General features: G+C 41.1%; 1 long non-coding RNA gene across 3 annotated transcripts; it reads left to right on the forward strand.

Annotated features, from left to right (window-relative positions):
• Positions 1–38,389: 38,389 nt before the first annotated feature.
• On the forward strand, positions 38,390–57,913 carry LOC124900598 (uncharacterized). Of its 3 annotated transcripts, XR_008485587.1 has the most exons (4): positions 38,400–38,497; positions 41,878–42,035; positions 46,087–46,164; positions 55,645–57,913. It is a non-coding gene; the product is annotated as an uncharacterized LOC124900598 (long non-coding RNA). The 3 variants fall into 3 exon arrangements; XR_008485588.1 differs by lacking the exon at positions 55,645–57,913 and having other exon boundaries at positions 38,390–38,497; positions 41,977–42,035; positions 44,835–46,164; XR_008485586.1 differs by lacking the exon at positions 55,645–57,913 and having other exon boundaries at positions 44,835–46,164.
• Positions 57,914–60,970: the final 3,057 nt, after the last annotated feature.

Below are 60,970 nucleotides of genomic sequence, written 5' to 3' on the forward strand. Positions count from 1 at the left end.
AAGGGTAAAAAGAAAGAAATTTTACAGCTTGGCCTCTGGGGGTGCCATCACATTGGACCATGATGGCGACCTTGAGCTGCAAAACCAGCCAGTTTTTATTAGGGATTTTGAAAGGGGAAGGGGTGTATGAACAGGGAGTAGGTCATAAGGATCACATGCTTCAAAGGGCCATAAAGATCACAAGGTGAAGGCAAAATTAGAACCACTGATGAGGGTCTGTGTCCCACTGTGCACACATTGTCTTGATAAACATCTTAACAGAAAACAAGGTTCAAGAGCAGAGACCAGTCTGACTAGAATTCACCAGGCTGGAATTTCCCAATCCTAGCAAGCCTGAGGGTACTGCAGGAGACCAGGGTGTATTTCAGTCCTTATTTCAACTGCATAAGACAGACACTCCCAGAGCAGCCGTCTATAGACCTAACCCTGGGAATGCATTCCTTTCCCAGGGTATTAATTATTAATATTACTTACTGGGAAAAGAATTCAGTGATATTCTCTTACTCACACGTCCATCTATAGGCTCTGTGCAAGAAGAAAAATATGGCTGTATTCTGTCTGACCCCGCAGGCCGTCAGACCTTATGGTTATCTTCCCTCATTCCCTGAAAATTGCTGTTATTTTGTTCTTTTTCAGGGTGCACTGATTTCATATTGTTCAAACAACCATGTTTTACAATCAGATTTGATATTGTTTGAACACACATTTTACAAACAATTTGTACAGTTAATGCAATCATCACACGGTCTTGAGGTGACATACATCCTCAGCTTACGAAGGTGATGGGATTAGATTAAAGTAAGACAGGGATAAGAAATCATAAAAGTATTAATTATAAAAGTATTAATAAATGTCCATGAAATCTTCCCAATTTATATTCTTCTGCCATGGTTCCCGCCAGTCCCTCCATTCGGGGTCTCTGACTTCCTGCAAGAAGGTTTCTATATGTGTTTATAATCTTAGGGGGCCATGGTAATATACATGGTTCATTATTGATTAAAAGGTCATTATGAGGCACATGACTGCATGTGGAAGGATAAGCATGGGTTATATGCAAATATACCATTGTATATAAGAATTGAGCTTCAGTGGTTTTTGGTATCTGTGGGTGTATTTTGGAGCTGATTTCCCATGGATACTGAGGAACAACTGTACTTTGAAAATGAAAGGTGCATACATTTTTGTCATTAAAATTAGGTCAAATATTTAAATGCAGAATCATTGTATAATCAGTTCCTTCAAGACTGCATCTGTCTGTCTCATCAAGGCCCAGGATGGTTTATCTAGATACATTGCAGTATGTCATTCCATTAACATGGTGTGTCTTCTTTGTGTCCTTGGGAATGGACTTCTGCTACACGTCATAGTTGTGAGATGGTGTGGTTCACATGGAAGTGCTAAACAACTTTGGTTTTTCAGTGAAGTGCAACCTCATAATACTGTTCATCACCAAGCCTGGCTAGTTTTTCTATTTTTTGTAAAGACAGGGTTTCACCATGTTGCTCAGTCTGGTCTTGAACTCATGAGCCCAAGTGATCCACCTGCCTCAACCTCCCAAAGTGCTGTAATTACAGGCATGAGCCACTGTTCCTGTCCTAACAAACCATTTGAACTACAGGTGAAGCGAAGTCTCTCTCTCTGATATTTGGTCTTCTATTTACAGCTCCTAAAATATCTAAATGTGCCCTCCCTCTCAGGGCACACAGCCCAATCCTATTTTCTCCCATATGATAGGAAAGAAAGAATCACATAACAAATGCCTAGTGATCTTCATTGTGAAGAGCACACGGTCAAAACATTTTTTAAAATCCTATTTCGAAGTCCAATTATGCAAAGAATTAATAAATAATGACACAAATTGATGAAAGAGTAGCTATCTTACTGAGTCCAGTGTAAGAACACAAATGGAATTCATAATGAGCCACAAAGGCATCTGAGTCCAGATCAAAATCTCAAAGTCTTGAGAAAAGGCCCAACTGGGAGCAAATTATGAAATCTGCATGAGTCTCTTAAGGACGATTTAGGGAAGGCTTGGCCTTTGGTCGTTATTATGAGACTGATATGGTTTGGCTGTGTCCTCATCCAAATCTCGAATTGTTGTTCCCATAATTCCCACGTATTGTGGGAAGGACCTAGTGAGAAGTAATTGAATCATGAGGACTGTTCTGTTCTTATGATAGTGAATAAGTCTCATGAGATCTGATGGTTGTATGGAGGGAAGTTCCCCTGCCCATGCTCTCTCTTGTCTGCTGCTGTGTATGACCTGACCTTTGCCTTCTGCCATGATTGTGAGGTCTCCCCAGCAACGTGGCACTGTGAGTCCATTAAACTTATTTTTCTTTATAAATCACCCAGGCTTGGGCATGTCCATATTAGCAGCATGAGAACAGACTAATACGGAGACTTATTATGAGTTTGACAGGAAGGTGCAGAAACAGAGTTCTGGAGTCAGATTATGGGTGACAGCCACATAATCTTTTTTATTCAAGAAAATTGAAAGATTTTATATATGAGTGGAACTTAGCTTCTGTTCAGTGTTGATGTGGGAAAAAGTGAGGTTAGATTTGTGAGCAGGAGCTGAATCATTAAAAGTCTTCAAGTCCTTGCTAAAGAGTGAGAACCTAAGTTTTAAGCTGTTGTTAAGTGCTTTTAAGTCCTTGAGGAACACAGTTACCTGTCTAGAGATGTTAGTCTGGAAGTGAACAAGATAACGGGAAGTAAGAGGAGTGCAGTCTGATGGAAACATGATGGAAAATGGAAATATTTCAGGTGAGAGAGAGTGAGGGTTTCACTGAGTCATAAAGTTGTGGAGAGGAAGCAGTGAGTAGAAGAATACTTGAGAAGTAGAATTAATAAAACTTTGTGACAGAACAGGTGATGGTTCTGGGAGAGAACTATATCTGGAACAGTGGATCTCAGAGTGCTCCATGAAAATAAGACTCTTTCTATCATAATACAGCTATGTTACTTGTCTTTTTCGCTTGTTTTTGTTCTCTGCTTTGGTGCAAATGCAGTAGTAAGTAAAACCGTAGCACAAAACAAGACAGTGGCTCCAAACAATAGTAGCAGTTCTATTATTTACAGTCACGTGGTTGCCTCAATAAGTAAACATGCCAATTTTATTTTCATGTTACTTAAGAATATCATTGATGAAGCAGTAAAAAATAAAATTTTCATTCAATCTAGATCCCCAAGTATGTCTTTTCAGTATTCTATTTGATAAAATGGTAAGAACTCATAGAGCACTTATTACTTAAAAATGAACTAAGTGTGACAGGGTGCAGTGGCTCACGCCTGTAATCCCAGCACTTTTGGAGCTCAAGAGTTTGCGACCATTTGGAGCAACATGGTGAAACCAAATCTCTACAAAAAAAATTAGCCAGGGGTGATGATGTAAGCCTGTAGTCTACTGTAGGGATGAGCCCTACAGGGTCTGTGGGTTTTCTTCACCTTGTGCAGAGATGAGAGATCGTAGAAATAAAGACACAAGACAAAGAGATAGAAGAAAAGACAGTTGGGCCCGGGAGACCACTACCACCAAGATGTGGAGACTGGTAGTGGCCCCGAATGCCTGGCCGCACTGTTGTTTATTGGATACAAGGCAAGGGGGCAGGGTAAGGAGTGTGAGCCATCTCCAATGATAGGTAAGGTTACGTGAGTCTCGTGTCCACCAGTCGGGGGACCTTCCTTGTTTGGCAGCCGAGGCGGAGAGAGAGAGAGGACAGCTTACATCATTATTTCTACTATGCATTTCAAAGACTTTTAGTACTTTCACTAATTCCGCTACTGCTATCTAGAAGGCCGAGCCAGGTGCAGAGGGCGGAATATGAAAGCAGACCAGGAGCCTGACCGCTGAAGCACAGCATCACAGGGAGACAGGCCTCCGGGTAGCTGCGGGCGAGCTTGACTGATGTCGCCTTCCACAAGAGGTGGTGGAGCAGAGTCTTCTCTAACTACCCCGGGGAAAGGGAGACTCGCTTTCCCGGTCTGCTAAGTAACCGGTGACGTCCCAGGCGCTGGAGTTACCGCTAGACCAGGGAGCCCTCTGGTGGCCGTGTCTGGTCGCGACAGAGGGCTCGTAATCTTGTCTTCTGGTCACTTCTCACAATGTCCCTTCAGCTCCTATCTCTGTATGGCCTGGTTTTTCCTAGGTTATAGTTGTAGAACAGAGATTATTATAATATTGGAATAAAGAGTAATACTGCAAACTAATGATTATTAATATTCACATATCATCATCTATATTCTATTTCTAGTACAAGTATTCTTCTATATATTTTCTTTATTACACTGGAACAGCTCATACCCTCAGTCTCTTGCCTTGGCACCTGGGTGGCTTGCTGCCCAGAGTCTACTACTGGAGAGGCTGAGGAGGGAGGATCATTTGGCCCTGGGAGGCAGAGGTTGCAGTGAGCTATGATTGCACCACTGCTCTCCAGCCTGGGTAACAGAGCAAGACCTTCTCTGAAAAAAAAAAAAAAAAGTGATATTGTCTTAAAAAAAAAACTGAGCTGTTACTGAAAATGTAAAAAGTTTTCAAGTGAAAATTAAAATTTGGAAAACGTATCTGCATTCTGGAACATGATAATTTTTCAAAACTTATGGATTTTTCTAAGGAGATCAAGGGTAATATTACTGAATTTCAAAATATTTTATAATAAAGTGTATCAATATTTGGAACATCTGCATTATTTGATGAACCAATATTTTCCCAATGGCCATGCCAATATGATAAAAATCATGATTTGTAAAAGACCCATTAACATTGAAAATAGACCTATAGGTTTTAATGTGATATAGAAGAAAAAGCATATGATGTGGTGTCATGCCTCCCATTGCAATAACCTGAATAAAGCATTTGTTTGGAGATCAAAGAAGAAGAACAATATTTGGCCAAAAATACTTATTTTTTTTTTTTGTGGGCGGATGGAGTTTCACTCTGTCACCAAGCTGGACACAATCTTGGCTCACTGCAACCTCCACCTCCTGGGTTCAAGCAATTCTCCTGCCTCTGCCTCCCAAATAGCTGGGATTACAGGCACTCACCACCACGTTGGCTAATTTTTGTATTTTTAGTAGAGACGGGGTTTCACCGTGTTGGCCAGGCTGGTCTCGAACTCCTGATCTCAAGTGATCCGCCTGCCTCAGCCACTGAAAGTGCTGGGATTACAGGCGTGTGCCACCACACCTCGTCCAAAAATTATTTTAAATTATTCTTCCTTTCTACAACTTCATGTCTGTGTGGGGCACTATTTTCTTCACACACTTAGCCAAAACAACATATTGGAACAGATTGAATTGAGAAGCAGATATGAGTATCAATCTGTCTTCAGTTAAGCCAAACATTTTGCAAAAATGTAAAAACATTGCAACTCTTCAAACTATTTGAGGACTTGTTTTATTTTAAAATACTATTTTGTTAGCATGAACTGAATTTATTATTTTTAAGCATATTACGAATTTTTTTTTGAAGTGGAATCTTGCTCTGTCTCCAGGCTGGAGTGCAGTGGCGCGATCTTGCCTCACACAACCTCCACCTCATGGTTTCAAGCGATTCTCCGGCCTCAGCCTCCCGAGTAGCTGGGACTACAGGGGCCCACCACCATGCCCACCTGTTTTTTTTTGTTTTTTTTGCATTTTTAGTGCAGATGGGGTTTCACCCTGTTGGCCAGGATGGTCTTGATCTCTTGACCTTGTGATCCACCTGCCTCGGCCTCCCCAAGTGCTGAGATTACAGATGTGAGCCACTGCACCCGGCCAATATTTACTAATTTAGAAGTCCTAATTTATGATAATCATTAATAGAAATAATACATAGGAATAAAGTTGGGTGAGAGAGAAAGGTTTGGAAGTTGTCAATTTTTTTTCTTTTAACTTATTTAAAATTCAAGTGTCATGTCTACAAAGTGGCTGCAAAACTCATAGAGACCTTATTCCTCCACACTCCTTTAGTTTCATTTTTTCCTTCTATCATAGGGTTTATCACTATTATTTTTAATCTTGTCATCCCAACTAAATTATGAGGTCCTGCAGGAAAGAAAGTTATGTGCTTTATTTTTGACTTATTTGTACTTAGCACCATGAATTGCTTAGGGATTTTTCTTTAAAATAAAAATTAAATAACATCAGGCCAGGCGTGGGGGCTCACGCCTGTAATCCCAGCACTTTGGGAGGCTGAGATGGGCAGATTACCTGAGGTCAGGAGAGCGAGAACAGCCTGGCCAACATTGCGAAACCCCGTCTCTACTGAAAATACCAAATTAGCCGGGCGCGGTGGCACTTGCCTGTAATCCCAGCTACTCAAGACACTAAGACAGGAGAATCGCTTAAACGTGGGAGGCAGAGTGTGGAGTGAGCTGAGATCGTGCCACTGCAATCCAGCCTGGGTAACAGAGCAAGACTCCATCTCAAAAATAAATAAATAAATAAACAAAAACATCGGTTAGCAATGTTGTCATTTAGACATATTTAGGCATTAATTCTATCACTTACCAGACCTTAATATTTTAAATTGTTGATCATGGAATTTGTTGATTTGAACCTGAAAAACCTTAATTATTTTCAAGTAGTTTTTCCTTCAATTAAATTATATTAACTTTATATTTATTTGAAATAATTTATTTTCATGTTTTTATTAAACTTTCATCAATGTTTTGTGCTTTTATAACCATGTGAAATATTTATTTGTTTTTGAAATATTGATTTTAAAAACAATGCAATTAGTTGATATTTATTATTGAAAAGTACTAGAATTTCACAATCTTAATAAATATTGATAATTGTTGTCATTTAGAAAAATAATACTGGTGTAGGAATGAAGAGAGAAGAAGGAGTAAGAAAGGCGATTGCTCTTTATTTTGAGTATTTTCTTTTCTTTTTTTTCTTTTTAGTAAAAATGGGGTCTTGCTATGTTGACTACGCTGGCCTCGAACTCCTGGCCTCAAGCCTTTGCTTCTCAAAGCACTGGGTTTACAGATATGAGCCACTGTGCCCAACCTGATAATTATTTTTATGTCATGTTGACAGGATTTAGACTAATAAAACATTTCTATTTTGTTTTTTTATTTCAGATTCAGGGGTACATGTGCAGATTTGTTACAAGGGTATATAGCATGGTGCTTAAGTTTGGGCTTCTATTGATCTCATCAACGGGATAGCGAACATAATAACTAATAGGAAGCTTCTCAGGTCTTGCCCCATTCCCTCCTCCCTCCTTTGGAGTCGCTAGTGTCTATTGATCCCATGTTTACGTCTGTGTGTACCCAAGATTGCATTCCCACTTATAAATGAGAACCTGCGATATTTGGTTTTCTGTTTCTGCATTAAGTTGCTTGGGATGATGGGCTTCAGATGCATCCATGTTGCTGCAAAGAACATTATTTCATTATTTTTTATGGCTGCATAGTATTCCATGGTGTGCACATGCCACGTTTTCTTTGTCCTATTCATCATTGATGTGCACCTGGGTTGATTGCATGTCTTTGCTATTGTGAACATATTAGAGTATGTGTTTTGGGGTAGAATAATTATAATTTATTTTCTTTTGGGTATACACCCAGTAATGGGATTGCTGGGTCTAATGATAGTTCTGTTTTTTGAGAAATCTTCAAACCACTTTCCACAGTGGCTGAACTAATTTGCATTCCTACCAAGAGTGTATAGGCATTCCCTTTGCTTTGTAGCCTTGCAAAAATCCGTGGTTATTATTATTATTATTATTTATTTGAGATGGAGTTTCACTCTTATTGCCCAGGCTGGAGTGCAATGGCACGATCTCAGCTCACCGCAACCTCCTTCTCCCGGGTTCAAGCGATTATCCTGCCTCAGCCTCCCGAGTAGCTGGGATTACAGACATGCACCACCATGCCCAGCTAATTTTTTGTATTTTTAGTAGAGACGGGGTTTCATCATGTTGGCCAGGATGGTCTCGAACTCCTGACTTCAGGCTATCCACCCGCCTCAGCCTCCCACAGTGCTGGGATTACAGGCATGAGCCACTGCATGCGGCCAAGATGTTTTTTAAAAGTAGAATTTTATACTCCTCATTAATACATTTCCTTCCTGGCATCTCTTTGATTTCTTAGGGCACACACTGAGGCGGATGGCATCTCACTGTTAATCAAGAATAAAAAGCCTTAAATTATGCCAGAAACCACTATAGCAATGTCTGTGTCAAGAGGCTGTCTGAATATCTAAATGTACATTTCACAGTACAGCAAACACTTTTTTTGAACTACATTATCTGTCAGATTGCCTAAGGCACTGAAATAGAAAACTCCTAGTGCTTGCTGTATTTTGCTAGCTTATACATTAGTTTCTTTTGTTGATTTTTGCTATGAGAGGACCAAAAAGATAGAAACCACAGTATCTGTTTTAATATTTTTTTTTGAGACAGGGTGACACTCTATCACCCAGGCTGGTGCAATCACAACTCACTGCAGCCTCAACTTCCTGTGCTGAAGTGATCCTCCCACCTTAACCTCCTAAGTACCTGAGACCACAGGCATGTGACACCACACCTGGTGTATTTTAGTATTTTCTTGTACACAGAGGGTTTTTCCATGTTTCCCAGGGTGATCTCAAACTCCTGGGCTCAAAGGATCCTCCTGCCTCAGCTTCCCAATGTGCAGTGATTACAGGAATGAACCACCATGCCTGGCCTTAATATTCTTTTCTATTTGTAAATGGAAAGCTTCAGAAAAGACCCTCAAACAGGACTATAAATGTTTTCACAATACTGTTTTGTACAGCCAGATATTAACAGTATATATAATGTAACTCAGGGGTCCCCACCCCTGGGCCATGGACAGGTATGTGTCCGTGGCCTCTGAGGAACCGGGCTGCACATCAGGAGGTGAGTGGTGGCTGAGCAAGCATTATGACCTGAGCTCCGTCTCCTATCAGATCAGCTGCAGCATTCGATTCTCATAGGAGTACGAGCCCCAATGTGGACTCCACATGTGAGAGATCTAGGTTGCATGCACTTATGAGAATCTAATGCCTGATGATTGGAAGTGGAAGAATTTCATCCTGAAACTATCCTCCCTGCCATCTGTGGAAAAATTGTCTTCCATGAAACCCATTTCTGGTGCCAAAAAAGGCTAGGGACCACTGATGTAACATATACCAGTATATCACATTTATTCTTACCTGTTGACATATATCCTGAAATTAGCTGTGGACAAGCTGTGGGAGTTATGTGTGAAAATAGCTTAGCAATTTAGACTCCCAGGACAATTCCACACTTCACTAAGCAAATGATGGCTATTCTTAACTGACAACATCATCACCAGCTGTCTCTTACTAACCCTAACAGTATAATAGAATACACGGTAGGAGCCCAGCCGAATGTCTTCCTCCAGCCCCACATCCAATGGCTGGCATGTGCACCCTCTTACCTAAGGTTGTGTATCCCCTTCTCTGCAGCTACAGCCCACTTGGCCTGGGTTCCATTCCCCACCGCAGAAAAGCCTTCTACTACTGACTGGACTGGAGAATACATGCCTCAGTTCCGTTGTTCCTTGGCTGTGTAACTCTGAGGTCCATGTTCGACGTGGCTCCCCAGAGTTCTGTCATGGGAGTAAGCACCAGTCATCTGCAGTGTAACTCACTTGGCAACACATCCTTATTTTGTCTTCTTCCTGTTCCCTGTCCCATTCTGTCCCTCCTTGACCAATGCTTCCAGTCTCCTTGGGATCATGTCCCAAATAAACCATGTGCACTGAAATCTTTGTCTTAAATTCTGCTCCTGGGGGAACCCACACTAAGACATGGTGAATCTTCCATATTAAGGAGGAACTGGTGCCTGTTGAAAATGAATTGTTGTGTTTGTTGGAGAAAAATTCATCTGTTACGCTGGAAGCAAACAAATCCCACAAGAATACTGTATTGCCAATATTGTCCGTGTCTCCAGCTGAGCAGTTAAGGAGAGCTGCACTGATGCTAGAAGTTGCCAACACCTGTGAATGGCTCTGGAGGCTTCTTGTGGACCTCCATCTTGGAGGAGGTGGCAAATGCTTAGTAGTCTCCCAGGAGTCAACATGCCGGCACTCACACTGATCTCCATATCATTGTGGAGAGTCAATGTCAAGACCTTCTGCCCTTCAAAGCTATCACATTGTATGTGCCTTAGACGCCACTTGCCAGAAGCAAGCCAGGTTTACCTTTGGACACCAACAGCATTCTTTCCATTCATTCATCCTCCTGACTTATCAGACCCTGCTATGAATGACTTGATTGTTCTTCAACTTCCAATTTACCCTCAAAATTTGAAGATTTTCTACCCGCTCAAAATAATTGATTTTGCCTTTTTGGAAAGCAGCCCACAAAGAGATTTTTTGAATAAATAAAAATTGATCCATGTTTACGAAGCGTGTATTTGGATATGTCCGTTGGACATATCTATCATTTGTTGACATACCTATCACACTGTCTGGAATGACACCTCAGTTTTTTCCCTTTTCTTTCAAAGTAGGCCTTTGGGAATCACATTTACTTTTATATAGAAACATGATTTTTTCCTCTCAAGAGCTTGTCTTTTGTATTTAGCAAAAAAAAAAGCCTTCTCCGTTCTGTAGAGAAAATCCCCAAATTGTGCAAAACCTCTGGAGAAAGCACTGAGCCCAAGAAATCAGCATTCCAAGAAAAAGACTCTGCACACAGCATCTGCATTTTTGTGCTGAACTGTTAAATGCAGATGTAGTGAAATTCATAGCTTTTTCAAAATGTACAATATAGTGAGTGGGTGTTGCCAATACATTATAATTACCCTGGACTTGTGTGAGGTGGATCCTTTGGATGAGAATTGGCTTTCTCAGATGAAGGGAATCTTGTCTGTGAATGAAGAAGACAAGGAGGAACAGAGTATTCTTGGGAGAGGCTGCCCTGGTTTTCATGATATCAGTGATCCTTTAACCCAAAAGCCCACAGATGTTCTCCCTAATTAACCACAGAAAGTATAATTATTTACCACCCCCCAAGAATCTGAGTTCTTCTTCAGAAACCAAGATTGAGAGGAATTACTCCCAGAACCAGTGTGCAGTATACACCTTTGAACCCTTTGAGCTCTTTGCTTTCTTTTGCAGCTTGTTTTTTCCTGCCTGTTTTTCCTGTCTTCTTTCAGGCTAAGCCTCCCTCCTTTTGGTAGAGGTTTTTTTATACCATTTGGAAACTGGTTTGGATAAGCTACCTTAATGAAGGACCACAAGTCTCTCCAGAGATGATAAAAGACTTTTTGTCTTTTCTGGTAAGTCCTTTCTGGAATAAAGATCAGTGTCTTTCTGGATTACTCTTGGTTTCTACAGATTTTACATTCTGTCTGTGAGGCATATATTCTAGTGAATTTACTTTCAAATTGGTCTGAATGCCTAGTTTAATATTTTGATCTACATGTCTAGGTTAAAATTTTTGTGAACAATCTTATCTTGGTTTCTTTTGATTTTGTTTGACTCTTTATCCTTGTTTCTGAAATTCTCCCAAATGCAAAAGTAAACATTCTAAATGGTGGGTCAGGATGGCTAACTAAAAGCTGCCAGGGCAGTTGTCACCCTTTAAAACACTGGCCTAAACCCCGGAAATTCCATGACAGGATTTATAGGATTTTCTCTACTCTTGAAAGATTAATGAAAAACAGAATGGTTGTTAGGTGCGGTGCCTCACGCCTCTAATCCCAGCACTTTGGGAGGCCAAGGTGGGTGAATCACGAGGTCAAGAGATCAAGACCATCCTGGCCAACATGGTGAAACCTCGTCTATATTAAAATACAAAAAAAAAAAATAGCCAGGCGTGGTGGCATGTGCCTGTAGTCCCAGCTACTCAGGAGGCTGAGGCAGGAGAATAGCTTGAACCTGAGAAGTGGAGGTTGCAGTGAGCCGAGATTGTGCCACTGCATGAGAGTCTGTCGACAGGGCAAGACTCCATCTAAAAAAAAAAACAAAAAACAAAACAGAATCGCATTCTCAAACATTAAGGCATGCTAGGTTTTCTGGGACTCCAGCTGGTTATATATTATGGCTCATATTTTTACCTTGCTGGGAAAATTACATCAAGGAAAATTCAGATCTCCAATAGTCATTATTTGAAAAACCTGCAATTATAGAGTTAACATGTCGAGTTTTCTAAGTTCTCTGTATACCTCTCTCGGTTCTTCTTCTGCCCATTCACTGTTTATGGAATTCTGGCCTGTGCCCCAAATCTTAAAGAGTATTCAACTTAATGGTTTTATAAATTACAACAGCTTCATGATATCAACAAGTGAGATAATCTTTGAAATATAAATTTAATTCCAAAATACCGTGGGTTAAGAAAAAAGTAAGAAATATAAATTTAGGTTTACCTGACTTACAATTGTGTGCAACAACAGAATACTTAATTAGAAGTTAATGTAAGAGAAAAATAACTAGATAAATATTTATGAAATTAGGCTCTCAGATCAAGCAGGTCAAAATCTTGACCGTACAGCAATAACCTAAGGTATGTCTAGCACAAAAATTTTGCTGTTTCTGCACACAAAAGCAAAAAATAAAAACTATAAATAATTTAAAACCGCTAAAAATCTTTCTTGTCCACACTTGCTAGTCAAGCAAATCACACTGGCAAAGAGAAAATAGATTTGCTTCTAATTCAAGGTTACATGGATATTTTATTTTTCTTATACAATTTATCCAGTCCCAGCTTAAATGTAAATATTGAAAATATAACCCTAAACTCATTTGAAACTTAAGAAAAGGTGAAAAAAGTTTTTTAAAAAATCAAACTGCCATGGAAACTGCTTTACCCAAACTGTGGTTCACAACACTTATTAGATTATCTTTTGCGGCAAATAAATTTTAGCCATGTTTTACATTTTGCCAAAAAATATATAAAACTGTCTTTTATAAACTGGTGGATTAGTATTACTATCTCATGACTAAAAGCCTAAAATAAAAAAACATAAGATCTGTTATTTGTGTGTGTATATGTGGTCAGATGTGTTTATGTATATACACATGTATTTTGTTATATGTTTTGCCTACATGGTAAAATCTGGTGTAGTGAGCCAGAAATCCCTTAAGAAAGTCTATTTAGATAAATGACCTTATGAAATATACAAAAATTAACCTAAATGCTTTTTAATTCATGTGACTTAATTAAATCTGTGATAAATAAACTATTCTAAAATTAGTGGTAAAATAAAAATAGAAATATCTTCAAAATGGTCCGTGTACATTTTACCAGGGTTTACTGGTCAGATGGTTTTATATTTTTTTCTTCTGGAAATCTGTTATTATGTGGGCAGCAAGCCACCCAGGTGCGAGGCAAGAGACCGAGGGCAAGAGCTGTTCCAGTGTAATAAAGAAAATATATAAAATAAGAATAGTTATACTAGATATAAATCATAGATATGATTATATATGAATATCATTAATCATTAGTTTGTAGCAATTACTCTTTATTCCAATATTATAATAATCCTTGCTCTACAATAAAAACCTAGGAAAATCCAGACCATACAGAGATGGGAGCTGAGGGGACATAGTGAGAAGTGACCAGAAGACAACAGTGTGAGCCTTCTGTTATGCCCGGACAGGGCCACCAGAGGGCTCCTTGGTCTAGCGGTAACACCAGCATCTGGGAAGATGCCCATGACCTAAAGGGACCATGGTCTAGCAGTAGCATCAGTGCCAAGGAAAAGCACCCCTACTTAGCCGACTGGGAAATGGAGTCTCCCTTTCCCCGGGGGAGTTTAGAGAAGACTCTGTTCCTCCACCTCCTGTGGAAGGCATGACGTCAGTCATTCCCACCTGCAGTTATCTGGAGGCCTGACCATCTCCCTGTGACACTGTGTTTCAGTGGTCACACTCCTAGTCCACTTTCATGTTCCCTCCCATACACCTGGCTTGCCTTTTAGATAGCAGTAGCAAAATTAGTGAAAGTACTAAAAGTCTCTGATATGCAGAAATAATGGCATAAGCTGTCTCCTCTCTGTCTCTCTCTCCCCACCTCAGCTGCCAAACAGGGAAGGGCCCCCGTCCAGTGGACACGTGGCCCACATGACCTTACCTATCATTGGAGATGGCTCGCAATCCTTACCCTGCCCCCTTGTCTTGTATCCAATAAATAACAGCACAGCCTGGCATTCGGGGTCACTACTGGTCTCTGTGTCTAGGTGGTAGTTGTTCCCTGGGCCCAGCTGTCTTTTCTTCTATCTCTTTGTCTTGTGTCTTTATTTCTATGATCTCTCATCTCCACACATGGGGAGAAAAACCCCACAGACCCTGTGGGGCTGGTCCCTACATTATTAGTCATAATTTTGGTTGCTATGTTAACTTTTTCCTAGAGTTATATTTATGTGGATATGTTATATGGATTTTTATACCCATATAACTTTCTATGTTGCTATAAAATTGCACTCACTCATAAAATACTGATAATACTGATATGTGAGAGATTTCTTGCTCCCTAGGTTTTCACTGTAATTTAAGGTTACTACGAGTTTAAAATTCTAATTAATATAGGCCAGGTACAGTGGCTCATGCCTATGATCCCAGCACTTTCTGAGGCCGATGCGGGTGGATCGCTTGGGCCCAGGAGTTTGAAACCACTCTGGGCAACATGGTAAAATGCCATCTCTACAAAAAATACAAAAGTTAGCCAGGCATGGTGGCACAAGCCTGTAGTCCCAGCTACTGGGAAGGCTGAGGTGGGAGGGTTGCTTGAGCCCAGGAGGTTGAGGCTGCAGTGAACTGTGATTGTGCCACTGCACTCCAGCATGGGTGGCAGAGTGAGACTTGTTTCAAATAAAATAAAATAATAAAATTGTAATTAATACGGATAATTCTTTTTGTGGTGTGGGGGAACAGGATCCCACTCTGTCACCCAGGCTGGAATGCAGTAGCATGATCATAGCTCACTGCAACCTCAAACTCCTGCGCTCCAGCAATTCTCCTGCCTCAGCCTCCCAAAGTGCTGGGATTACAGGTGTGAGCCAACATGCCTGGCCTAACATATATAATTCTATATAAAAGTGTGCCTTAAAAAGTAGGATGAGTTTTTAATAAGAAAAAATGTATAAGAAATGCATAAAAACATGTTCTTTATTGAGAAAGAAATAATAATTTTATATAATTTGAAGGTTATTTAAAGCTTGTTTCAAAATATTGATTCAGGAAAGACAGTGAAATGTTAAAGAAGAACCAGTAAGTAGAAGAGAGAGATGTGAAGAAAGTTATTGATAGGGAGATGGAGATAGGAGAAGGTTGAAAAGAAAAGAAATATTTCACATGACAAAGAATCTTGTGTGGTAAATTTTCATCCTAAACTAAAATGGCTAGTTATTTAAGAGGGAAAGTACAGGATAAAGTGGAAAGCCCAAGCATGTCAACAATGGTCTGAGTAACTCATTTGTGAAAAGAGAATTTATGCAAGATGTTTTGCATGTGACCAAGTTTGTTATGATCAGAAGAAAATTAAATTATAAGTCTTTCTAAGGACTGAGCTTTGGCATTAAAAATACACTAATACAAAACTGAAAAAATATGGTCCCCTATGTTAGAACAACAAGGTTTTCTTAAAGTATTGATTTAGTTTTCATAAAATTGCAAGAGGTTTTGAGTTTTAATTCTGAAATCTGTTCCCTTAACAGCCGTCTTCTAAACTACAGACAATTTCCATTTCTGTCAAATATTTTTCTGAGATCTATTTAATTTGCCTAGTTTGAGGGTGGAGATTCAGCTCCCCCTTTTTCTTGCCTAAAAAGGCACAACATCTTGGCTGAGGTGATAACTTTTCTTTTTTTGTCAACTCTTGTACCTTTTTTTTCTGTGGTTCCAACTCTGCTGTTATGTCCTGATGCTGAAATTTATATCCTGAAAAATCTAGAAAAACAGTGTTTTACTCCAATATAACTTGAAGTTAATAAAAGTCTGATGGTCCTGATGTGATGTAGTCAGTCATGATTCTGGTTGCATGTAATAAAAATAACCAAGTTTCCTTGTCAATTGGGACATTTGATCAGATTTTAAATCATGGCTATTCCAAGTTTTTGTCATTCACAGTTGTTTTGAAAATTTCTCTAAAAGCATTTGCAATCTGCTGTAGTCCAAAACAGCTTTTCATAGAAAATAACAAATACTCTTGAACACAGAATTCTGATAAATTTTTTGAGACAAGGTCTCACTCTGTTGCCCAAGCTGGTATACAGTGGCACAGTCTTGACTCATGGCATCCTCTACCTCCCAATCCTCTAATCTCAGCCTCCTGGATAATTTTTGTATTTTTTTGTACAGATGGGATTTCTCCATATTGCCCAGGCTGGTCTCAAACTCCCAAGTTGAAGTGATCTACCTGCCTCAGCCTCCCAAAGTGCTGGGATTACAGATGTGAGCCACTGCACCTGGCCAAATTTTTGGTAATTTAAGATCAGTAGACTAAAAAAAAATCTCCAGAGCTTAAATGAATAAACTGATGGGTTTATAAAACTGTTAATCAAGATTAAACAAAACAACTACATGAAATTAAGTGGTTCACGAAGATGATGTTTTTATGACTTTTATTTGAAACATTATTGGCTGTGAAATATTTTGTTTTCCAGATTTAAGAAAACTTTATCTCGTAAGCTACCTACAGTTTACAAAAATTCACTAAAGTATAATTTTTTGAACAAAGATGGAAGCATTCATTTTGTCTCCCTACTTGATTCCTCCAAAATTTGGAAAACATTTGTGAGTATTCTTTTATTTTTACTCAATAAATATCTGTTTCTCTTCATAAACAGAATGTCATTGAAAACATTGGTTATATTATTAAGGCTTTGACTGAAATCTCATATTTAAGAAGGTGCATAAAGTGCCTGGCTTCCAGTGCTTCCGCCTGACAGTGAATGAGTAAAAATTGTCACATCCTGGCAGGCCCAAGAACTTTAAGATTGTAAGTAAAATCTAAAACCTCCCTTGCTTTGGCTTAAGAGGTTTTTAAACCTGAACTTTTTGTAGATTAATGTAGAGAGAAAGTTCTGTTTCTAAAGAAAAACTATAATGCATCTGTGAGTAGATTGTAAACCTGTGCATGCTTTTCAAGTTCTTGTTATCTACATGTAGATTATACTAGATCTTGAATTTTCCTAATGTATTTCTCCAAATTTGGCAACAACTCTCCAACTAAAAGCAAAAGTTGCTCTGTTACTAAAGCCCTATGAGCTGAAACTAGATAAATTTTAAAGAATAAACATGTGCCTGGTGTATGGATCACAGAAAGAGTTCACCAAACCACCTGATGTCATGACCAAAGACATTCAAACTACAAAGCAGGAGAAGTTAATGTTTTCATGCCGATTGTCCCAGATCATTAGAACAGATTTTCCCAGGTCATTAGAACAGATTTTCCCAGGTCATTAGAACAGGACTGCATGTGATGAGATTTTTACCCTTCCTCCTCCTTAATGCTACATTTTTCACTTGGCAGAATAATGATGTGAATGAAAATTCACAATCAATAGCTTCTGCTCATAAGTATCCTTTGGTTCAATGAGAAAATGACTATGTTATTGTCAATACTGTATGCTGTACCTGGATAAATTTCTCCTGGAAATTAGAAATTTATAGACACAAAAGAAGAAGACAGGCCTCATGGTTACACCATCTCACCTGATTCCTTATTGTCATTTGATTTATTCAATTAGCTCTATGTAAGGCGAGATTAATGGCTCAAAGCCATTATGCAAACTAGAATTGTCCTATTACTATTTAGTTCATAATTTCCCTTTTTAAACTGTGTATCCATTACTTAAGTTTTTTTTCAAAAGTTCAACTCCTAACAGAATAATGCCGGTACAGCACTTTGAGATGATAGCAAAAGACTACAAAACAGACAAAATTGAACTTAATAATGAACTCCAGGTAGACTTAGCCTGAAAACTACTCCCTTCAAATCTCCCTTCTTGCTCCAAATGTGCCTAAAAGGATTTTGACACTGACTCTTAAGTGCCAATTAACCCCACCTCAATGTGGGACGAGACCAAAAACCAAAATAGGTCCATCCTAGCACCAAGGGCCATCAAAACAGAACTAAAAGATGATTGATCAGTGATGCTTTTGGAAAAAGATCTGGAGCACAAAAGGGAGGGGAAACGTGAAATTTGTCTCAATCAAAATAGAGTCACTAGTGATAACAAAATTCTGACAGCTCAAGCTGGGGAAGGCCATGAAGAGAGCATTCTCATGTGTGTATGCCTGATGATGAAAAAGATTCTACAAAAATTACAACCTTGCACAAAGTCCATGACAACGTTATACAAAAAAAAAAATTCTGTAAGGACACCTGCCCAGTAACTACTGCCTTCCAACCATGGACAGGCGTCACGATCGTTATTGATTTTTGTAGCCAAGGATAATTATTTCAAAACAATTATGTAACCTTCTTCATTTTTTCCTTTGAAAACCTTTGTCTTTGATGTAATTTGGGTGTTTGCCCTCTCCAAATCTCGTGTTGAAATGTAATCCCCATTGTTGGAGGTGGGGCCTGGGGAGGTGACTGGATCATGGGGGCAGGTCCTTTATGAATGGTTTAGCACAATCCCCTTCGTGATAAGTTCTCACCCTGAATTCATGTGAGATCTGGTTGTTTAAAAGTGTGTGGAGGTTGGGCGCAGTGGCTCACGCCTGTAATCCCAGCACTTGGGGAGGCTGAGTTGGGCAGAGTACTAGAGATCAGGAGTTTGAGACCAGCCTGGCCAACATGGTGAAACCCTCTCTCTACTAAAAATAACAAAAAATAGCTGGGTTTGGTGGCATATGCCTGTAATTCCAGCTACTCAGGAGGCTGAGACAGGAATCGCTTGATCCCAGGAGGCAGAGGTTGCAGTGAGCCGTTATCACGCCACTGCACTCCAGCCTCAGTGACAGAGTGAGACTCCGTCTAAAAAAGAAAAAAGAAAAGGTGTGGCATCTCTCCCCTCCCTCTGTTGCCCCTGCTCTCACCATGTGATGTGCCTGCTCCAACGTCAAATTCTGCCATGAATAAATGTTTCCTGAGGCTCTCACCAGAAGCAGATGTCAGAACCATGCATCCTATCAGACCTGTAGAACCATGAGCCAATTAAACCTCTTTCCTTTATAAATAGCTCAGCCTCAGGCATTTCTTTACAGCAACATACAAATGTTCTAGCAGAGTCTTTACCTCCCTGCATATGCACATGGTTTACTATGGCACACATATTTCTATTCAATGCTCTATTCCCAAACAAGAGTATTTTCTTTCTTTTAGAGAGACTCTGTTTCCTGTGCAGGTTGATGGTTCCAGCTGATCTCAGAAATACTGGAAAAGACAAGCAAAACTGTGGCAGATCAGGTCTCATTAACAGTTGAACAGGAAGGACTCCATGACAAGAGCTTCCACACTGACTGAACTGGTTAGGTTAAATATTAAAGGCTGAACGAGGAGTTGCCCTTACACAAAGGCTGGAACATAACAATAGCAGACAAAAAGTCTGGCCTAGGCCTTTCCTGGGCCTTGAAGCGCAACAAGATAACAAAGAATTTCTTACATTCTTCACACCAGGATGCATTTAGGATTAAAAACTTCTGTTGGATGTCTGAAGAAACTCCCCCAGACCTCCACACCTTAGCTGGAGACAAGATAACAGTAATCACCTCCAGCACCAGGACCCCATCTAGATTAGGCAAACTTACTGAGGCTCCGGAGGAAGGTCTCCAGGACCCAGAACTTAGTTATAGATTAGGTGGAATCAGTCACTTTTGTCCTTAGGAAAATGCACACTTACACACAGACATACAGCTTAGAAGATATATAAGCTCTGGAAAAACTTGGTAACTTTGAGTTTGTCTGGTGATGTTTTCCCCAGCCTTCTCCCTATACCTGGTTACAGAAATAAAATCTCTTCTTTCCAAGTTTGTCTGCATCTCATTACTGGACCATGAGAACAAGCAGCCAGAATCTTGATTTGGTCCAGGAACACAACCAGCTAAAGAAAATCTGAATTGGGATTAGAAATATGGAGGTATGTAAACAGATCAGTTTGAATATTGGGCTCCAAATCCTTTCGTAGATATTAAACATATACCTGAAATTACAAATGAGGTAACCATTCAAAAGCTTATTCATGATTGAAGAGGGGCTGGGATACCCGTTTCTTCTTTGGGGACATGCTTTTCATTAGCCCTAATCTCATAATCCACATAGGAGTTCCTTTCTTCTAAAGATTTTTCTTTTTTTACCACTTTATTCACTGCTGCTTGAAGGGCAACACCAGATGCAGGTTGAGCCAATAGTGCCAGCCAGTAAGAACTGGAGTGCACAGTAAGAACTGGGGTGCACTGTAAGAACTGGGGTGCACTCCCACCACCATTACCAGTGCTTTCACACCCTCCCATGGGATGCAGTACCCACGGCAGAGGAGCACTCTGAACATAGCTGTGGGTTACGAGGCTGCATCTGCAGTCCACACTCTTACCAAACCACGAGATCAATGCTAACTCCCTAAAGCAGGCTGGGAACACAGATCTTCCTCCTTCACACAGCTCTGGGAAGCTCTAACTTCTTTTTGCACTTAAGATAAATTTTCATGCAGCAATCCCACTACCAGGAACTTATCAAAAGGAAATATTTGGAATGCACACAGATGCATGCAGTTATTGATCTGTAATTATCTGGATGTCTATCAGTAAGAAATTAGTTATTTAAATTTATTCACATGCATTCAAATGACAACTCCACAACCTTTAGGAGAATAAAAATGGATTTCAAGGATCTTCTCTCTCAGAGAGGCAGTGTAGAGTGATGGCTAAGAGTTCCAGCTGGCAGCAAGCTCACCTGGACTCACATCTGAGCTCTATACTTACTGTCTCTGTGGCCTTGGGTAAATTATCAAGGGCTCTGAGCCCCACATCCCCCATCTGTAAAATGGATTTTTAGGAAGATTAAATGGGTTTTAATGTAAAGTGCCCAGGACACACTGTACTTGGGACATAGCGAGAATTCAATGCAAATTAGTCAGTATTGATGACATGTCCTTAAATGAGTAAAACATGTTATGAAACAACATGTAGACGATGCTTATATTTTTATTTCCTATGTGAACCCAAAATATCTGAGACAGGTCTTAGTTCAGAAACTTAATTTTGCCAAGGTTAAGAACATACCCATGACACAGACTCAGGAGGTTCTTATGACATGTGCCCAAGGTGGTTGTGATACAGCCTGCTTTTATACATTATTATTTTTTTCTCAGACAGAGTCTCTCTCGTCTCTTCCGTCACCCAGGCTGGAGGGCAGTGGCTCAATCTCGGCTCACTGCAACCTCCTCCACCTCCCATGTTCAAGCAATTCTCCTACCTCAGTCTCCAGAGTAACTGGGATTACTAGGGCCCGCCACCACAGCCGGCTAATTTTTGTATTTTTAGTAGAGACGGGATTTCACCATGTTGACCAGACTGTCCTCGAACTCCTGACCTTGTGATCCACCTGCCTCGGCCTCCCAAAGTGCTGGGTTTACAGACATGAGCCACCACGTGCAACCACTTTTATACATTTCAGGGAGAAATGAGACATCAATTAATATATGTAAGATTTTCATTGGTTTGATCTGGTAGGGTGGGGAGCTTCCAGGTCATAGATAAATTTAAACATTGATTGAAAGAGTTATTAGAAGAAAGGAATGCCTGTGTTACAATAAGCAGTTATGAAGACCAAGGTTTTATCATGCAGATGAAGCCACCAGGTCACAGGCCTCAGAGAAAATAGATTGTAAATGTTTCTTGTTACACTTGAGGTTTGTATTGATGTTAATGCTGGAGGGGTACAATGAGGCATTTCCAAGCCCGTTTTCATCATGGCCTGAACTAGAGTTTCAGGTTAACTCCGGAATGGCCTCTGCCAAGAGGATGGGTCCATTCAGATGGCTGTTGGGGGGCCTTAGATTTCCACTTTTGGTTAACACTGTCCCCCTTCTGGCCAAGTCAGTGGCCACCCAATTTTTATTTTGTCCTATAGTGTTGCCAGGGTGGCGTAGCTACCTACTTCACGTCCACCCTATTTTTGTAGCCTGTCAGTTTCAGGTGATTACCTAAGAACCTTAAGATACATGGTTATTTTACCAATAATTTAAGATTTAGCTGTTTTCATTAAACCGCAACATTAACATCTTATTGGTTTAAAAACCACAAAAGCAGAGATGATTCTGTTTGGTGGCTGGCTTTATAGTTTTATAACTTTTCATTTTTTGAGACGGAGTCTCACTGAGCCACCCAGGCTGGAGTGCAGTGGCACCACTCTGCTCACTGCAACCTCTGCCCCCTGGGTTCAAGAGATTCTCCTGCCTCGGCCTCCTAAGTAGCTGGGAATACAGGTGACCGCCACCACAGCTAGATTTTGTATTTTTAGTAGAGACGGGTTTCACCATATTGGCCAGACTGGTCTCGAACTGACTTCATGATCCAACCGCCTAGGCCTCCCAAAGTGTTGGAATTACAGGGGTGAGCCACTGCGCCTGGTCAATTTTATAAATTTTATGCCAAATTCTGACACCTTATAGTATGTGGCAGAGATAAGTATGAAATAGCTTGATCAATAAGTCATGTGAACATGAAAAACTTTTGGGCGAATTATTGAATTTATGAGGACTCTTTAAGTTTAAGCCAAATTTGTTGCCTGTGATCAAAAACACGTAAGAAAATATGCGTACATACACATAAACACACACATACACACTCGTACAAACAAAGATCCTGTAGCTTTTGCTTCAGAAATCTAGCCATGAGATATTGATACAGACTTTTAGGTTTGCAAAACAATAACAAAAATAATTGGATGCAAACAGTGGACTTTAACTTAGTGAACAAATATTTAGTGCAAAGCCCCTCATCTTAGTAATTGGGTGTCTGTGTGAAGGGCACAGCGAGCCTGATTCAGTGTCACCAGGGTGGCCACAGCTCCAGTTGCCACCTGAAATGTCCCATGGCTGAAATTGCCAATCTCTTCTGGCCAAAGCTGTGCTCCTATGCCTGTTGGGGACCCAGGTGCCAACCTTTGCAAGGACCACAGGCCATGCACCTCTTGCCTGGGCCCACGTCTGAGACCGGACTTAGGGTCCTGGGTGGGTCTGACGTGGGGGTCCTTAAAACACCCCATGGAATTTTTTTTTTGAGATGGAGTCTTGCTCTGTCACCAGGCTGGAGTACAGTGGCGCAATCTCAGCTCACTGCAACCTCTCCCTCCCGGGTTCAAGCAATTCTCCTGCCTCAGCCTCCTGAGTAGCTGGGACTACAGGTGCGCACCACCATGCCCAGATAATTTTTGTATTTTCAGTAGAGATAGGGTTTCACCATGTTGGCCAGGATGGTCTTGATCTCTTGACCTTGTGATCTGCCCTCCTTGGCCTCCCAAAGTGCTGGGATTACAGGTGTGAACCGAGGCGCCAGTCCAACACCCCTTGGAATTTTTAACATGCTTGGTGAGAGGCAATGGTACTGGGAACCCGTGGACCTGCACACAGGGGGTGCCTCCTGTGGTAGTACCCGGGGCCCTGCTGCCACCAGCAGACCCCTGGCCTGTCCTGCTGACTGCCAGCTTATGCTCCTCCTCCACCACCGCCTCTGGTCTTCCCAGTCATTTCCAGTGCTCAGGGTTGCTCCTCCTCTGTCTCCTCAAGCCCTCAGCTCAGTGCTGCCCCTCCAACCTCACTGAGACCCTTGGTGGTTCCTTTCCATCCTCAGCTCCCTCGCAGACCCTGAGTAGTATCCAGCCACACTCAGTTCTCTCTCCTGGATGCTCTGTCCTCCCTTGGCCACTCAATACTACAGTATTTAAGTCCTATTCGTCATAGTCTTTGTTGGGGTATGATGATGAGTAAGAGCCATAGTTCACAGTGAAGTGGCCTGATTCAAATTAGGGTTAGGGTCTGGTTCTGGGTTAGGGCTTGGGGTGTTAAAATAAAAGCCTTAGACAAGTTCAATTTCACAGAGTTTAGTCGGGCAGAAAAAGGTTCATAAACTGGGTAGCACTCAGGACAAATGTGATTCAGAATCCTCCACCACACAAGGGGGTGCAAGCTATATTTACAGCCAGAAAAATATGACATACAGAGAGCCTTTGTTGGCTGCAGTCAGCATTTGCCTTATTTGGTCATGTTTTCGCAGCTTTCAGCCTGAGACTGGCTGCAGGAACCTTCAGCCAAGACTTGGCTCCTTGGCACAAGAATGTATACTCTTGGTTTATAGTTTGTGTTCACATTCAGTCATGTTACAGTTCACCATGTACAGAGGCAGCTTTATGCCCAACTTGATTTAACAATTAGCTACTTTGGAGAGGGAGCTTTGTGAGACCGACCAAAGGCATGAGCAGTGACACCACCTTCTGTCATCATCATGGTGAATTTTTTTGATCTCAGTACGGTATTCATAGTCCACGATGTCAAAATAATTACATGATTCTCATGTTTTCTTCAAGGTTTTGTTACTCCAATCATAATGAGACTAGTTGATGTACAAAGAATGTGCTGCATACTAGTATGTAAGACTTTTAAGTGAGTACAATACATTAGTGATGACATCATGCTGGTTATCAGAAGGATAATACCAAGAAACTTAAATGCGCCCCTTAACAGGAATTTCAGCAAAGAAAACATTAAAATCAAACAATTCAAAATTCAGGCAAAAGAGAGAGTACTACAGTATTCAAGTCCTATTGTTCATAGTCTTTGTTGGGGTATGATGATGATTACGAGCCATAGTTCACAGTGAAGTGGCCTGATTCAAAGAGGTATTCATGCTTTCAGTTGGTCTGTGTTTTACTCCATTTGTATTGTTATAAATAAATACTTGAGGCTGGGTAATTTATAAAGAAAGAGGTTTATTTGGCTCACAGTTCTGCAGGTTATACAAGCAACATGGTGCTCTGGCATCTGCTTCTAAGGAAGCCTCAGGAAACTTACAATCATGGCAGAAGACTAAGAGTGAGCTGGCCATCACATGGTGAGTGTGAGCAAGAGACAGACTAGGGAGATGCCAGCCTCTTTAAATAAACAGATCTTGGCCTGGTGCAGTGGCACACACCTGTAATCCCAGTGCTTTGGGAGGCCGAGGTGGACGGATCATGAGGTCAGGAGATCGAGAGCATCCTGGCTAACACGGTGAAACCCTGTCTATATTAAAAAACAAAAAAATTAGCCAGCGTGGTGGCAGGTGCTTGTAGTCCCAGCTACTCAGGAGGCTGAGGCAGGAGAATGGCATAAACCTGGCAGGTGGAGCTTGTGGTGAGCCAAGATCGCACCACTCTACTCCCTCCTGGGTGACAGAATGAGACTGTCTCAAAAAAAAAAAAAAAAAAAAAAAAAAAAAAAACAGATATTATGTGAACTCAGAGTAAGAACCTGCTCGTGACCATGAGGACAGCACCAAGCATCCATGAGGGATATGTCCCCGTGAACAAAATACCTTCCAGTGGGCCCACCTCCAACATTGGAGGCCATATTTCAATGAGAGATTTGGACGGGAGAAAACATCCAAAACATATCAGTGGGATAAGACAAGTCATAGTAACCTGGACTAAATGAAACAAAAATCAGAAAACCTTGGAATAGTCAAGTCCAAAACTGGACTAAATGAAACATAAAAATTAGAAAACCTTGGAATGATGCCAACCATCTTTCAGGGAGTCTACAAATCAGCCACATGCTGCTCCCATAAGCACGTCATGTGTTTCTTTCCCCTGAGAAATTACCTTAATGTATTCAATGGCAGTGTTTAGAGAAACGTATTACTGGCCACCATTTAAACTATGTTCTCCATAGTAGTAAAATCAGGGGAAAGAGAAGTGGAACATTCAGTTTTGTTCAGCACCACACACAAGCCCCCAGCATGGACAAAGTGATGATTGAAAGCCGTGTCATGTTCCACCAAGTGTTTTTGTTGGACACAAACGTTCTCATCCACCAGTTGAAGGGTGACCTCTATCTTTCTAAATCCCAGTGAAGTCTGACTATCCTCCAAATCCAAAATTTTTCAACTTACAGATTAGCTTCAAATTCCACACAACTGGCACCCCACTACCACCAAGTCTGAGGCCCCAAGAACCCCACTGGAAACTTGTCTCAGTGGAAACTAACTCATCTTCATCTATTTCAAAGTTGGTACTGATTTCCGTTATTGACTGCTTTGACCTCTGATTGTGGGAAATATTATGGGAACTTTTAAGGAAAGCTATTTGGAAGGCAGGACTGAGCCAGGTTAAATAACAACGTCCAAACCAGCAAGGAGGCAGAAGGAAGCAAATTCTCTGCGGACCCAGGAGATACCCTGGGAGCTGGAAAAGGGGTCACCTCATGGCACGTGAACCGAGCTCAGTTGCATTGGCTTATCCCTAAGTCTGCCTAGCTCCTGATCAAGTTGCAGGGGGAAACTTACTCTTATGTGGTCCACTTACAGTTGTGCAACCTACAATGTGCTCTAGATGGAGCAGCTGTAAGATGTCAGAGCTAGCAACAGCCTAGTCCCTGAGGCACTCTGGAATACCACTCACCCACCTGCATCTGTTGAGTACCAAATGCCCCTCACCGACCTGCATCTGTGGAGTACAACATGTCCCTCACCCACCTGCATCTGCAGAGTACCACATGTCCCTCACCGACCTGCATAGGAAGGTGCATGAGAAATAAGTTCTCTTCTGAAAATTAGCGAAAATTTCAAAAACTATACAAAACAAAAATACGCATTCACAGTCTCTGGAAATGGTCCCAAGAGCATAGAGCAAATAAAGTTTTACTCACATGCAGGAACTCAAGGAACTTCAAATTAAACAAACACAAAGAGATCCACAGACACATCATAGTAATGATGCCAAAAGCTAAAGAAACATAGGAAACGCTGAAAGCAGAAAGTGAGATAAAGAAAGAGGAGCCATTGAGCTTAAAAGGGATCCTCTAAAACTGTTATAAGCAGGAGGAATCCCAAGGAGACTAACAGCTGATTTTTCACCAGAAACAATAGAGGCCAGGAAGAAGGGGAATAACATATAAAATGTCTGAAGAAAAAATCCTGTATTCACCATGGCTATGGTTAAAAACTGAGGGTGAAACAAAGACATACCTAGATTAACAAAACTGAGATAATTCATTGCTACCAGACCTATCTTACAAGAAATATTAAAAGAAGTTGTTCAGGCTGAAAATGATTACCCCAGACAATAATCCAAATTTACACACACACACACACACACACACACACGCATCAGTAAAGGTAAATATGAAACTCTAAAACTAATATATTTTATATTATGAAAATAATAAACGGCAGTATAAATGCACATTTTTCTATTTTTTCTCTTGATTTGGAAAGCAATTTATAAAACAATGTCTATTCAATGTATCGTTTGTCCTGTGACATACAAAATTTAATATGTTTGCCAATAACAGTCTAACCGAGGTGAGTGGGAACAAAGCTGTATTGGATTAAGACCGCAACTCCATATATCAGACTACAGACAACTCAAATCTATAAAAACAAATGAAGAGAATAATAAATGATAAATAAGAAGTAACTTAAAATTTTAAATATTTCTGTGCTTTACTTTTTCCTCTTAGCTTCTTAAAAGACATGGTTATATGATGTAATAATTATAACGATGTATTGTTGAGTTTTTAGTATTTATAGATGTAATACAAATAAGAATAATACCTTAAAAAGTTACAATAAGAAGGGTGTAGAACTACGTAGGGTACAAAGCTATGTGCAGAAGGGTGTGGAGCAAGGTAGCGGTAATGTTTTTGTGTCTAACTGAAACTATTCTGAATTAGCATGAATCTGAAGCTGATTCTGATAGGTTAAGATTTACAGTGTAATCCCAAGAACGCTGACTAGGATAATAAGCCAAAAACAGAGTATTAAAATCATTAAAGAAATGTAATTGTCATTTTAGAAAATATTCACTGTTGCTGGGCGTGGTGGCTCATGCCTGCAATCCCAGCACTTTGGGAGGCCAAGGCGGGTGGATCATGAGGTCAAGAGATCAAGAGCATCCTGGTCAACATGGTGAAACCCCGTCTCTACTAAAAATACAAAAATTAGCTGGGCATGGTGGCGGGTGCCTGTAGTCCCAGGTACTCAGGAGGCTGAGGCAGGAGAATGACTTGAACCTGGGAGGCGGAGTTTGCAGTGAGCCAAGATCGCACCACTGCACTCCAGCCTGGGCGACAGAGAGAGACTCTGTCTCAAAAAAAAAAAAAAAAAAGAAAAAGAAAGAAAATATTCACTGTTTGCAAAAGGAAGCAGAAAACAGGAACTGGAGAATTAAAAGTACATATAAGGAATACAAAACAAAAATTAAATGTCTGATATGAATATAATTATATCAATAATAATATTAAATATGACTTGATTAAACAACGTAATCAAAAGTTAATTCTTGTCAGACAATAAAAAATAAGATCTTCTATGCCATCTACATTTTAGATTCAAAGATATGAATAGAGTAAAAGGATGGAAATACATATATCATGCAAACAGTAACCCTGAGAAAGCTATTCTAAAGTAGCTATACTAATATCAGACACAATGAATTTTAAAACAAAACAAAAAAAAAATCGGCCAGGTGAGGTGGCTTATGCCTGCAATCCCAGGACTTTAGGAGGCCAAGGTGGGCAGATCACCTGAGGTTAGGAATTCAGGACCAGCCTGGCCAACATGGTGGAACCCCGTCTCTACTAAAAATACAAAATCTAGCGGGTTGTGATGATATGTACCTGTAGTCTCAGCTACTCAGGAGGCTGAGGCAGGAGAATCGCTTGAAACAAAAAGGCGTAGGTTGCAGTGAGCTGAGATCACGTCATTGCATTCCAGCCTGGGTGACAAGAGAGAAACTCTGTCTAAAAAAAAAAAAAAAAATTTTAGAGATAATGTGGGACATTTTACAATAACAAAATGGCCAATCCATCAGTAAGAAAGTACAAGTATAAACATATATGCACCCAATTAAACATCACCAAAGTACATGAAACAAAAACTGACAGAAATGACAGCCAAAATAGATGATGACTGGAGACTTCAATATGGCACTTTGACTAATGGATAGAAAGACTACCCAGTAGAGCAAAAAGGAAAAAGAAGATTCAAACAACTTCATAGTTCAACTAGACCTGAAAAACACGTGCAAAACATTCCACACAAGAGAAGCTACATTCTTCTCAAGGGCTCATCAACATTGTCCATCATAGACTCTACACTAGGCCATTAAAGGAACTGAACAGCATGTACTCCAATCACAATAGAGTGAACCTAGAAATTAATAACAAGAAAGTAGGGAAACTGAAATATGTTGAAATTAAACCACACACATCCAAATTACTAATCAAAGAAGAAATCCAAACAGAAATTTGAAAATATACTTAGAGGAATGAAAATGAAGTCACAACATACAAAACTTAATGAAAGACAATTAAAGACATGCTTGCAGGGAAATTTATTGCTGTAAATATAGATAATAAAAAAGAGAACTATTTCAAATCAATAACATAACTTTTGACATAAGGACACTGGAAAAAGAAGAGCAAATGGAAGCTAAAGTAAGCGGAAGGAAGGAAATAATAAAGATCATAGCAGAAACCAATGAAACAGAGAATAGAAAAGCAACAGAGAAAAACAATGAAACTAAAAGCACATTCAAACAAGCTTAACACAATTGACAAACCTTATTGTCATGAAAATGTATTTTGGGTATACTACCAAGAAGTAGTGAGTTGTGCGACACAGGAACTGGAGGACCAAGATAACTGCTGTTGCTAGGATCATCCCCCTGCTTCCCCTCACCTAAAAATGTTGACCAGATTGTAGGAAACCGAAACAATTCCTTTAAGTAGAAAGTAAATAAATTAAGAGAGCAATTTAAATGGCTTTTTTTCTTTTTTCCCTTTTTATTTTCATGATGTAAAAGGTTAGACAGGAATGCACTGCAAATGTGGAGATCTGCGTCATCTTTCTGCTGCCCAAGGCTATCCCAGTAAGTTCCTCCTGAGTAAATCTTTGACTATCTACCAGCCTGGAATGGTCTATCTCTTTCTTTGGTCTGAGAGCTTCCTCTCCATTATGTAGGACAGCTCAGTTCCGGCAGGGAGTTTTCCTAACATTTTTCTAGACTGACTAAGAAAAATAGAAGACTCAAGTAACTAAAATCAGAAATGAAAGAGGATATATTACTACCAGCATTGCAAAAAGAAAAGAACATTTAAGGAAAAATAATATGAACAATCGTATGCCAAAATATTAGATAATTTAGATACAATGGAAAAATTCCTAGACACAAACCAGTGACACTGATGCAATAAAAAATGCTCTCACTAGACATGATAAGCAAAGAGATTGAATTACTAATAAAGAAACACTCCACACCAAGAAAAGCCCTAGCCCTGGAAGTTCGGCTTACTTTAGCTTCCATTTGCTCTTCTTTTTCCAGTGTCCTTATGTCAAAAGTTATGTTATTGATTTGAAATAGTTCTCTTTTTTATTATCTATATTTACAGCAATAAATGTCCCTGGTGAAATCACTGGTGAATTTTGTCCAATATTTGAAGAAGATTTAGGATCAATTCTTTCCAAACTCTCCAAAAGATAAAAGTGGTAGAGATATGTCTCAACTCATTCTATGAGGCCAGTATTACCATGATAGCAAAGCCATACAAAGACATCAAGAGGAAAGAAAAATTCAGACCAATATATCTTATGAATACAGATCAAAACTCTTCAATAAAATACAAGCAAACAGAGAGGCTGGGAGTGGCGGCCCACGCCTGTTATCCCAGCACCTTGGGAGGCCGAGGTGGGGGGATCACGAGGTCAGGAGATCAAGACCATCCTGGCTAACATGGTGAAACCCCGTCTCTACTAAAAATACAAAAAATTAGCCGGGCGTGGTGGTGGGCACCTGTAGTCCCAGCTACTTGGGAGGTTGAGGCAGGAGGGAGAATGGTGTGAACCCAGGAGGCAGAGCTTGCAGTGAGCTGAGATTGTGCCACTGCATCCCAGCCTGGGTGACAGAGTGAGACTCCATCTCAAAAAATAATAATAAAAATAAAAAATAAATGCATAATATACAAGCAAACAGAATACAGCAACATGTAAAAATAATTCTACCTCATGACCAAGTTGGATTCATCCCAAGTATACAAGTTTGGATAGCAGCCAAAAATTATTTAATGTAATACACCATACCAATACAATAAGCAAGACCACAGTCATCTCAATAGTTGCAGATACAAAATCCAACATCCTTTCATGATGAAATATTCAACAGAGAAGGAAAGAAGGGAACATTTTTAAACTAATAAAGAGCATATTTAAAACCACAGCCAATAGCATACTTAATATTGGAAGCCTGTATACTTATATCCTGAGATCAGGAACAAGATAGATAAATCCACTCTCACTACATCCTTTCATCATTATGCTGGAGGTGCTAGCCAGGACAATTTGGCAACAGAAATAAATGCAAGCCATCTAGATTAGAAAAGAAGTAGGCCAGGCATGGTGTCACAAGCCTGTAATCCTAGCATTTTGGGAGTCCAATGTGGGTGGATCCTTTGAGGTCAGGCGTTCAAGGCCAGCCTGGCCAACATGAAGAGAACCCGTCTCTACCAAAATCACAAAAATTAGCCAGGTGTGATGGTGCACTCCTGTAAACCCAGCTACTTGGGAGGCTGAGGCACAAGAATCACTTGAACCCAGGAGGCGGAGGTTGCAGTGAGCTGAGATTGCACCACTGTGCTCCAGCCTGGGCAACAGAGCCAGACTCCATCACAAAAAAAAAAAAAAAAAAAATCTGAGCCAGTGCATACCTTAAATAAACAATCCTCCTGTTCTCCATATCAGTCTCTCTAGTCCTCAGTTTCCCGCAACATTTTTGGCAACCATGAAGGGACCGGAGACAGCAAGTTCACTGTCTCCTTTGCCTCTAGGGGCTACAGCCCCAGGCCTCAGGAGACCTGTGACCCCAGGCGCCACCAGGAGGACTTCAGCCTAGAGAGCAGATCGGCTTTCGCGTGACCCGGTGCCCCTACCCAGCAGCGCAACAGAACCTAAAGAAAGGCTACAGGATGATTCCAGAAACAGTGCGCTTCAAGAACTGTAGCAAAGTTTTAAGGCCCAAGGCAGGACCCGTCCCATAAGGATGGAAAAGGAGCCTGACCACCTCCCGAGGTGTGCCTAATAGTACAACCCAGAGAGGCTAAAGGCGGTGAGAAAGGCTCACCAATTCAGAAGAAACTCACACCCCAACTGACACAAGATGTGAGACTGGCTTGCTAAGTCGGTTAAGAAAAAGAAACTAGAGACGCCGAGAGTGGCTTGCCACCCCACTTAGGTACACAGGAACTAGGAGTAGAGACGTGTGTGAATGCAAAGGCCTAATTAAGCTCATCAGCCGCGAAGTAAGGAGTCACAGATCTCTTAGAGTGGACTGTGTGCTCCAAGCAAAGTGTAAGGCCGACTACGAACAGTAGCGATCTGCATACAGCTAATAAGAACTACCCTATAGCTCAGAGTTGTAGCAGGAATAAGGAACTCTCCAAAGCCAAGCAGCCTCTGAAAACTCCCATAATAGGAGACGGTGTGGAAGGTCAAAATGAGAGGAAAGAGTGTGCTGTGCCGTAAAAGAAAGAATAGGAAGAAAGTCATCAAACTTACCCCGTTAGAGTGCATGTTACAGAACTTTAAGAAAGGTTTTGCAGAGGATTAGGGAGTTAAGCTAATCCCACAGAGGTGGAAAACTCTCTGTAATTAGAATGGCCTTCTTTTAGTGTTAGATGGCCGACCAAAGGAACTATAGATAAGGAAATAATTGGCTGTATATTTAAGGTGGTGACAAGAGTCAGAGGACAGCTAAGGCATCCAGATCAATTTCCTTATATTGATTCATGGTTAAATATAGCAGATAAGACCGGCCTGGATCCAGCCATGTGCAGCAGCTTATCGCGAAACATATGTAGCCTGAGCTCAGCCAAGAGTGAAAGTAAGAGCAGCTTCACTGGCAGACACAGAGTTAAAGAATTCCCAAAGAGAGCAAGAAAAGTCAGTTTTGCAGGAGCTGCCAGAAAGAACAGAGATTCTTCCTCCATATGTCCCAGCCCATCCGCCTTTACCAAGTCCAACAGCCCCACAGGAGCCAGACTCAAGAGCCAGCATGCCCCAAGTTTCACCACGAAGGGGAGGATCAGAGTGTTGAGAGGCCAGGGAATGAAGTCAAGATAGTCTAGCAGGCTGTCTCAGATCTGGCAGTGCTCAAGCTCTGCAAATGCCTCTCTAGGAGACACGAGGACCCATTTATTATGATGACCAAGGCCAAGTCCAAAGAAGGCAATGGACTTTCATCAGTCAGCCCTTTTCAACCACTGATCTTTTAAACTGGAAACACCATACTCCCTCCTACACAGAGAAGCCTCAAGGTCTTATAGATCTGTTGCAATCCATCTTTCTGACACACAATCCAACTGACCAGACTGCCAGCAGCTCCTTCTCACGTTATTTAACACTGAGGAGTGCCTGGGAGTAACCTAGGCAGCTCTCCGCTGGCTAGAAACCCAGGCATCAGCAGATGCAGTGCATGCTCAGGCATACACCCAAGGTCAGTTTCCAGATTCTGGCTAGAAGCCCAGGCATCAGCAGACGCAGTGCATGCTCTGGCATGATGCAGACAGAGTGCATGCTCAGGCATACACTCAAGGTCAGTTTCCAGACGCTGCATAGAAGCCCAGGCATCAGCAGACACAGCGCATGCTCAGGCACACACTCAAGGTCGGTTCCCGACCTAGATCCTAACTAGGACCCAGAGGATGCAACTCAGCTTCAGTGTTTGCAGAGGTACCAAGAGGCACTTCTGCAAAGACTGAGATGGTGGAAAGAAAGCCATTAATATAAAGAAGATTTCAGAAGTGCTTCAAGGAAGTGATGAAAGCCCTAGGCAGTTTTATGAAAGATTCTGTGAGGCATACTGGCTTTCACCCCGTTTGACCCTGAGGCCACTGAAAATCAGTGTATAATGAATATGTCATTTGTAGGACAGGCCCAAGGTGATATCAAATGAAATCTTCAGAAGTTAGAAAGTTTTGGCCGGGTGCGGTGGCTCACACCTGTAATCCCAGCACTTTGGGAGGCCAAGGTGGGTGGATCACGAGGTCAGCAGTTCAAGATCAGCATGGCCATGATGGTGAAATCCCATCTCTACTAAAAATACAAAAAATTAGCTGGCAGTGGTGATAGGCACCTGTAATCCCAGCTACTTGGGAGGCAGAGGCAGAGAATTGCTTGAACCCAGGAGGCAGAGGTTGCAGTGAGCCAAGATCGTACTACTGCACTCCAGCCTGGGAGAAAGAGTGAAACTCCGTCTGAAAAAAAAAAAAAAAAAAAAGAAGAAGAAGTTAGAAAGTTTTTCAGGTATGAATGACACCCAGATTGTAGAAGTAGCCACCAAAGTGTTGTTAACCGTGACCAGAAATCAAAGAAAGGAGCAGACTGGAGGCTTAAGATCTGTTGGCAGCAGCCTTTATAGAAAAAGAGATTAGCAATGTAAGATGACGTGGACACAGGTGTGGACATAGAATAAGTCAAGTTAGATAAGTATTTCAAAGTTGCCCAAGGCTAGAGAAGGATCAGTGTGCAAGATGCAAAAAGAAAGGACACTATAAAGATGAATGTCCAGAAGGCAATGAAAGAAATGGCCAAGGCCGCAAGACAAAGAGGCCATTGGCCAAAGGCTGCCGCACCTTGGAGGAACCAGATACTGATCTGATCAGGCTAGCAGGAGCTGAAAGATGTGAGGACTAAAACAGACCACGCTTCTTCTTATTAGGCCTCCAAAAGCCCATCGTCACATTAGAAGTTTAAAGCAGCAAGATTCTGCTGTATCTAGATTATAAATTTCTCACTGATGGCTAAGCCATTATATGAAGGTACAAAAGAAAAAGAGACAGAGAGAGAGAGAAAAAAAAAAAACCTCTCCTCTAAGAAATGGAACAGGAGAAGGAGCCATGCCTTCGTGCCTTGTGAAAACTTGCTTATAGACTTTACCAAAATGCCCCGTGCCAGAGGCTATCCGTTTATGCTAGTGTTTATTTGCACTTTTTCAGGATAGGTTGAGGCATTCCCCACCAAGACAGAAAAGCACGAGAAATGACTAAAGTACTACTAAAAGACATTATCCCTAGGTTTTGACAGCCTGTAACTTTAAAGTCAGACAATAGGCCAGCATTTGTAGCTGAAAGAGTGCAAGATTTAACAAGAATGTTAAAAATAAAATAGAAGTTATACACAGCCTGTCGGCTGCAAAGTTCAAGAAAAGTAGAACGCATGAACCAGACACTCAAGCAGTTACTGAAGAAACATTGCCCAGAGACTTATCATGAGAGGTCAAAGGAAGGTCCCCTCTTAAACCAAACCAGGGTCCCTCCCTTTAACCAAGGGCCTATTTATCTGTATTTTGATGCTTGTCAGGCAGCAGACCAAGACTCCCTTGTCTGTGGTAACCTACCTTTAGAAAGATACTATAGAAAATGACTACAAATATGTATGCATGCCAAGAGTAACTCTATCTTCTTCCCCTAGGACCCCAGAAAAAGATTTTTGGCCTTGCATGTCGTAGCACCCTAGCACACAACAAAGGTCAATTATGCTTTTACCAAAATGCTGTTGAAACCAGATTGTGAAGCAAAAACCTGTAATCCTGTAAATTTCACCCTTCTAAAGCCAGACTTACCCATGTAGACTGCATGTTACCCCATTCATTTGTATATGCATACATACCCAGCAATCCTCCTATATGTTATCAAACAAAGAACCCAGACCCATCCAGCCCAGCAACAGTTCCAAATCTTTAAGTCATTCTATAAGCATGTAGACCAGAAGTTACCAGAGCCTACTCCTTTAGCCAAAAACCTGTTTGCTCAGCTGGCTGAACACACTGCCGGCAGCATGGGCGTTTCATGTTATGTTTCTAGAAAGACTAACGTAGTAGACCAATGGCCTTAGGAAGCAAAACAGTTAATGCCACAAAATAATTTGACTCTAATAGACCCTTCCTCCGAACCGATGCCCACAAGTCCAAGCGTCTGACTCTTAAAAACTTCTATTATCAGGAGATACTGTGTTGCTCCCTGAAGAAACGCTTTTACAGACGCAGTAGGAGAACTAACCTTCTTAGGACAGCAATATTATAATGAAACACTAAAGAAAACTTTGTGGCGAGGCAGAGATGACTCCAAAGCACCTCAACCAAATCCGTTCTCCTGTTTCTCTCCTCTAAACCACACCTAGTATCAGCTTGAAGCTCGAAATACTTGGCAAGCGCCCCTTGGTCTTTATTGGCATCTGTAAGCCACAGGCATATCGACAGTTGCCAGCTAAATGGACAAAGTCCTGTGTGTTTGAAACAATTAGACCATCTTTCCTCCTACTCCCACTGCAACAGGGAGAAACTTTAAGGTATCCCGTCTATGATGAAGTTAGAAGAAGAAGCAAAAGAGATGCAGACATAAAAAGAGATACAGAAATAGGAAATTAGAAAGACACAGATTACCCCCCTAAAAGAATAATTCAATACTATAGGCCAGCTACCTAGGCACAAGATAGGTCATGAGGGTACCGCACTCCTATTTACATGCTTAGCCATATCATAAGGTTGAAGGCAGTACTTGAAATGATCACTAATGAAACAGCAAAAGCATTAGATTTACTGGCCCAGCAAGCCACAAAAATGAAGAATGTTATTTATCACAACAGATTAGCTTTATACTATTAGCTAGGAAGCCCAGGAAGGAGGAGAATGTGGAAGGTTCAATCTAACTAATTTCTGCCTGGAAATCGATGACAATGGAAAGGCAATTATAGAAATAACTGCAAGAATGAGAAAATTACCCCATGTTCCAGTTCAAACTTGGAAAAGTTAGTCTCCAGATTCCCTCTTTGGAGGCTGGTTTTCCTCCTTCAGTGGATTCAAGACTTCAATAAGAATAGTCCTGGCCATACTAAGAGTTTGCCCAGTACTCCCTTCCCTCTTACCCCTCCTTGTTAGAAGCATTCAATCAACTATAGAGGCAAAAGCAGCTAAGCAAACTACCACTCAGCTAATGGATCTATATAAATATCAGCCTGTGCCTAAAGAAGAAAACTTGTCTCTTCAGGCAGAATTAAGTAATAGTGATGCCTTCTATTAAACTTCTTTTATAAAAGACATCAAAAGGAGGAAACTGAGGCAGAAATTTAAAAATAAATAAGCATTCATTCACTCCAAGAAAAGTAACAGGCAAGGCAAAGGTTAAAAAGAAAAGAACAAGTTTTCCTCTGCCTAGTAAGCTCACTTCAAAGACAGTTATAACACTGTTTGAGAAGCCAAGGCCAAAGGAATAGGCTCCAGACAACTCCCACTTCCAGAGCAAAGTGAAAAGAAAAAAAACAAGAAAGAAAGACAAATTCCTTTACTGTTACTCCTTTCCCTGGCTTCTTAAGCATGATGATGTTTTACAAATTTCTGTATTTAGCCAGTTCTTATTTTTCTTTTGATGCAGCTACAAGGCCACTAGCCATGCAAGGCCACAAGTTATGCCAAGTCAACAGTTATGCTATAGATTACGTGACCTGTCACTGTAGGATTAACTGCTTTTGTTTTGCTTCTGTAAGTTTGCTTAGAAAAGCCCTGCTCAGTCTTTGTTCAGTGCTCATATTTTTAGATATGAATCCACGAATCCAGTGAGTACCCTAAAATAAACAATCATCCTGTTCTCCATATCGGTCTCTCTAGGTCTCTCTATCCTCTATTTCATATTGGTCTCTCTATTCTCTTTAGTCCTCTAGTCCAGCATTTTTGAAGGCTAAGGTGGGCAGATCACTTGAGGCCACGAATTCGAGACCAGTCTAGCCTACATGGGGATTCCCCATCTCTATTAAAAATACAAAAATTAGCCGAGCATGGTGGCGCATGCCTGTAGTCCCAGCTCCTCTGGAGGCTGAGGCAGGAGGATTGCTTGAACTTGGGAGGCGGAGGCTGCAGTGAGCTGAGATCCCGTCACTGCACTCCAGCCTGGGAGACAGAGGGAGAATCCGTTAAAAAAGGAAAAAAAAAGTTTTTTTCTGTGACAGCAACACTTAGAACTAAAAAAAAAAAAAAAAGTAAGATTACTTGCTAATATAATTGACTAGTTGGCCGGCATTCGAATTTTCCCAATATTTGCACAGTGTGCCTAGTTGTCAAGCCAGGATTTAATAACCAGATTACACGTCTGCCAGGCGGACAGACACCAATCCCTATCCATCCTCGTCTCCCGCTTGGAACAGAATTTCCCGCCTCAATACTGCAATGTCTAGTGGGAAATGCAGTCTCGGCTTCCAATCACGTCACCAGCACAGGACGGTGGGAAGGGCTCTTTGCTCAAACGCCGCCCCGCCCACTCCCGCCATCTTCCGTCAGAGAATCCCGGCTCCTGCTGCAATAAGAGGCTGTTCTGGAAGCTCTGGGGTTCGGGTCTTTGTCCCTGCAGGTTGGTGGTGGGATGAAACAGGAGACAGCGGGCTTGGAGGCACCACTGGGAGGCGGGACCGACGTGCCACAGTTGGTGGGAGCAGAGGCGTGGGCACATATTGAGGGGGCGGGGCCTGACGCACAGGTGCGGGCCGCGGACCCCGGCTGGGGCTGAAAGGGCGGCGCTGCTGGGAGGGCGGGCGTGGAATCCCCGCACTGAAGCCAGTTCCAGAGGCGCCAAAGCGGCTGGGCGAAGCCGGTGGCGCGGGAAAGGGGTCTGCAGACCGCCCGAGCCTGGGAGGTCTGCGGGGAGGCTGCGCTCCGGCACTGCATGGACCTTGTGCAGCATTCCGTGCACGCCATTGTAAGATCAGCATATGGACAGTTCTAGGGAGATGCCCCTCATTCCCAGAAGAGGACTACGAAATGCGTGCACACCGTCCTACTGCCTGGCGAGTGTATTAGTAGGGTTTCCCGGTGTCTTTCAGCAAGTGAAGATTCTCCTTGTGTCCCATTCCTACTCATCCCATCCATGTTTTAGTTTATAGGAGTTTATAAAAGATCTGGTTTCTAGGGAAGTTGGGGATCCAGATGATGGTCCTGTTTTCTGTGTAATAAGGTAAGTACAAAGTTTGGAAGAGGGCGCCTTTTAGGAATCCCACCTGAAAGAACCCCTCTTTGGACAAACCTTCTCACTGGTACTTCAAAGCAGAGGAAGCGTCACAGGTGAAGATTCCAGTTTGTATGACCCAAGCAGTTATTTTCCCACTCCCCAGAGTGGCCAAGATTTGGTTGATAAGACCTTATCCAGTAGCTCTCAAACACTGGGTGGTAGCGGAAGGTTTGGACCAACATTCAGAAGGAAGAGGGGAGTTTGGCTGCGAATGCAGGCAAGGGCCAAAGAGATGTGACTTATTGGAGGGGACTTAATAGTGTGGTCTTCGGTGGAAAAATAACCTGTTACTCCTGAGAGGATCTGTCTGGAGTACTCTGTAAAGACACTTTCATTCCTTCAATCTTTTCTCATTGTTTCTAGTGGCTGAACTTTCTTAAAAGTAGTGTAGGCCAAGACGGGAGGATCACCTGAGGTTAGGAGTTTGACACCAGCCTGGCCAACATATAGTGAAACCTTGTCTCTACTAAAAAATACAGAAATTAGCTGGGCATAGTGGTGCACACCTGTATAGTCCCAGCTACTTGGGAAACTGAGGCAAGAGAATCACTTGTACTGGGCAGGTGGAGGTTGCAGTGAGCCGAGATTGTGCCACCCTACTCTAGCCTGGGCAACAGAGCGAGACTCTGTCTCTCAAAAAAAAAAAAAAAGGAAAAGAAAAAAAACTTGTCACCAAATGTAGCATCCAGTCACGAAATTTAGCATCTAGTGATATGCCAAAGCTCCCTCTATCCTGGTAGCTCTTCCTGGTAGTTCAGTAAGCGTTTGCCAAACTATTTCTACCTTATGAGAAAGATGAAAAAAATTTGGCTTTGAGGAGCTGGGACTTGCCAGGGTCACATGATATACAGATGTTATGCATCCTGACTTTTTGGCTAGTGTTACTCATTTTGCCCCAGTTAAGTCAAAACTTTTTTTTCCTTTTTTTTTTTTTTAGATTTTTGTTGACACTGAAGTCAACTAAGAACAAACATTGCTTTAAAATACTTTCTCAGCCGCTCACTGCCTGACCAAACCCTCCCACTGGAAAAAATAATAATAAAGTACTTTCCCTTGCCGGGTGCAGTGTCTCACAGCCATAATCATAGCATTTTGGGAGGCCAAGACAGGAGGATCGCTTGCACCCAGGAGTTTGAGACTAGTCTTGGCCACATAGGGAGACCCTATGTGTTTACAAAAAAAAAAAAAAAATTTAGCTGGTCGTGGTGGCATGCACCTGTGGATCTAACTACTTGGGGGGCTGAGGTGGGAAGATCACTTGAGCCCAGGAGGGCGAAGTTACAGTGAGCTATGGTTGTGCCACTGCACTCCAGCCTGGGTGACAGAATGAGACTCTGTCTCAAACCAACCAACCAAGCAGAAACATTTCCTTAACCATCTCTGTTCCTTTTTATACCCAACTCTTTCTGTGAATTATGTGACCTCAAGGACAAATGACACAAGTGTTTACCGCTCAGTGTCAGTAATCTGTTCTTGGAAATTATAAATTCTGTAGGAAAACAATAGAGTATTTTACATATTTAAAAAGGGAAGATTAGACAGTGTCTCACTTCTATTCCAACCAGTATCTTAAAACTTAAGTAAAATACAGTACAATGCTCACTTGTAAGAGATCCTTTTTTTGCATTTTTTTAAAGTCAACAGACATTTTTATGATGTAAAGAACCTTAAAACACAGTTTACTAATATGCAAAGAGTTGCTTTTTATGATTCACATGGTATCTTAGCACTAGCAGTCTCACTGATTTCCATCAAGTTGGCATTTATTGTGATTTACAAAACTTCTACATGAGGTTGTGACGTTCTAGTGATTGTATTTGACAAGTAACTTCACATTATCTCCTTCACATGATTTTCTTAAAAACATTAAGTTCTGGTGGCTTAGGTGTATCAGTTACTGTTTTCTGTGTAAAGAACCAACGAAACTCAATGGCTTAAAAAGAAGTTCTGTTGATTCACATTTTGGTGTGTGTTCACCTGGGCATTTCCTTTGCTAATGTTGTCTGGATCACAAATGAGGCTTTGGTCATCTGGTGCCTTCACTCGCATGTCTGGTGGTTCATGCTGACACTTGTTCAAGAAGGCAAGCACCAGTGGGCAAGTACTTTTCCAACCTACATTTTCATCATATTTTCTATGTCCCATTGGCCAAAGCAAGTCAAATGACAGAGCCCCATTTGTTATCAGAGCACACTCTATGAGGTCTTAGATACAGGGAGACTTGTCACTAGGAAACATTACTAAAACAGTATATCCCAAGAAATATACAATATGTACATTTTTCCCCCTATATAATTGTAGGCAAAAAATGTTGGGTTGCAAGATACATCCTTTCAATGATGCTTAGGTATATAAAAGATGCATCCTTTCAATGATGCATAGGTATAAAAGCAAGATGTGTTCTAGTGGAAACACCTATATGGAATCATGTAGAATCTCCATATTAGTAGTGAAATAGTTAATGCAGCTGAATTATATTTCTATAATATTAATTTCATTGAAGACTAAATGTATATTTCTTTGTTTTAAATTATTACATTGTTTTTTGGATAAATTAATTGTCCCTAAATCAGTAGGTAATACATGCTTTCATTAATCCCAAAATAAATTGTATGTATCTCTACTAGTTAATATACTTGTGGGTACATCTTCAGTGGGATATTTGTTGTCCCTTATTGAGGCATGAATGACTATTCTGTCACAGGGAGGTTTTTTTGTTGTTTTAGTCTTTTCCAGCTATTGTGTAGAACATTTTGGGCAGGAGAATCTAGGACCAAGCCACATCAGTTCTCTCCTTAACCCACTCCATTCGACTGTTATCACAGCTATGCTTCCAGAGTGCTCTGTGCATTTTCACGATCAGCAAACAATGAATAAATCTCTGGTGAGTCATTTGTTTATATATTCCTCACTTTGTTTTACATTGTATTTTTTGCCTTTATGGAGTCCATGGATTAAAATGAAAAGATAGAAATAAGTAAAATTCAGGTTAAAGGAAATACACATTAATAAAATAATGCTGGCATGTAGACATATGCAGGTTATAAGCTATAGAACTTGAGTACAAATGTGTCTCTGGTCTTTCCGATGCTGCAACAAAGAGGCAGTCACATTTGTTACATGATTGGAATGGAACCTGGAAAGAGTGTATGTTCCATTCTCATGGGACAGGAAGACTTGCTGTCACCAAAGTCTGGAACACTGACTGCATTGGTCACAGAGATGATGTAGTGAAAAGGTTTTTTTACTGCCAACCTGGAAGTAAACACTTTTAGCATTTTGCAGTATAAATAGTCACTTAGTGCTAAAGCATAACTCCTGTAATGAGGTTTTTCTGGTTGCTGAAACAGTGTGGTCCCAGACAGATTTTGGAAGGCCCTACTTGATTCATGGCTAAATCCTAGAACATCTGGAGGATTGAGTTGACCACAGGTCCTTAACTAACCCCCCATACATTTCTGTCAATTCATCTGTACATGGAGAATTTGTAGCAGATTGTTCACAATTGTATTCTCTGACAAATATTTCCACTGCTCACTTGCACTTTCATTCAATGTAGTCTTAATTGGTTTATTCTAATGCTACCCATTAACCCAAATTATATGCAACTCCAATGGCTATACGCTAGTCTGCCTTACTTGAATCTTGTGCCGTACAGTAATCCCCTTTATCCACAGTTTTGCTTTCTGTTGTTTCAGTTCCCTGTAGTCAACTGCAGACAGAAAAGACAATAAGATATTTTGAATATCTTGAATATTTTGATATTTTGAATATGTTGAATACAGTAGAAGAAGATATTTTGAGACACCACATTCCTATAACTTTTAGTATAGTATGTTGACCTAATTGTTCCATTTTATTGTCGGTAATATCATACTGTGCCTAATTTATAAATTAAACTGTCAAGGGTGTGTATATATAGGAAAAAACATAGTGTATATAGGGTTTGGTACTATACACAGTTTCAGGGACCCACTAGGGGACCTGGAATGTATCCCTCATGGATAAGGGGGGATTCCTGCATTTCAAATTATTGTTCATGATCTTCTCCTGGAAATTCTTCTGTGTTAGTTTCTATCATGACCTCACTGATGCTGCTTGTCTTTTTTTCCTGAATTCTTCTACTTCTCCTTTACATAGCTTATCCAGTTGTTTCATCCAATTCCCCATCCATCCCAATGTGCAGTTCTTTTTTTGTTGTTGGTTGTTTGTTTATTACCAGTTCTGCTGTCTGTGTTGTAGCAGTTGTGTTTCTCTCCAGCTTGGACTTCTCCGGCCTTTAGACCAGGGATCCCAACCCCCAGGCCATGGACTGCTCCAATGTGTGTCCTGTGAGGAACTGCGCTGCACAGCAGGAGATGAGTAGCAGGCAAGCAAGAATTACTGCCTGCACTCTGCCTCCTGTCAGATGAATGACAGCATTAAATTCTCACAGGAGCATGAACCCTATTGTGAAATATGCATGTGAGGGATCTAGGTTACCTGCTCCTTATGAGAATCTAATGTCTGATGAACAATTTCATCCCAAAACCATCCCCCCTCACACCCTGGTATATGGAAAAATTGTCTTTCACAAAACCTGGTGCCAAAAAGTTTGGGGATCACTGCTCTAGACCACAGGTTCAGCTCTCCATTGAATGATTCTTTGTAGCTATCCGAAAGGCACCTCAAGCTTAAATCCAAAATAAAATTATATCCTTCTCTTTTCCTTTACATACAGTATTAGATTAGACAGTAATTAGCTTCTACATCTCAATAAGAGGAATAGTAAGAATCTTTATCAGTCTTTAATAAACCACAGTTTTCCCTCTGGCTACAAATTGTTTACATTCCTTCCACATGCGAAATATACTTACCTGTAGAGATAAGTATTCACCCATCGAACTGACACCACAAACAGTGTGATAAACAACCTTTGCCTCCACAAATTTCTTCCCCCCTCCCTGCCCCTTTTGGGATACAACCATCTGACTTAAGATATATTCTCTGTATAAGTCCATTCTCCCATTGCTATAAAAAACTACCTCAGACTGGGTAATTTATAAAGAAAAGAGGTTTAATTTGCTCACAGTTCCACAGACTGTAGAGGAAGCATGGCTGGGGAGGCCTCATGAAACTTACAATTATGGTGTAAGATGAAGGGGAAGCAGGCACGTCCTATGTGTCTGGAGCAGGAGAAAGTGGGTGGTGAAGAGGGAGGTTCTATACACTTTTAACAACCAGATCTCGTGAGAATTTACTAACAGGAGAACAGCAAGGGGCAAGTCTGCCCCCTGATCTAGTCACCTCCCACCAGGCCCCTCCTACAGCCAGCCTTGAGGCTTACAATTTGACATGAGATTTGGGCAAGTAAACAAATCGAAACAATACCATCCTCTTAACAAATTTTTAAGTATGCAATTCCGTATTAACTACAGGCTTTGATCTGTAGATTCGATATTTAGAACTTACTCATTGCATAACTAAAACTTATACCCTGCGACCAATACCCCCCCAGTTACCCTTCCCCCTCAGCCCTTGGTAACCAAGATTCAGCTCTATGTTTGTGTAAGTTTAACTGTTTTACATTTTTATATACTTGGAGTTCCTCAGGCTGTACAGGAAGCATGGCTTCATTTGAGCTGGAACAACAGCATCCTTCAGACTTGGTAATTAATAAAGGACAGAAATTTATTCTTAACAGTTCTGGAAGCTGGGAAGTCCAGGATCAAGGCACTGTCATCTGGTACCTGATGAGAGACTTCTTCCTGCATCCTTACATGGTGGAAGACAAAAGAGTGGCAGAGAATGAATATACTCCCAGTCCATTCGAGAGGGAAGAGCCCTCACCTCATCACTTCCCTGAGGCCTCACCTTCTAATACTATCACCTTGGTGATAAGATTTCAACATAGGAATTAGAGGGGAATACATACATCCAGACTATTGCAGATGGGATTATGTAATACTTTGTTCCTGTTTGGCTTATTTCTTAGCACAATATCTTTCTGGTATGTGCATGTTTCTGCAAATGGCAAGATTTTCTTCCTTTTTAAGGCTGAGTAATAATTCATTGCATGTATAGACCACATTTTCTTTATGCATTCATTATTAGTGAGAGTTCTTATTACAAATGGCGAAGTGGTTTTTAATATTGATTTAATTTTTGTTATTAAAAACATTTTTAGATGGTTAGATTCCTTTTTAGAATAAATATACTTCATTAGTTAAGGCAGTTTTAACTTCACAGCAGAATTAAGAAGTACATAGATTTCCTATATACCCTAATGCACATATATATGTATCCTTCGCCCTTTTCAACACCTCCCCCAACCATGGTAGTACCTTTGTTAAAATAGAGGAACCTACATTGAGACATCATAGTTGTCCAAAGGCCATAGTTTACATTAGGGTTTACTCTTGTGGTTTTACATGCTATGGGTTTGAGTAAATGTATAATGACATGTATCCAGCCTTATAGTACCTCACAGAACACTTTGTTCTAAAAGTCATCCCTGCTCTTCCTGTTTATTACATATCATCCCCTTAACCCTGCAAACCATCTCCATCATTTCGCATGTTACATAGTTGCAGTTATATAGTAAGTAGCCTTTTCAGACTGCCTTCTTTTACTTAGTAATATGCTTTTAAGTTTCCTCATCTTTTGAGGACAAGATAGCCCATTTCTTTTTAGTGCTGAATTATGTTCTATTGTGTGTACCATAGTTTATCCATTCACTTACTGAAGGGCATCTTGGTTGCTTCCAAATTTTAGTTATTTTGAATAAAGCTGCTATAAATCCCTGTTCACAGGTTTTTATGATAGCATTTATTTTCACTTACTTTGGGTAACTACCAAGGGATGCAGTTGCTGGATCATATGGTGAGAATATGTTTATTTTTCTAAGAACAAATTGTCCTCCAACTGAGTGACTGTACCGCTTTGCATTTCCACAGTCTGAATGAGAGTTCCTGTTGCTGCACATTCTCAATATCAGTTGTTGTCAGTGCTCCAGATTTTGGCCATTCTACTAGGTATGTAGCGGTATCTCATTGTTTTAATATGTTACCCTAACGTTACACAATATAATGCATTCTTTTATGAGTTTATTTCCTATATGGTTCTCATAATTGGTGAGGTATCTGTTAAGGTCTTTGGTCTATTTTATTAGGTGGTTTTCTTACTGTACAGTTTTAAGAGTTTTTGGAATGTTTTGCGTAACAGTCTCTTTATCAGATGTGAGTTTAGTTTTTGGAATGTTTTGTGAAACAGTCTCTTTATCAGATGTGAGTTTTAACAGTTTTTGGAGTGCTTTGTATAACAGCCACTTTATCAGATGCGAGTTTTAAGAGTATTCGGAATGTTTTGCCTAACAGTCTCTTTATCAGATGTGAGTTTTAAGAGTTTTTGGAATGTTTTGCAAAACAGTCTCTTTATCGGATGTCAGTTTTAAGGGTTATTGGAGTGTTTTGTGTAAAGTCTCTTTATCAGATGTGAGTTTTAAGAGTTATTGAAGTGTTTTGAGTAACAGTCTCTTTATCAAATGTGAGTTTTAAGAGTTTCTGGAGTGTTGCATAACAGTCTTTCTTTTTTTTTTTAACACTGATATACATATTTTAATCTCCATCTTAGCCCAATATCAGTATGTGTCCAAATTGATCATGACTTTACTATATCATGCTTTTTACTGTCTCAGCTTGGCTATCAGTACACTCAGAGTTCTTTTTTTTAATTGAGGAATATATATTTATTAATTAATTTTTTATTATACTTTAAGTTATAGGGTACATGTGAACAATGTGCAGGTTAGTTACATATGTATACATGTGCCATGCTGGTGTGCTGCACACATTAACTCGTCATTTAGCATTAGGTATATCTCCTAATGCTATCTCTCCCCTCTCCCTGCACCCTATAACTGTCCCCAGAGTGTGATGTTCCTCTTCCTGTGTCCATGTGTAATCATTTTTCAACTCCCAACTATGAGTGAGAACATGCAGTGTTTGGTTTTTTGTCCTTGTGATAGTTTGCTGAGAATGATGGATTCCAGTTTCATCCATGTCCCTACAAAGGACATGAACTCATCATTTTTCATGGCTGCATAGTATTCCATGGTGTATATGTGCCACATTTGCTTAATCCAGTCTATCATTGTTGGACATTTGGGTTGGTTCCAAGTCTTTGCTATTATGAATAGAGCCGCAATAAACATACGTGTTCATGTGTCTTTATAGCAGCATGATTTATAGTCATTTGGGTATATACCCAATAATGGGATGGCTGGGTCAAATGGTAGTTCTAGTTCTAGATCCCTGAGGAATCACCACACTGACTTCCACAATGGTTGAACTAGTTTACAGTCCCACAAACAGTGTAAAAGTGTTCCTATTTCTCCACATCCTCTCCAACACCTGTTGCCTCCTGACTTTTTAATGATCACCATTCTAACTGGTGTGAGATGGTATCTCATTGTGGTTTTGATTTGCATTTCTCTGATGGGCAGTGATGGTGAGAATTTTTTCATGTGTTTTCTGGCTGTATAAATGTCTTCTTTTGAGAAGTGTCTGTTCATGTCCTTCACCCACTTTTTGATGGGATTGTTTGTTTTTTTCTTGTAAATTTGTTTGAGTTCATTGTAGATTCTGGATATTAGCCCTTTGTCAGATGAGTAAGTTGCAAAACTTTTCTCCCATTCTGTAGGTTGCCTGTTCACTCTGATGGTAGTTTCTTTTCTGTGCAGAAGCTCTTTAATTAGATCCCATTTGTCAATTTGGCTTTGGTTGCCATTGCTTTTGGTGTTTTAGACATGAAGTCCTTGCACATGCCTATGTCCTGAATGGTATTGCCTAGGTTTTCTTCTAGGGTTTTTATGGTTTTAGGTCTAATGTTTAAGTCTTTAAACCTTCTTGAATTAATTTTTGTATAAGGTGTAAGGAAGGGATCCAGCTTTAGCTTTCTACAAATGGCTAGCCTGTTTTCCCAGCACCATTTATTAAATAGGGAATCCTTTCCCCATTGCTTGTTTTTCTCAGGTTTGTCAAAGATCAGATAGTTGTAGATATGTGGCATTATTTCTGAGGGCTCTGTTTTGTTCCATTGGTCTATATCTCTGTTTTGGTACCAGTACCGTGCTGTTTTGGTTACTGGTTACTGTAGCCTTGTAGTATTGTTTGAAGTCAGGTAGTGTGATGCCTCCAGCTTTGTTCTTTTGACTTAAGATTGACGTGGCGATACGGGCTCTTTTTTGGTTCCATATGAACTTTAAAGTAGTTTTTCCAATTCTGTGAGGAAAGTCATTGGTAGCTTGATGGGGATGGCATTGAATCTATAAATTACCTTGGGCATTATGACCATTTTTACGATATTGATTCTTCCTACCCATGAGCATGGAATGTTCTTCCATTTGTTTGTATCCTCTTTTATTTCCTTGAGCAGTGGTTTGTAGTTCACCTTGAAGAGGTCCTTCACGTCCCTTGTAGGTTGGATTCCTGGGTATTTTATTCTCTTTGAAGCAATTGTGAATGGGAGTTCACTTATGATTTGGCTCTCTGTTTGTCTATTATTGGTGTATAAAAATGCTTGTGATTTTTGTACATTGATTTTGTATCCTGAGACTTTGCTGAAGTTGCTTATCAGCTGAAGGAGATTTTGGGCTGAGACAATGGGGTTTTCTAGATACACAATCATGTCATCTGCAAACAGGGACAATTTGACTTCCTCTTTTCCTAATTGAATACCCTTTATTTCCTTCTCCTGCCTAATTGCCCTGGCCAGAACTTCCAACACTATGTTGAATAGGAGTGGTGAGAGAGGGCATCCCTGTCTTGTGTCAGTTTTCAAAGGGAATGCTTCCAGTTTTTGACCATTCAGTATGATATTGGCTGTGGGTTTGTCATAGATAGCTCTTATTATTTTGAAATACGTCCCATCAATACCTAATTTATTGAGAGTTTTTAGCATGAAGGGTTGTTGAATTTTGTCAAAGGCCTTTTCTGTATCTATTGAGATAATCATGTGGTTTTTGTCTTTGGTTCTGTTTATATGCTGGACTACATTTATTGATTTGTGTATATTGAACCAGCCTTGCATCCCAGGGATGAAGCCCACTTGATCATGGTGGACAAGCTTTTTGATGTGCTGCTGTATTCAGTTTGCCAGTATTTTATTGAGGGTTTTTGCATCAATGTTCATCAAGGATATTGGTCTAAAATTCTCTTTTTTGGTTGTGTCTCTGCCTGGCTTTGGTATCAGGATGATGCTGGCCTCATAAAATGAGTTAGGGAGGATTTCCTCTTTTTCTATTGATTGGAATAGTTTCAGAAGGAACGGTACCAGTTCCTCCTTGTACCTCTGGCAGAATTCGTCTGTGAATCCATCTGGTCCTGGACTCCTTTTGGTTGGTAAGCTATTGATTATTGCCACAATTTCAGAACCTGTTATTGGTCTATTCAGAGATTCAAGTTATTCCTGGTTTAGTCTTGGTAGAGTGTATGTATATAGGAATTTATCCATTTCTTCTAGATTTTCTAGTTTATTTGTGTAGAGGTGTTGGTAGTATTATCTGATGGTAGTTTGTATTTCTGTGGGATCGGTGGTGATATCCCCTTTATCATTTTTTATTGCATCTATTTGATTCTTCTCTCTTTTCTTCTGTATTAGTCTTGCTAGTGGTCTATCAATTTTGTTGATCCTTTCAAAAAAACAGCTCCTGGATCCATTAATTTTTTGAAGGGTGTCTCTATTTCCTTCAGTTCTGCTCTGATTTTAGTTATTTCTTGCCTTCTGCTAGCTTTTGAATGTGTTTGCTCTTGCTTTTCTAGTTCTTTTAATTGTGATGTTAGGGTGTCAATTTTGGATCTTTTCTGCTTTCTCTTGTGGGCAGTTAGTGCTATAAATTTCCCTCTACACACTGCTTTAAATGTGTCCCTGAGATTCTGGTGTTTTTTGTCTTTGTTCTCACTGGTTTCCAAGAACATCTTTATTGTTACCTTTATTTCATTATTTACCCAGTAGTCATTCATGAGCAGTTTGTTCAGTTTCCACGAACTTATGCTGTTTTGAGTGAGTTTCTTAATCCTGAGTCCTAATTTGATTGCTCTGTGATCTGAGAGACAGTTTGTTGTGATATCTGTTCTTTTACATTTGCTGAGGAGTGCTTACTTCCAATTATGTGATCCATTTTAGAATAAGTGTGATGTGGTACTGAGAAGAATGTTTATTCTGCTGATATGGGGTGGAGAGTTCTGTAGATTTCTGTTAGGTCTGCTTGGTGCAGAGCTGAGCTGAAGTCCTGGATATCCTTGTTAACCTTCTGTCTTGTTGATTTGTCTAATATTGACAGTAGGGTGTTAAAATCTCCCATGATTATTTTGTGGAAGTCTAAGTCTGTTTGTAGGTATCTAAGGACTTAATTTATGAATCCGGGTCCTCCTGTGTTGGGTGCATATATATTTACAGTAGTTAGCTCTTCTTGCTGAATTAATCCTTTTGCCATTGTATAATGGCCTTCTTAGTGTCCTTTGATCTTTGTTTGTTTAAAGTCTGTTTTATCAGAGACTAGGATTGCAACCCCTGCTTTAAAAATTTTTTTTTTTTTGCTTTCCATTTGCTTGGTAGATCTTCCTCATCCCTTTATTTTGAGCCTATGTGTGTCTCTGCACGTGAGATGTGTCTTCTGAATACAGCACATTGATGGGTCTTGACTCTTTATCCAATTTGCCAGTCTATGTCTTTTAATTGGGGCATTTAGTCCATTTACATTTAAGATCAATATTGTTATGTGTGAATTTGATCCTGTCATTATAATGTTAGCTTGATCTTTTGCCCATTTTTTGATGCAGCTTCTTCATAGTATCAATGTTCTTTACAATTTGACATGTTTTTTGCAGGGGCTTGTACTGGTAGTTCCTTTCCATTCTTAGTGCTTCCTTCAGGAGCTCTTGTAAGGCAGGCCAGGTGGTGACAAAATCTCTCTGCATTTGCTTGTCTGTAAAGGATTTTATTTCTCCTTCACTTATGAAGCTTAGTTTAGCTGGATATGAAATTTTGGGCTGAAAATTCTTTTCTTTAAGAATGTTGAATATTGGTCCCCACTTTCTTCTGGCTTGCAGGGTTTCTGCTGACAGATCTGCTGTTAGTCTGATGGGCTTCCCTTTGTGGATAACCCAACCTTTCTCTCTGGCTGCCCTTAACATTTTTTCCTTCATTTCAACCCTGGTGAATCTGACAATTAGTGTCTTGGGGTTGCTCTTATCTAGAAGTATCTTTGTGGTATTCTCTGTATTTCCTGAATTTGAATGTTGGCCTGCCTTGCTATGTTGGAAAAGTTCTTCTGAATAATAACCTAAGGAGTGTTTTCCAACTTGGTTCCAATCTCTCCATCACATTTAGGTACACCAAGCAAATGTAGATTTGGTCTTTTCACATTGTTCCATTTTTCATGGAGGCTTTGTTTGTTTCTTTCCAATCTTTTTACTCTAAACTTACCTTCTCACTGTATTTTATTAATTTGATCTTCAATCACTGATATGCTTTCTTCCACTGGATTGAATCAGCTTTTGAAGGTTGTGCATGTGCCACAAAGTTCTTGTGCCATATCAGCTCCATAATGTCATTAATGTATTCTCTACACTGTTTATACTAGTTAGCCATTGTCTGACCATTTTTCATGGTTTTTAGCTTCCTTGCAGTGTGTTCAAACACGCTCTTTTAGCTCAGAGAAGTTTCTTATTAGCAACCTTCTGAAGCCTCCTTCTGTCAACAGGTCAAAGTCATTCTCCCTTCAGCTTTGTTCTGTTGCTGGTGAGGAGCTGCAATCCTTTGAAGGAAAAGAAGTGTTCTGGGTTTTAGGATTTTCATCTTTTCTGCTCTGGATTCTTCCCATCTTTGTGGTTTTCTCTACCTTTGGTCTTTGATGTTGTTAACCTAGAGATGGGGTTTTGGTGTGGATGTCCTTTTTTTTTATGTTGATGCTATTCCTTTCTGTTTGTTAGTTTTCCTACTAACAGTCAGATCCCTCAGCTGCAGGTCTGTTGGATTTTGCTGGAGGTCCACTCCAGGCCTTGTTTGCCTGGGTATCACCAGAAGAGGCTGAAGAACAGCAAATATTGCTTCCTGATCCTTCCCTGGAAGCTTCATTGAAGAGGGGCTCCCACCTGTATGAGGTGTCTGTTGGCCCTTACTAGGAGTTGTCTCCCAGTTAGGCTACATGGGGTTCAGGGACCCACTTGAGGAGGCAGTATGTCCATTCTCAGAGCTCAAACACCATGCCGGGAGTACCACGGCTCTCTTCAGAGCTGTCAGATGGGATGTTTAAGTCCGCAGAAGTTTCTGCTACCTTTTACTCAGCTATGCCCTGCCCACAGAGTTTGAGTTTATTAAGGCAGTAGGCCTTGCTGAGCTGTGAGTGGCTCTACCCAGTTCAAGCTTCCTGACCACTTTATTTACCTACTCAAACCTCAAAAATTGCAGATTCACCTCCCCCTGCCCAGCTGCTGCCTTGAAGGTTAATCTCAGACTGCTTCCCTAGCAGTGAACAAGGCTCTCTGGGTGTGGGACTCAATGAACCCAGCACAGGAGAGAATCTCCTGGTCTGCCAGGTGCTAAGACTGTGGGAAAAGTGCAGCATTTGGGTGAGAGTGTCCTGTTTTTCCAGGTACAGTCTGTCATGCCTTCCCTCAGCTAGGAAAGGAAAATCCCTCAAACCCTTGCACTTCCTTGATGAGTTGATGCCCTGTCCTGCTTCGGCTAACCCTCCATGTGATGAACCCACTGTCCAACCAATCCCGATGAGATGAATCAGGTACCTCAGTTGGAAATGCAGAAATCAACCATTTTCTGCTTGATTACACTGGGAGCAAAATCGAATGCCATTAGGTATGCTTGCAGCAGCCAAAGGAGGGGTTTGAACCTTGCTGCATACTGAATGTTGTGTGTGTATACCTGACAGTTCTCACAATATTACTTTCCTTGCCCAAGACATGCAAGGACAACTAAAACAGTTAGAATCTGTCAGGACCCCATCATGAATTGGCTGTCCAACTGACATTGGCGTTGGCCTTGGTGGGTGTGATTTTATTTAATTGTGCTTTAATTCTCCTCTGCTTACCCTGCTTCTTTAACCTCTACCAATGATGTATTCCCCGTATATCTGCAAGGGTGTTTTCCTACAATTGAGTATCAAGTGGGACCGAATACAGAGAAAAAGTTAAATAATATATTTCAACTCAATTGAACATGGACACAATGGTCACCAAGTCCCAGAATAGGTTTTGTGAGCCCCTTGAGGCATTCATCCAGCACTGTTTCAGAGAAATCTCTATTTCAATCTATTCCTATACGTTAGTTATTGAAAAACAACAGACAATGGCAAAAACAAATTGACCTTTTTGTGTTCCTTTGTGCATGGACGAATGGCTGACTCTGGAGCCCAGGCTGTTGCTTCTCGGTCTGGTGATCAATCTTCCATAGTCTATCTATATATATATATACATATACATATGTATACACATTTTTTTCCTTCTCCCCTTTCCCATTGTAATTTGCTTGTTGTATCAATTTGCTTATTTTATCATCATTTGCTTATTATATCTGCATTGCCATTTATGTGGGATAGAGTTTGTTGACCTTTAAAGTTTTGTGTGTGTGTGTTTTCTCCTCCCCTGGAGCATCTCCTGCACATAACACCTCTCTTCCTGTCATAGCCAGAAATTCAGTTTTTAAGTTTTTTTCTGGGGTCTTCTTGCTCAAGAGGAAGTATGTTCAGTGATACGTGGCTTAGAATTTTATTTTTAGCTTTTATTACATTCTAAACCCCCAGCAGAAAGAAGTCTTAACAAACACAGATTTTAATTTATGAACATTCTTCTAATAAGTTTTGTATGGTAGCGGAACAACTAAAAAAACTGTTTTTTGCATTGATGACCTACCTCATTACAATTTAACCTCTAAAGGTTGTTTTAGCCAGCTCTACAGGCTGCTATGGTTAAGGTGAATTTACTGCTTCTTCCCACAATAGAGAATGGTATTTTAAAATAGCATAACTTCTATGGAATATATTTTTAAAGCATGACCACAATTTGAATAATTAGAATATTTAAAAATTCCGAAGATTGTTATACCAACGCTGCACTAAAATTTATCCTTCCATTGATGACAGGGAATTTTTAATAGTTATTTTTATAATAAATTAAATTTTAATAAAATAACTGACTTTCAAACTTTAGCAAGAGGACACATATTCAGACAGAGATATCAGTTCCCCCTTAGAAAAAAATATTCACTTCTCATTAAAATCTCTCTGTATCTTACTGATTTCAGATAGAAGTTAAATTTCACCTTAATAACAGAAACAAAAGAACTAGTTAAACTGACAAAAACTAATAAACGTATGCCCAAATTTACTGGCAGAATCATGAGTACACCATATAATAGTAACATTCTACCAGTTTTAAGTAAAATAAATGAGGAAATAATCTTGACTGTACAACCTACCAGGAGGGGCGTGTCCCTGCTCCCAGATGAGTGGGAACGCTGCACTCTGGGGTGGTTGCGCCTCAGCTTCTGGCAACTCTTGTTGGCAGCATTGCCATTGCAGGGACAAGGCAGGCGTTGGGGGGGCGGGCAGTGGGCCAGGCCCAGGCACGTCCTTTGCCAGAGACTGGGCAGGTGCGGAGAGGGGCGAAGCAGTGCTGCCCTGGTCGAGGGAGCCTCCCGCTCTGGACGGTTCGCCAAACCTGCCCCAGGAGGTTGCTGCAGGAGCTGGGTGGGGAAGGGGAGGGATGAGGGGATGCAGGCCAGATCAGGTGGCCCCTTAGCCCTGGGTGATGCAAGAGGGGCTGTGGGAGACCAGAGAAGACCCGGAGCAGAAACTGGGAACTGATATCTCTGGCTGAATATTTGTCCTCTTGCTGAAGTTTGAAAGTCAGTTATTTCATTACAGTTCAATTTTATTACAAAAATAACAACTATTAAAAATTCCCTGTAGTCACTGGAATGATAAATTTTGGTGCAGTTTTAGCATAACAATCTTTGGAGTTTTTAGATATTCTAATTATTGAAATTGCAGCCATGTTTCAAAATACATGCCATATATTTTTATGGCATCCACCCCTGGGTCCCTGTGTCCCGCATCCGCCTCTGTGTACCTGCTGGCTCAGGAAACGAGCTTCTTCCTACTTCCACAGACTCCAATCAGGCTGCCCTTCCTCCTGGTACTTGAGGCACACGTGGGGATAGCCTGCCAGTGAATAGCCCGAGAATGCCCGGCCTGTGCCGTGTGCTCAGAGTGGGGTCCTGGCTGGTGCCCCTCAGAGCCCCTCACAAAGCAGGGCTAGGTGTGGAGGGACCTAGCACCAGGCAGCGGTGAGCGGATGGATGCTCCAGGGATGTGGGGCTGCTGACAGTCAAGAACCCTTTGCCAAATTCAATGGCATAATGTAGGATATTTTTTCCCTTATATTTTTGTGTAGGAGTTTTACAACTTTCAGCCTTACATTTGTATTTTCTTAACATAGGATTCCAGAACAATGCTACGAGGGTCTGAATGCCTGTCCCACACATAGGATTCTAGAACACCCCAGCTGTCGTCTGAATGATTGCCCCCCACATATGATTCCAGAACACTGCTGCTGCGGTCTGAATGATTGTACCTCACACAGGATTCCAGAACACTCCTCCTCTAGTCTGAATGTTTGTCCCTCAGATAATATTCCGGAACACTGCTGCTGGGTTCTGAGTGTTTGTCCCTCACATAGGATTCCAGAACACTGCTAAGAGGGTCTGAATGTTTGTCCTTCACATGAGATTGCAGAACACTGCTAAGAGGGTACGATTGTTTCTACCTCACATAAGATTCCAGAACACTTCTACGAGGGTCTGAATCTTTGTCCCATACATAGGACTCCAGAACACTCCTGCTGTGTTCTGAATGTGTTTTCCTAACATAGGATTCCAGAACAATGCTACGAGGGTCTGAATGCTTCTCCCACAAGTAGGATTCCAGAACACCCCAGCTGCAGTCTGAATGATTGTCCCTCACATAGGATTCCAGAACACTGCTGCTGGGTTCTGAGTGTTTCTCCCTCACATAGGATTCCAGAACACTGGTACAAGGGTCTGAATGATTGTACCTCACATAGGATTCCAGAACACTCCTGCTCTGGTCTGAATTTTTGTCCCTCAGATAGGATTCCAGAACACTACTACTGGGTTCTGAGTGTTTGTCTCCCACGTAGGATTCCACAACACTGCTACGAGGGTCTGAATGTTTGTCCCACACATAGGACTCCAGAACACTCCTGCTCTGGTCTGAATGTTTGTCCCTCAGATAGGATTCCAGAACACAGCTTCTGGGTTCTGAGTATTTGTCCCTCACATAGGATTCCAGAACACTGCTACTGGGTTCTGAGTGTTTCTCCCTCACATAGGATTCCACAACACTGCTAAGAGTTTCTGAATGTTTGTCTCATACATAGGATTCCAGAACACTGCTACGTGGGTCTAAATGTTTGTCCCTCACATAGGATTCCAGAACACTACTGATGTGGTCTGAATGCTTGACCCTCACATAGGATTCCAGAATATTCCTGTTGTCTTCTGGGTGTTTGTGACTCACAAGGGTTTCCAGATCTATCCTGCTGTGTTCTGAATGTTTCCCCCTCAGATAGGATTCCAAAACATTCCTTCTGTGGTCTGAGTGTTTGTCTCTCAAATAGGATTCCAAAACACTGCTACTGGGGTCTGAATGTTTGTGCCTCAAATAGGATTCCAGAACACTGCTACGAGGGTCTGAATTATTCTCCCTCACATAGCATTCCAGAACACTCCTGCTGTGGTCTGAATGTTTATGCCTCACTCAGGATTCCAGAACATTCCTGCTGTGGTCTGAATGGTTGTCCCTCACTTAGGATTCCAGAACACTGCTGTTGGGTTCTGAGTGTTTGTCCCGCACATAAGATTCCAGAACACTGCTACTTGGGTGTCAATGTTTGTCCCTCAGATAGGATTCCAGAACACTGCTGATGGGGTCTGAATGCTTGTCCCTCACATTGGATTCCAGAACACTCCTGCTGTGGTCTGAATGTTTGAACATCACATAGGATTACAGAACACTGCTGTGGGTTTCTGAGTATTTGTCCCTCTCATAGGATTCCGGAACACTGCTACGAGAGTCTGAATATTTGTCCCACACATAGGACTCCAGAACACTCCCGCTGTGTTCTGAATGTATTTTCCTAAAATAGGATTCCAGAACAATGCTACGAGAGTCTGAATGCGTTTCCAACCCGTAGGATTCAAGAAGACCCCAGTTGTGGTCTCAATGATTGTCCCTCACATAGGATTCCAGAACACTGCTGCTGGGTTCTGAGTGTTTTTCCCTCACATAGGATTCCAGACCACTGCTACGAGGGTCTGAATTATTCTCCCTCACATAGGATTCCAGAACACTCCTGCTGTGGTCTGAATGTTTGCCCCTCACTTAGGATTCCAGAACACTGCTGCGGGGTTCTGAGTGTTTGTCCCTCACATAGGATTCCAGAACACTGTTACGAGGTTCTGAAAGTTTGTCCCTCACGTAGGATTCCATTACACTAGTGCTGTGGTCTGAATGGTTGACACTCACATAGGATTCCAGAACATTCCTGCTGTATTCTGAATGGTTGACCCTCACATAGGATTCCAGTACATTCCTGCTGTGGTCTGGGTGTTTTTGCCTCACATGGGATTTCATAACAATCCTGCTGTGGTCTGACTGTTTGTCCCTCACATAGGATTCCAAAACATTCCTGCTGTTTTCTGAGTGTTTGTACCACAAATAGGATTCCAGAATACTGCTACTGGTGTCTGAAAGTTTGTCCCTCACATTGGATTACAGAACACTGCTAACAGCGTCTGATTTATTCTCCCTCATATAGGATTCCAGAACACTCCTGCTGTGGTCTGAATGTTTGTCCCACTCTTAGGATTCCAGAACACTGCTGTTGGAGTCTGAGTGTTTGTCCCTCATGTACGATTCCAGAACACTGCTACGTGGGTCTAAATGATTTTCCCTCACATCAGATTCCAGAACACTGCTACGAGGCTCTGAATGTTTGTCCCACACATAGGACTCCAGAACACTCCTGCTTTGTTCTGAAGGTATTTTCCTCACATAGGATTCCAGAACAATGCTACAAGGGTCTGAATGTTTGTTCCACACGTGGGATTCCAGAACACCTCAGTGGTTTTCTGAATGATTGTCCCACACATAGGATTCCAGAACAAAGCTGCTGGGTTCTGAGTGTTTGTCCTTCAAATATGTTTCCAGAACACTCCTGCTCTGGTCAGAATGTTTGTCACTCACTGAAGATTCCAGATCCCTGTTCTTGGGTACTGAGTGTTTCCCCCCCATACGATTCCAGAACATTGCTACGTGGGTCTAAATGTTGGTCCCTCCCATAGAATTCCAGAACACTGCTACGAGGTTCTGAATGCTTGTCCCGCACATAGGACTCCAGAACACTCCTACTGTGTTCTGAATGTTCTTCCTCACATAGGATTCCAGAACAATGCTACGAGGTTCTGAATATTTGTCCCACACCTAGGGATCCAAAACACCCCAACTGGGGTCTGAATGACTGTCCCTCACATAGGACTCCAGAACACTGCTGCTGTGTTCTGAATGTTCTTCCTCACATAGTATTCCATAACATTGCTATGAGGGTCTGAATGTTTGTCTCACACATAGGGACCCAGAACATCCCAGATGTGGTGTGAATGATTGTCCCTCACATAGGATTCCAGAACGCAGCTGCTGGGTTCTGAGTGTTTCTCCTTTACGTAGGATTCCAAAACATTGCTACTGGGATCTGAATTTTTCTCCCTCACATAGGATTCCAGAACTCTGCTATGAGGATCTTAATTATTCTCCCTCACATAGGATTCCAGAACACTCCTGTTGTGGTCTGAATGTTTGTCCCTCACTTAAGCTTCCAGAACACTGCTGTCGGGTTCTGTGTGTTTGACCCTCACGTACGATTCCAAAACACTGCTACGTGTGTCTAAATGTTTTTCCCTCACATAAGATTCCAGAACACTGCTATGAGGGTCTGTATGTTTGTCCCGCACGTAGGTCCGCAGAACACTACTGCTGTGTTCTGAAGGGTTTTTCCTCACATAGGATTCCAGAACAATGCTACAATGGTATAAATGATTGTCCCTCACAGAGGATTCCAGCACACTTCTTCTGGGTTCTGAATGTTTCTCCCTCACATAGGATTACAGAACACTCCTTCTATGATCTGAATGTTTGTCCCTCACTTAGGAATGCAGAACACTGCTGTTGGGTTCTGACTGTTTGTCCTTCACGTACGGTTACAGAACACTGATACATGGGTGTAAATGTTTGTCCCTCACATAGGAGTCTAGAACACTGCTACAAGGGACTGAATGTTTGTCTCGCACATAGGACTCTGGAACACACCTAGTGTGTTCTGAAAGTATTTTCCTCACATAGGATTCCACAGCAATGCTACGTGAGTCTGAATCTTTGTCCCAAACCTAGGACTCCAGAACAACTCAGCTGTGGTCTGAATGATTGTCCCTCACATAGGATTCCAGAACACTGCTGCTGGGTTGTGAGTGTTTCTCCCTCACATGGTATTCCAGAACACTGCTACTGTGGTCTGAAAGTTTTTCCCTCACATAGGATTGCAGAACACTGCTACGAGGGTCTGAATTATTCTCCCTCACATAGGATTCCAGAAGATTCCTTCGTGGTCTGTATGTTTGTCCCTCAATTAGGATTCCAGGACACTGCTGTAGGGTTCCAAGTGTTTGTCTCTCACTTGCGGTTCCAGAACACTGCTCCCTGGGTCTAAAAGTTTGTTCCTCACATAGGATTGCAGAACAGTGCTACAAGGGTCCGGGTCTGAATGTTTGCCCCACACATAGGATTCCAGAATGCCTCAACTGTGGTATGAATGATTGTCCCTCATATAGGATTCCACAATACTACTACTGGGTTATGAGTGTTTCTCCCTCACATGGCATTCCAGAACACTGCTACGAGGGACTGAATGTTTGTCCCGCACATAGGACTCCACAACACTCCTGTTGTGTTCTGAATGTATTTTCCTCAAAGAGGATTCCAGAAAAATGCTACGCGGGTCTGCATGTTTGTCCCACACGTAGGACTCCAGAACACCCCGGCTGTAGTCTGAATGATTGTCCCTCACATAGGATTGCAGAACACTGCTTCTGGGTTGAGCATTTCTCCCTCACATAGGATTCCAGAACACTGCTACGAGGGTCTGTATTATTCTCCCTCACAATGGATTCCAGAATATTCCTTCTGTGATCTGTGTGTTTTTCCCTCAATTAGCATTCCAGGACACCGCTGCTGGGTTCTGAGTGTTTCTCCCTCACATAGGATTGCAGAACCCTGCTACTGACATCTGAATATTTGTCCCTCACAAAGGATTCCAGAACACTGCTGCAATGGTCTGAATTATTCTCCCTCACATAGGACTCCAGGACACTCCTACTGTGGTCTGAATGTTTTTCCCTCACTTAGGACTCCAAAACACTGCTGTTGGGTTCTGAGTGTTTGTCCCTCATGTACGATTCCAGAACACTGCTACGTGCTTCTAAATGTTTGTCCCTCACATAGGATTCCAGAACACTACCATGAGAGTATGAGTGTTTGTCATGCACATAGGACTCCAGAACACTCCTTCTGTGTTCTGAATGTTCTTCCTCACATAGGATTCTGGAACAATGATACGAGGGTCTGAATGTTTGTCCCACACGTAGGATTCCAGAACACCCCAGCTGTGTTCTGAATGATTGTCCCTTACATAG

Source organism: Homo sapiens, unplaced genomic scaffold (assembly GCF_000001405.40).
Source record: "Homo sapiens unplaced genomic scaffold, GRCh38.p14 Primary Assembly HSCHRUN_RANDOM_CTG17".
Taxonomy (NCBI): Eukaryota; Metazoa; Chordata; class Mammalia; order Primates; family Hominidae; genus Homo; species Homo sapiens.